Here is a 72,089-nt window from a genome sequence, read left to right as displayed (position 1 = left end):
GCATACCACTGCAAGTGCCTCTTTTGGTACACAGTCAAGTTCTTTTGTTCGGATTCATTGATTTTTTTTGAATAATTATAAGCTACTGGTTTATTCTCACCTTCTATTTCCTCATTTCCCTGCATTAACAGCTGCCTTCCTTGTCATAGATCATCCGTACATAGGATAAATGGCTTATTATTAATCTGGTATTTTATTACCGGTTGGTGTACTTACGCTTTCCTTTAAGCTGTTGAAGCTCTCCTGGATCCTGAGTTCCACTCTCTTCAAATTTTCCTATTCTTTTTTCTCAGTTCATTTTAGACATGCTTTCTGCATAGTTTGGATGAACTTTGCGAAATAGCTCACCGCTCCGATAAATCTACTTACGCCTTTGCGTCCTTTGGCTCTAATCTGTGCATTGGGAAGTTCTATCCGGCCAAATCTCTTAGAGACTGGTCGACCTTAGACCTAAAAAATGTTTTCTCTCTCTTTACATGCAAAGCTCACCTTATTCGGGTTAACTGTAAGTCCATGTTTGGCCAGCTCTCTCCACAACATCATGTTCTATATGCTCTGGTAAACTTTTACTAAATATTATTATGTCATTAATTAAAGCATAATTTTATTGAGCATACACTTTTTTAATAAGCGCTCATGCCGCTTCATTTTTTAATAACCCATATTACACGATTCTACCCAAATTTTTCAAACGCGTAACAAAGCCACAAAAAAACCAGTTAAATGCTTTTTTTTTTTCCGTAAGATTTATTAATTGGTAAAATGAATTAATCAAATCCAGTTTGAAAAATAAGTACACCCTTGTAAGTAGTATGATTTATACGTCTCCAATTGGATGTTCACTCTCTCTTACAATTTATTTAATTTTGAGTAATTAATCACCATTCTAGATTTTCACTTCCCGGTTTGGTTCCTAAAAATGCGGGGCTAGCATAATACACTGGGTCTAATTATATCACTGTGCCAACAGTTCATCTAAAATTTTTCTTAATTCTTGCAGCTTGGGGGGGATAGCGGATACGGCTTCAATCTCACTGGCTCGGGGTCGCTGAGACTTTCTAGTCACAATTTCGAAGTCAATAGCTTGCCCTATTTTATCGGTAAAAACTTGAGGGAATTCGTTGTTAAATAATTTTTAAAATACCCTCCTTTGCCTTATTGCACCCTACCACAATACATCTGGTTCTGGTTATTTATAAGGATTGATTTATATTATTCTGAAATAACTCGATTGTGACTTCTGGTTTTAAACTTAAACCAACACACATATCCTGTTTTAAATCCACCACCATGCCAGTTTCTTTTATAAAATTTGAACCCAGAATTATTGGCCAAGACAAATTTTTCAAAACTAAAAAACTGAACTTTCCAAAAAAACATTCTGTCATTTATTTTTACAATACATTTACCCAGGATTGATAATTCGTTGTTATCTGCCGACAAACAATTTAATATCAGTATGTTCAAGAATACTAGCCAGTCCTTTCTTTAACAATGAGTCGTAAATGCTTTCGCTTATCAGGTTCACTCCGCTTCCCGTGTCCAATAATACATTATGATATGTACCCTTACAACAAACACTTTTACAACGGGCAGGGTCATTGAACCTTGGCTACGTCCGGCCCTTTTGACATTTCATACAGGAATTTCCCACATTATTTCTTCTTACCCCATGCCCTCATTTGTTATCGACCTCTTCCATAATTATAATTATTTTTAATGTCAGTAGGACGTGACCGGGGAGATTCCACTCTCGCACTGCCTTCTGGAATTCTCCCCTATTTACAAGTTTTTTGAGACCGCAGATTTTTTCCTCAAATCTAGGTATCTGTGCTCTCTGAATATTTTTAAAACAATCCTTAGCGATATGTCCCGGTTTGTTACAGAATAAAACATTTTAATATTGCTTTCTTTACCGTCATGGGATTATTTACATACGAGGTTGCAGTTGAATTTACATTACTCTTCTGAACAAAGTCCGATTTGCAAACTCTAAGCGTTCCTTAACCTTCACTTCTTCATTATAGCTACGTTCACCATATAACATAAGTTTGTCAAGGTCGGCAAAATCTTTCGGATTTGTACAAAATACCGTTCTGGCCCTTACTTGAGATGAGATACCTAATTTTATCAATTCCGTCAGTTCAGTCTCAGAATAATCACACAATAGCAATTTTGCATTTTTGCTTTAACGTTTAAAATATAACTGCTCAGTTTTTCACCAGGTTTTTGTGATCTAGTTACTAAGTCCCTCTTCAAGGCTTCTCTATGACCAATAATGGAACAAAATAATCTAATAGTCCTTTGTGTACTTCACTAAAATTACTAGCATTTACCTTAAATTTGAAGCATTTTATTGTAAAGTGGACGGCAGTGGATAACCTACACTCATATTTATTGATCTCACTATCACTAGTCACTTAAGCTAGTTTCACCCTTAATTTTTAACATTATTTCGATATAATTCAACAATTCTGAAACATTTAGTCCGTCTGTGTGTTTAAAACATTTTTAAAAATCAACTAGGGTTTTTGGTAATTTTGCAAAATTCACAAAATTTTCCCTTCTACATGTTTCCACTGGGGAAGACTCAAACCTAAAATATCCTCATTTCTCGTTTGAGATACGGGCTTGCTCATCTCTTCGAATGCTTCCTCTTTCCAGGCTTGTATTTAAAAGACTGGTTTCAAAAATTAACTATTTTCCTCCTCGCTTACGCCAGTTTTCCTAATTTTGCCTTAATTTCAATCCCATCCTTAAGTTTTGACATTAAGTTTGAAATTAGGGTTCAACGCTCACTTATACAATCAACATCTCACAGTGAGACTTCCTCACAGATGAACGTCTGCCTCACACAAGTCTCAAATACTCGCCTGTCGATTTTTCCTCGGACAAGTTTCCTATCTTGACAGATAATGCCTCCAAATCAACTTTTATTTCCTTTAAATGCAGTGCTAGGTTCTATAACGCCCCTTCAGATTACAGCGTGACGCCCCCTGATATTTAATTTCAAAAGGTTCAAAACCCTCAACATTTTTCTAAGATTTCTGGACGGTGTCGCTTTCAGAAGCATTTCCGCCCCTAAAATTTATTTCAAATATTAATTCCTTTTTGAGCAACAGATCCACATGCGCTAGCTCCATTTTTATTTTAAAATATTTTTCTTAAAATAAATCAAATATTCCAAACTCACAATATTATTCTAAGTCCTAAGTCTTACTCACTACACAAAATTATGCAGGTTTATACACACATTTTCAAGTTTATACAAGTCTTACACAAGTCTTATAAAGTTACACACACTTTCATGAATTATACAAGTTTATACCAGTTTACAAGTTCTTTCCTGTAAATAACCTGTTGTACAAGTTTATGCTCAAAAAAAGATGCAGATTGGCGCAAAAATTATGTACCGTTTTTTATAGCACATATATTAATTTATAGCAATACAAATACTTTATAAATTAAAACAATTTTTCGGAAATACTTTTTATTCCGAAATTTAAGTTCACCCCAAAAGTTTACAAAGTTTTACAAACTTTTGATTTCAATTTTCTTCAAATGTCACTCAATCGAACAAATCTAATTAAGAGTCTGATTAAAAGATATTAACATTAAAATTAAACTAAAAATGTATACTTCTCCAAAATGGTTTAAATTAACAAAACAAAATAAAAAGTTCTCTTCTCAAAATACTCAAAATTAATATAACACACAACTTGATATTTACTTTATGACCAAAATTTAATTCACAATACTTCAAAAAATTGAATTAAATTTTACTCTGAAAGAAGAATGGGAAACTTTAGAAATTTTAATTACAGTTTTATAAAATAAAAGATATTAACTATACGCTGGTATCGGGACTTACTACTTTGAAGATTACGGAGGCAGATCGCAAAATAAAACGCACTAAAAATTTAAATACTTGAACTTGAATTTACACTCGATAAATAATTACTCTAAATCCCAACTATAGGGTTAGAGGAAGAAAACTTCAGCTTCGGACCGGTACACCTTCTCGTCGTGGCTTCAAGACTCGACTGACTACTTCACTCCCTCTCCAGGCTTGCCGGGTCGGAACGTAGACCGATCAGCTGATTACCGGTCCAACTAAACAAACAATGTCCACGCACCGCGTCTAGTTAACAGGAGCCTACTTCCTACCGCGATTCAGCATAAAGAATTAGAACTATGGTACAACTGATTTATAATTAATAGTGTAAGGTCTTCTCTCGTTCCGATCAGAAAATATTGGTCCTAATCAGGCGAGAATAGGGTTCTATGTTAAATATTGGTGTTTATCTACTCATCTAAGACGTTCTTCATGATACTGTAGATTGCCTTAGAATTTCCTCCCTCCATTGGATGATCCATAGCAATCATCGTCACTACGACCATTCCTAGAATATAAGCAGAAAACAATGGTAGTGGATAAGCTAAATAGGCTTCCCCATCAGATCGTCTAAGGCGTTCTTCTCGATATTGTAGACTATAGTCGAATAGATATAACTTCCGAATCGGCGGGGCGGGGCGTTCTGACGTTGGAGTGAGAGGGAAAACTGCCTGGTTGGCTACCTGACCAATAGGAGCGAGGAGCGTATGACGCGGTTGCCATAGCAACAGGCACTGTTGCCACATCGGCAAAGGCATATTGGCAAAAGCGGTAGGCTTATTTTACTGCACGCTGGTACATCTGGAGGGTTTGTTCCTAATTATTGCTTGTTATTTGCTTCAAAGCAAACCACAGACTACCATGAAGAAATGAACCATGACACTTTTTCAAAATGGTTCAGAGAATCACTTCTACCTAACCTTTCTGCTCCATCGGTTATTGCTATGGACAACGCCCCATACCACTCCAATGTTTTAGATAAGGCCCCAACGCAACGTAACAAAAAAGCGGAAATTCAGGCGTGGCTTCGCGAGCATAACATACAATTTGCAGAAGATTTTACAAAAGCCGAGTTGTTAGAAATATGTGAAATGAATAAACCACCGCGCACCGGTCCCCAAGTATATTATAGATGGGATGGCTAAAGCCCAAGGACATAAAACTGTCAGACAACCACCTTACCACTGCCATTTCAATGCAATAGAGATGGTTTGGGCACAAGTTAAGGGACACGTTGCTCGGAACAATAAAACATTTAACATGACTGAAGTTAGGAGGTTAACCGAAGAAGGACTTCAACAAGTTACAACCGTAGAATGGACGGATATCGTAAAGCACACAAAAAATCTATTTTAGAAGCGTGGGCACAAGAAGGTCTCATTGAAACAGCAGTAGAGGAAATGATAATTCACGTGAATAGAGATGACAGTGACAGTGAAACTAGTGACCTGGAAGATTTTGCTGACGAATATAGAGTGCAAACTGATTAAGGAACACAGGAAATATACGTCAACAGAATGTATGCTGACGGTGTTTGAAGTATTTTGACAGCCCCCGAAACAAATATATTTGTGTTGTGAATGCAATATTAGGTTTTCAGAGTACCCAAATTATTTGTCCTTCATGATATCCGAATTATTTAGTAGTTGTAGATTATTATATAGTATAATGGTAACATATTAATATCGCACATATTTGTGTTAAATTAGAGAAATTTCGTTTCTGATTACTAGTATAAACAATCAAAAGACAACACACACTGACGCGTTGTTTGTTTTTAAGTACGCTGGCGCGCACCGTCTCATGTTCTCTTCTCAGTGTTCGGTGAGAAAGTGACCACTCACAGCAGTGCCCGCAGCAACGTGGCAACACCGCGGCATCAGTCTCCCCACTGCTCGCTGCCCCTCCACACCCTTCCAATTCGGAAGTTATATCTATTCGACTATAGCTGGGAATTGACACTCACTATTGAAATATCCTGATCCGTAGCAGTCATTAATACTACGACAATTTTGAGCTATAAATAGAAAAACAAAGTGGTAATTAATAAAGAATAACATTTTACTTTTATTGTATTTTAAATTTTTATTATTAAACATCTCCGTCCAAATAATACAAAAATAAAGGAGTGTAATTTAAATTTTACCCGAAAGATTCCATTGTTCTTTAAGAAAATCTATTACAATTTTCTGTGAAAAACACTGTATTTTCATGTGTACTATTACATAAAGAATTGTTAATATTAAACGTAATTGTTTTATTTTACACCAAAAGAGAACGCTAATAAATTATACATTACTGAATAATACTCTAATAAGGGATATTTTCATCAATTCTTAACTATTTTTGACGATGTTGTAATATAATTGTGCTTTTAATAGACCAGGAACCGATCTACATACTGTAAACCACACGATCTATATGTTTTAATTAATGGATTCATTCACGTATGAAATAAATAAATATTCTGCCTCGCTAGTTCTGGTAGAGCTCTGAATGCGACAGTATAAAAAAGTCTAATAGTAAGAAGTAGCATATTTGCGTAATTTTATATTTTCTTAATAAAAGACTTAAAGCAAACCATCAGACGACTAAATATATTTTAATATAGCCTTAGTTAAAACCATACATATTGTTACAATAGTAATCTTCAGTCTCGTTATCAAATTTTCTGACGAATACATAAACAGTTTTGAGATGTATGATGGTTGGTTTAAAGGTATGAAGAAAAGGACTACTATCAAATTCTTTCTTTTAAAAATTGTAAATTATTTTAAGCAAAACTATGTTATGTTATATAATACAATGCAAATTTTCTCTCAGTTCGTAGACTATATATTCGTGTAAAATACTATTTTTATTTGTAATTTCTAAAATTTTATATATTTAATATAAGTTCAGATTTGAAAAAAACCGATTCCGCAAAACCAGGCAAGAGAGAAATATGGAACCTTATGTATTTTTTTTCCAGAACTTACCCGTTTAAGTTTATTTTGTAGGATTTGTTTCAGAATGTCTGAAAATGTAGTAACCGTTTGAGGAATAAGTGATGAGAAATCGTCGAATGATGCTTCAATTATATTAAGTTGAAGCAAAAGAGATAGCGGTTTTCCGCTATATGTGCAATTGAAAATCTTGCCAATATAACATCTATACGTACACAAAGATTTGAGAATTATTTATATTAGAAGCGGTTTCAGAATTATTTATATTAGAAACGGTTTGAGAATTACTTATATTAGAAGCGAAAATTTAGGCACAAGTGGTTTAACGCAGAAAAGTAGAATTAGTGATAGCTGAATCTTCAGGTTACCTTAAGGTAATAAAGAACTCTATAGACAATCCATTCAATACTATTTAACCAAAATTACTTAATCAAATGACTGATGAAATAAAATCGAGTATTAACTTAAAAAAATTCTGCTCCTTACTAAAATGCTGGCTATTAACAAAACCTTTTATTACTTTTTTAACGAGTGTATTAACTATTTAAGTTTTATGCAACCACTTATTACATTATTTACATTAATATTACATAATTTTTAACCTGATTGTTTAAAACTATCATAATCATAGTAGTGTGTGCGTGTGAATGTTTGTTTTAGAGTGGGTGATGTTCTATCGTTCAAATGTATGTGTACGTATGTAATTTTTCTGACATTCGTATGCAATCTTAAGTAATACATTAAAAATTTTTCAATAATTTTATTATATTTGTATATAATTTTTTTTTACAATTATTTATGTTTTTAGTACATATGATTGTATTTTGTATTTTTTTTTTCAAAACAGTTTTTTTTATTCTTTGCATTGTTTTAAAAGTCTGCTATACGTCTTTATTTTGGTTGCTGTTTTTGTTTGTAGTATATTATATAATATAGTATATTCAAGTGTACGGATTAATTTCCGTTTCTCTTAATATCTAAATTCACTAATGATGCTCGGTAAATAGCATAGTGTTAAACATATGCAATAAGTATATAAAGGTAGCTGTATAGATATAGTTGGAAGTTGATTGTAAAGGGAAAGAATTACTCTTAATAAACACTAATATGAAGATAATTTATTTGCTAGCTTGATGTCCTCAGAATAAGTAAAGAATAAAAGGTTTGGGTATAATTTGTGTAACCAATGTCTGGTGTATTAGTATGAAATACAAGTGTTGCTAGCGTGAGGTTTTGCACTTAGGTCGGCCATAAAAAGGGGATTTGTTCCGCCAATCTTAACGTTCCAAACCCAAACATTCACATTGCATAATATTTCAAGTCACGAATGTGGAGCTATTGGTGTGTTCTATTTATAACTACTATAAATTTTGTATATTTGGATGCTATATGCTATGGAACTATATTGTCGATGATTTAAAAGGTTTAGGATAATTTTTAAACAACTATTTTTATAATAAATCTGTAACGATAGTACGGTTTGAAAAGTATATAGGGTAGTCAGTTCATATAAATTATATTGGCGATGCTTTAAAAGGGTTAGGATAATTTTTAAACAACTATTTTTGTAACTAATCTGTAACGATAGAAGTACGAGTATACTGTTCAAATAATTACATGGTATAAACAGATTTTATTCCAAATTCAATGAAGAATAAGTATATACATTCTTTGTATAAAAAGTAGGGTACATCACAGACGACGTAGCAACATTAATTTCTTTTAATAAGGATTTTTGATAAGTTCAATATTAGAGGGTGCACACTACACCGTTCATTTATTCTTAACATATTAACATGTTTAGTATCAAATACGTGTTTTTACATAAGTTTATACATAGTTTAAATTGAACAACGAAAAATTTTAATCAATTTCCAGTAAAGATTAATTTGGCATGTAATCCAAATGCAATTTGAAATATAAACATTTCCAAACAAACCTCTACAAATCTTAATATCAGTATTTACAACGTAAGATGTAATATAACATAACAATTTTGTGCATATTACGTAATTGATTTTATTAAAATGAAAGATAATGGCACTTAGTAATATAATAGGGCATAATTTAGAAAGTTTACATTTTATTAATATTGATATTGTATTCAACATCATATTTACGTGTTTAAAATTTATTATCAGAAAACAAAAAAAATTATAATTTAAGCATAGTTTTCTGTCTTTTAAAATCATATTTTTGTTTTGTTATAACTTTACAATCTTAATTCATTACGTAAGTTTGTATGGAATTTTCTGATTTGTTTGTTATATTTCGTATTTTAACTTTCTTCAATTGACTTTGGTTGTTTTAACTCCTCACACGAACCATTGATTTATGAATACACTCCAAAAATACTTCAACGGTTAAACTCATATCTATTGGCTTTTATGAAACAACCAAAATCTTTTTTTTTACTTTTAAACGTGTTACATTTAATAAAACAAACACTTTAAACCTGTACCCTAGAGTGTCCCATAGGCAATCAATTTATTCATTGTAGTTGAAAATGGGCCAAACATACTATGCTACAATTGAATTACAAAATTAATGTTTGCATTACTGAAATATATTACAATTTTTGGGAAAACAATCATCTTTCAATTCACCATGCGTTGTTGCTGCAGGGAAAATTCAGTAGTCAGGTATTTAAGAGATATTCTGAATTTCTGATTAAAATTGTGTTCAGACGGTAAGTAATGATAACTGGGGTAAAAGAATATCCAAACAACCTGAATTGTTTTTTCATGTCAGGTTGAATGAGGCTTTTATGGAAAACAACATCAGAACGTATGGAACCAAATGGTAAACGTTGTTACTGATTTTTAGATATGTTATATTCCAATGAAACTCCACACAAAACTTTCATTATAGCTGATAAAAAGCTGATAGTATTTCATAGGCTGGCTTCCTATGGAATCAACTAGTAAAGTTTAACAATTAAACCCTTACTTCTGTTAGAGCAAGTAGTAGTTCTATGATACATAAAAGTCTGCAATATATCTTGTATTAGTGTAGGAGGGCAGATTTGAAAGTTGCTTATTGGAATTTTTTCACATATGAGCGTTATATAAACATCGATATATATTTAAAAATTATTATAAATATTGGAATAAATCACGACAGTAACTCAATAACTACTATTCCAGTTTCTTCGTATCATATTCAATAATCCATTTATTAATCTTCACCACGTATCTAGGCAAGAAAAGCGAAGTATTTATATAAAATATTCAATATATAAATATTATCTTATAAAAGTTTCCATGTTATAAGTTGATATTAAAACAGCCCGTTTATTGTTTGGAACTTCAGTTACCAGTTAAATAACCTATAGTTGTGATAGTATACTCGCCAGGTTATTAAAAATAAATACATACATAAATTTTAAGGACATCTTATTGGTTGAAATAATAATTAATCCTACATTTTCCGGTACTTTAGGATTATACCGATCACACCCAGACTTGAATCGTTATTTGACATTTTGCTTCCACTGATTACTGTATTAGCGTAGAACAATATTTCGTCAATATAAAACAGGAATTTTCTTGTCGCAAACCCCTCCCCATCCTCAGACAGAGGTCAAAGTCGAGCGGTCTAGTAGATATCGTGATTGCAGAGTCTCGCTACCCGTTCAGCTGGTGCGTCGCTTTGTACTTCCGTGTTTTACTCGTACTTTTCTCCAACTAAAAAAATTCATCAAAAACATATATTACCAAACAAAAGCTAAACTCTTTATTGAAAAAAAACACTCAAAACTTGTTTTTATTCTTGATCACACTCCGCCACCCAAAATGCGAGTGCCTCCGGCCAACGAAAGAAAAACATCCCTCGAGATAGTACCTATCAGTAAAATATCAAATTCTAGAGGGGCTCATTAGAAATATAAATTAAATTGTAATGGAAAGACAATTATGTACAGTGCAAAAAACTTATATAATATGACGTGATGCCGCGCGGCCTCCCGTAATCGGGATTCTCGAGAAAGATAAGATAACAGCGACAACAATGCCTTGAAATGCTTGTAAGTTTGAAATTTTGTAATTAAAGCGTTGTGTTTTAGTTCTAAATTGTTTGTTTCTATAAATTTATATTTTGTGTTCTTCATACGGGTGTGGTCGGTATAATCCCAAAGTACCCCTTTTCCTGTTCTAAAGAATAATGCATGTTTAGAAACTTAGTGTGATATTCAAGCAATTACTGTACAAATACAATTTAAATATTTAATGGGATTAGTGGGTGTCAATAGTTATGCACAAAAAGATAGTACGTATATATAGGGTAAGTGCGCCTATATTTGAAAATAACGTTTTTGAAGAATAAAACCACGAAATGTCATAAAAAACCATTTATTATGAATCATAGACAAGACCAGAACACTTTTATAATGTTATACAATGAAATCAACATAATTTTGTAACTCAAATAACTGGATTTCATTTTGCGTTTAGTTATTATACCATATATTTACATACATTGCAATTAAACATCTTCTGGGATGGTTTCACCCCCACACAACTGCATGAAACCAATCACTATAATTAAGACATTGAATCATATCTTCCTCTCTCTCCTCTTCCCACATTTTGGAACACCACGATGACTCATTAAATTTAGGCCTATCATTATTTATTTTTTACTCATTTTTATTACTAATTACATTATTATTATTTACTTTCACCATTTCCGTGCAACGAGTTTGATCCTCTGAGGAGTGATATTTAATTTTTCTTTTTGCTGAAAAACATTTTTACTTAGCGTCATTCTTTGCTAAGGATTTTCCTTCAAGTTTTTTTCTCATTCTTAGATTCTTTTCTTTCTTCTCTTTTCCTCTCAATAACAGCTCAGCTTTATAGAGTGAACTTGATAGAAACCTCAACAATTTGTGTGGAAGTTCATTTTCTTTTTTCTTTAGCAAAACACTTGTATTTGGTAAAGGGGAAACGTCATTAATAGATGTAGTTTTCTTAGCTCTAGAGGTTCCAACGGAAGCAGTAGAACTAAGGGTTTCTGGCATAAAAGGCTGGTTAGAGCCGTTCTTCATGATGTGGCTGGTTGCAGGTCTGACTTCATCATTTGCCTGATCTCTTGTGACAGCGTCGTTCCTGATGACAACATGCATATTAGTGTGAACGGCAAAGTCGCGATTTTCAAAAAGGTCTTTGTTTATAGGGCAAATTCTAGTGGCTCTGAAGCCATTTATAGCCGTAGCTACGACGGCTGATTTTGGATAGCTTTCGTTCAGTAGATGGCTTATATGGCTTACTTAATTTTTGTAAAATGAGTTCTAAAGTAAACCTCACATGCCTTGTGGAAATTGGTTTTCATGGGTCCAAAGAAGCTGTCATTGGGCGGCTGTAGCGTGTGACTTGTGTGTGATTGTAGGGATAACAAGATGACCCCATGATCTCTGGCATATTCTATAACCTCCAGATATTTTGTATGTGACGTATGGCCATCTAGTATAATGAGACGTTTTTCATCTTTACTAGGTTTGATCAAAGACACAAATGTTTTTAACCCGTTCAAAAATACCTCAGCATTGCTCCAACCACTCTCAGTCATGTGAAAGGTGGTCCCAGGAAGAGCTACTATTTTCCATTCGGGTTTGAATCTCAAACCTTTGAAAACAAGCATTATTGGTACAAAACACAAAATATCCGTGTGGTCAGGGTGCCCCTTTATGCACTAGTCATTGACCCCACTTGATGTTTGCCTTTTTGAGCCAAAACCTTACGTGGCCTCTGGACGGTTGAAAGGGGAGTCTCGTCGACATTGAAAATTTCAGAGGCCTGCAGCTTGTTTTCATCAACTATTTTTGTCAGGTTATCGTAGAAAATATCCGTTCTCTTCCTTATAAACCCACTGGCCCTAACCATTGATGTTGCCTCCGGTTTTTGTAAAGACAATTGTGGATGCCTTGAAATACAACAATAATACCATTTATCCCCTCCCGTTTTGGTTTCCATATTGAATCTATGCGGTAGACCATTGGCCTCAGCTAGTTGAAACGCCAAATTCTTCAAACCTTCTCGGGTAACTCCAAGAAACCTTTTCTCTAAATCTAATACGTGCTATACCAAATCATTTTCCAACTTAGCTGGCAAGTCTTGGGGACGACCGAACACTTGTTTAGAATCAGTTGTATAGGTATTTGTTCCGGCGAGGCAACATTTAATGTGGTTTTCGCCACCCCGTACACCCGAAAAACTGCATTAATGCCCATATCACCGTTCTTGAATGACGCAGTCGCCCTTTCCATATCCTATTCCTTCCATATACCGTATTTTCTGACTTTATTCGCCATCTGAAATGAACAACATCATATTATCCTAGATTGCACCAGTAAAAATAGTGGTGCAATTTAGGGAAACCGGTGCGGTGCATTTTAGGCAAATCACCATATTGAAACTAACTACTTCGTGGTGTTTGAGGTTAGTTTGTATATTTTAAATCGAACTACGTTTCATTTCAAAGCTAAGATTGCCCACTATTTAGTGATATAATAAGAATTTAGCTCACCCTTCACTGGATCGTGGCACCATAAAGTCAAAATAACAAGCGCAATGTGAAATAAGAGAAATTTTTTCTACGAATGGCAATCAACTCCCTCATTAACCCAAGTGAGTGGCGTGACTGTTTTACTCTTAGAGCTTCACCTTGGTCCCTCGCGGAGCGTTGTATGTCTGTTCATTTTGCCACAACACCAGTGGTACGTTTTAGGCACAGGTGCAATTTAAGTGCACTTCCCCTATATACGTACTAACTTTACAAACAAAATATAATAACATAAATACTAAATGAATACATTTTTGGAATATTATATTTTTGGAAACTCATAATACTATGAAATCCCCACCTTAAATATATGTATCATCTAATTATCTTATGTAAGTGCCCTAATAATGGTTTTGCTTAGTTTTTAATTAAATGTAATTTGAAATTAAAAGGTAAAAATTATTGTGTTTTTTTTTTCATTGTCATTTATTATTTCGAATAACTAAACTACTATCATGCAACCTTATTTTGAACAAAAAATAATCTTGATATCTTGTTGATGGAGACCTTGCCGTACATGTGGAAATCTGCTTAAACACCTGAGACAGTGAGAAAATGACTATTTATTCTACGCATTCCATTCTTACCGTCAAGTTTTAATATCATAAAAAAATTCAATTTTCCGTTTGAATGTTCAATATTCCATTATTATGGAAAAAAATAATTTAAATTCTTCATACTTGTATTAAGAACATATTCATACATTTAGAAAAGTTTGTTTGTAACATAAACAGACACGAATAACTTATTATAAATGCAAGTTTATAAAAATAATATAGAAACGGATGAAATTGTCAAACTTTAAAAGATAATTATTCTCAGAACAAAAATTTAAAAAAAATTAAATAATGGTTATTAAAGTCAACCTCCATTAGAACCGAACTAAGTACTAGTATTTTGAAACTATTTCATAAAATTTCCGCTAGCGGTCGCGTTTTAAGAAGTGCAGTCAACACACCGTTGCTTAGTGTCTGTATGTGAGGAATATTAAAATTCCTTTTGTATTACAACCTAGAACAGACCTTAATTTTGTATTTTATTAAATGTAAAATCAGCAAGACATGCCAACTTGTGACCATAAATCTGATAATTACGTTTTTAGCTTAAATAAATACAGAATATTCAGCAGGTAACATAAATAGTTTTCGAAACGTTTCTGGGATATTTCCAATGTTTCAGTTTCAAAAAACCATGAAAATTGATCTAGATTATTTGTTTACCAACTTTTTCCATCATATAATTACAGTACACAATAAAGTTATCTTTTTAACTGTTATTTATTTTTAACAATTATTTATTAACCCTTTCAATTCAAGATTTTATTTAATTACTTATCTGGATTATTTGTTTTGATTAATTATAATGTATATTATATATGAATTTCAACATTACCAAAAGGTAAGCCACTTCCATGTTTTCATTATTATTTTAAACAAACAGCAATAGACACACTATGTTTCTCATTATTCAATAAAAATAATTAAGCTTGAACTAAAACTACTGTTATTGTGTAGTAATAAACAATTTTTTTTACTATTGCAGCTTACTAATAACAAATAAGGTAGTTTAAGTTAATTTTCGTAAACATAGCTATAATTTTGGACTCTATGACCTATAGATTGGTGTATTATCTAAATGAAAAAAGGTATATCCTGAGTTCTCAATAAATAAAGTTTTTACACAAAGTAATAATTCTAGATAGCAACATTATCCCACCAGCAATAATACACAATATAATAAACAATATATGTTATTAATTTTTAATACATTTAGTATCATATTTCTTAACCTGTTATTTATTTTAACAGTAATAATTTCTTTAGCAAGTTGGTGGAGTCCTCCTCCATCACAGACCACAAAGCAAAGGCTTAACAAATACGGGAGGGTTGTCGTACAATACATGACTAACGTTCAACCGCTCTTATAGGCGATTGACATTTTATCAGTTACAGAGAGTCTGAGCTCATACTAGATGCTATTAACTATATGAATTTTAATATCAGAAAAGTGATAATTACAATTAAACCTGAGGGGAGCTTAATCTTTTTAGCGTTTTTGTTGTGTGATTATAAATATTGATTCAATAGTTTGATAGCTTAGTGGGAGGTTTACTGTTGTTAAAGTTTGCAAACTATAATAATTCAGGCGTTGATAATTTATAGCATAAAACAACGTAATTTATTACTATATAACTGGTAAAAGTACATCGTGTTTCCTGCCCAGTGTTAAAAAAATTGGCCAATACTATATTGTCTGATGTTTTTTAATATTCCCACTCTTCGGTTGAAAAATTATTAATATGCTGTAATGAAAATACAATTCTCACCGACCTCCCTCGCAAAAAAATATGTAAACGAAATGAAAGTCAATGATTGTTACTTATTTATTCGTGGTTCAATTTTTATGTAATAGAAACATACCCTGTTTGTGATTTGACCAAGAATATACAACCTACGCTACTGCCCGTTATCTCCTATAAAATATTCTTTGCTAGAGCAGTATTTACCAAGTATATTACACATTGTCAAGGAATAACGATAGAAATTTTTACTTTTCAATATAGTAGAAATGTCTCTTTGGTATATGTTTTTTTAATTGTGTTTTCCTTTCCCCTTTTTCTTTTTTACTAAGTGATGCAAATGGTGGGTCCTATATATTAGCGGTATATTTCACACCTAATTATTTCATAATTATTTTTTTAGGTTCACCTTTCATAGTACACATTAAAAGCATATTCCAAACTTAATTATTTCTTTGTATCACTTTTCTTAGTACACATTAAAAGCTAAAGGCCCATAAATAGAACAATCATATACGCAATATTTTTGATACCACAACATTTTGTCACCTGTAGCTACGTGACACACTGAACTTTTTGAAAAATCTGAAAACAAGAGTAATAACCATAGTTAAAAATGAACTATTATTTTAGAAATAGTTTTTGCTAATTGTAACCATAATAGTCAATATAGCCAATATTTATTTTTGTATTAACTAGTTCATGTGTGACTCGAGAATCAAAATATATCATTCCAAAATATGTGTTTACTTCAAAAATATTTTACTAGAAAACATTTATTTGAAAACTGTTTAGAAATATATTTTTTTAATAAATAACTGTTTAAAGATACAAAAATGAAAATTTTTAAATCTTGTTATTGATTTTCAGAAAGGAAACTCCACCGTAAGCAGGCTGGAAACATTCAGAGAGGTAGTCGGACAGTTACTAGAGACAGATACAGATAACGTGTTAGTGTTCAATGTACAGCCCAGCCCTGGGGACAGTAGTAGAGGCGGCAAGCTATACACCGGAGTCCGCTTCTGTGTCAAGGAACACTCAGAATACTTTAAGCCTGTCAGACTACTCGGGGAAATGTTGTTGAACAGAAACACAGTGAGTCGTTTAAATTTAAATTAACATATATCATACTCGTATATGTAACAAATATAAAATATCATGTACTTTTTAATAGTTTGGATGTTTATGAGTTGAGAAGAGTATACGATATCTTTTAGTACATTTGAATAAATCACAGTAAATAATTTCATACTTATTTATCTTATCAATTTTAAGTAATTTCGTAACAAATAATTGGTGTGTTTAGTTTACATTGAAGGATAAGTTCTCACCTACAATAATGCAGCATGTCGTTCTTATATAATCTGTATTACATTAGCAGATTCTAAGAACACTCTGTATCAAAATAAATTCAGAAATCATCATGAAAAAATCAATCATCATGTAAGGATCCATGTAAGAAAGGGCCATGAGGCCCTAATTTTCGCCTCAAATGCAGAAATATTTCATTTCATGAAATTTGTCATAAATAAATTCCTTATTACTAATTACACGCACTAGTTTATACTTAAACTTTTATTGAAAACATACTGTATCTATTTCATGATTTAATATCTATATATATAAAAATGAAACTGTTCGTGTGTAACAGCATCACTCACAAACGGCTGGACGGATTCGCCTAATTTTTTTTTAAAATTTGTTCGTCTTGATCTGTAGAAGGTGACGAACATTTCATTTTCTTTTACCATTTATTATTACAATAATAACAATTATTCATCTAATAGGATACTTTTTATCCCTTTCCCGATTCAGGATTCCGCCCCACTGGTTACAGAAATACCCGTAAGAAATGCATTGCAGCAAACATATGTTATTAAGTGAAAGAGTCTTTTCAAATTTTTAATCAGCTGTTCTTTGTAAACATATATAATGCGACAAAAAATATATTTATATATAAATTTCTTTACACTTATAGTTTTAAAGCATAGAGTAAGCTTAAGAGAAACGACAAATTTTGTTTAAACTGTTTCTGCAATCATAATATATAAAAATGAATGTTTGTGTGTTTGTCCTTTATAGACTCAGAAACTATTGGACCGATCACTATGAAAATTTGTATTTTTCTATGTAGAAGGTTTATACGCAATGCCCATTGATGTAACTAACCACCAGGCTGTACTGCAAGATATAAAAGTTATCAAAGCTCCTGCACATTATAAACTGCAATTACAACACAGTAGTTACGTATATTAAAATATCCAAACACTATTTGAAGGCAAAGAAATATACGGGCAAAGCTTAAGAGACGCGTGCGAAGCCGCGGGAAAACAGCTAGTAAATGATAAACCACAAACAATATGTGAAATCATTTTCTAAAATTTGTATAACCCATTAATACGTCTTCTTGAATCTCTAGTTTCAAAATAAAATTTGGTTTATATATTTTTATGTTATAAATGAACATGTTTGAATTATTATGTATAATTTTATAAAATTTCGGTTTTAAAATGCGACATTTATGTACGGCAGTGTTATTCACGTAGACGTTTTTTATTAGATTGTTTTAATAATAAATAAATCCTCCCGTTAAAACGTGTAAATTATCATTACAGATAGAAAGCGCACTTTCTGCGAACATATTTTCTATCGGAGAGGAGCAATGTCAAGACGAGGAGCTGTGTGAAGGAGACAGTGGATGTAGAACAAGGAGGAATATCCTGCCAGCTCTGCACATAGTGAATGGTAACACCACCGTCCTGGCGGGTCCAAGGGTTGAGGAGACGGCCGAGTGTGTTTGTGACGCCAGGGACTTCAGTGTCCCGGAGAGCTGCAGTTCGCACTCTTGTCTAAACGGCGGCACGTGCTACGATACGAGGCAAGGGCCGAGGTAAGGCTCAAGCATGTGGATTATTGTGTTAAAAATAATGAAAGTTGTATAAAATACAATTTAAATTATCATTCGCTTCATATTAAATACGCTTAGAGAAAAAATCGAATATTAATAAGATAAACAATTTAATTGATCTAATAAATTTAAGAAATATGTAATTACAAAGCAAAATAAAACGAAGTTCACAATTCCTTACATAAGTGACCGAGTTATTCAAAAATAAATACATAATGGCTTTATTCAGCAAGCGTTCTTCAAAATTACATGCTGATGTACAAAACAAATTTCATACCAAAAGGATAAATAATCATCATTGTAAAACTAAATTAAATTATATAAAAATATTTTTAAATGAGTTCCAAACGAACGGTAGTTAAGGCTCTCCAAAGCAGGTGGAAAAACAGTGTATATCTCCTGTCAAAAGTATCTAAAAGCTTTATTGCCAATTTCTAGACTGACCCTTGGCAAATTAACTATGCCATCCTATCGAGTACAGCGAATTTTTCATGTCTAAAAATAAGCTAATGCCCTACGACATTTAGGCTTGCCAGTCTGAAGGACTTTGTAGATAAGTTGAGCACTTGAAAGTTGCAACAATTGTTAATCGATAAAACATTAGAACCAGAGGCGGATTTGAAGATTTGCCGCCCAGTGCTATACACAATTAGCCACCCTCCCCTTCACCGCCAACCATTGGTATCGCGTTGGGTCGACGCAATGTCGGCGGCAGCGAGGCAGCCACTCCACGCTTGTAAACAAACTCAAATAAATACGATGCAAATTTATGATTTGTGTAAATTAATACCGAGTGAAAAGGGATAAATACATTCAATGATCGATAAAATTAAATAATTGTATACAAAACGCTTTGACTTAACTATCTCATCTGCAGTTAAAAGTGACTAATAAACAATACCCACATAACCTACAAAATTCCAGCTAAACCCCAATTCAAACTGAACTTACTGATTCGGAACAGCGGAGGCGCATGTTGCAGATCAGTGGGGTATGGGGCGGCAATCAGGCATGACGGCGCCGGCGGATGCGGCAACTTCAAACGATACCTTCAAGTCCCAGAGACCTAGAGCCATCAGCTGACTTCTTGCGGGCGAATACTCTCGCGTCATGGAACATACCTTATTTCATAATTTTATTGTTAGGACTACGAAATAAATGGAGAGGAATGATAATAAACGATGATAATAAATGGTAATAAATAATAATAATAATAACAATAAATAGTAAATGGTAATAAATAATAATAATAATAATAATAACAATAAATAGTAAATGGTAATAAATAATAATAATAATAACAATAAATATTTAAATGGTGATAATAAAAAAATGATAATAAATGTTTAAGCGAATGATTTCTTAAACAATTCTAATTTACAAATTGTTATGTTCACAAATTTATTACAAGTAATTTTTTACATATCTTTAACTTTTGGAATGATTGCTTTTTTTATTTTATCCCAAAATTTGCCGCCTTCAGAATTCTGACGCCTTGGTCCTTAGCCCATATGTAAATCCAGCACTGATTAGAACCTTTTCAAAATTCACTAATTTTATACAAACTGTTGGAATTGTAGTCAAATATCAAAACTCTCTTTTGCAATCTAGTGAAAATCATTAAATTTTCCTAAGTAAGATAACGAGCGAAAGATAGGGGACCATACTAAACAGTAAGACCAAGTTTTTAGTGGACAATTTCCAACTTAGAAGACATTGGCATTATTTTTACACATCTATATAACGTCTTCAGCTTAGTCACAACCCTTATATATATATATATATATATATATATATATATATAAAATGTAAAATAAAGATGGCAATCCAAAGTGACTCCAAGGATTTATAGAAAACTGTCCAAACTAATGGTTTGCCATTAGTGGCGAACTGAGTAATACAACTATAACGGGATTGACAATTTCAAGATTACCAGTTCACCTGCAATACATATGTCCGACCATTATGTCCGAGTTAAGCAGAAGCCCATGATCGTCCTCGCCAGGTGCTAAATGATCTTAACACATCTCAGCTCTCTCCAATGGGTTGTAAGACAACAACAGTTGTGAATCATCTGCATAAGAGTAAAGAGAACCGAACTCCAACTGATTTTTTAAATCTACAGTGTATACAAGGAAGAGTATTGGCCCCAGGCCACTACCGTGAGAAACAACTTTTTCGCTGAGCTCTCCCCAATACATACGACGACAACCCCTAAAGCGAATTGTCATCGGAATGATAAAATATAAGCTTTGCTAAAAACAATTAAGTTAACTAAATCAAAAGCTTGAAAAATCCCAACCAGCAACCAAGCTCTAATATCCTTAAAATGTTTTGGGGTAGTCAAAGCTTTATTTAAATATTTGAAATAATTATAGTTAAATAATTGAGTATGACGTAGGGTAAATTATTTTATTAGAAAATTAGTTTAAAACATTTCTATAACATTTAAACAACGATTTACTTTTAACTTTACCGTAACAGATTCTTTTATCAAATATCACAGTTATTAATAAAAATGCTACTGCAATAACGACTATTAGTAAGTCATCTTCTAGCATGAGTAAGTATTAAAAGCAAGAACTATCAATCTGGGAACGTGATGGTTGAAAATATAGAAACACAGCCCAAACAATTAATAAAACGCAAGTAACGTAACACATAATATTCATTGGAATATTTTACATGGTACAAGATAACTCCAAGCAGAATACAGGATACCTAACTTTAGGTGACTCTCGTTCCCGGAGTATCGACGTTATTATCTGATAGGTTGGCGAGGCACGGTTACGATGTAGTATTGTGTGTTGATCTGACAGTGGGAGCAGAATTGTTACTTCTCATTTAACCATTGTTCACCTAGTTAGTTAATTATTTACTTATAAAATGCTTATACATTTCGTATTCATCAAGTATCTTTATTTTGCTGCCATTCCAACATAGTTGTACATTTTCAAAATTAGCATTAGTTAATGGAACTGAGGAATGAATGAGAACCACACAATAAATGTATTATATGGTTCTCAATTTTTAAATATTGAACAAATAATATAATTTGTATTTTTAACTTAGGTTTCGAGGAACTTTCTATAAAACTTGGCTTAACAACATGCCTATTATTGCCCAATGTACAAACTATGACAGTCGGTAACACATACAATTAAAAATAGAAAAGTGTTTAATGCATTGAAGTAAAGACAATTTTTTTGATAGGCTATAATTTCCTGTTATCACGGCGAAAGTGCACTCTCAAAAACATATTAAATGATAATCACCAAAAGGTTCTGCTCTCTCAATCGAAATTTACCGGAAAGTAAGTTGACAGCTCTCCTTTGAAGTTCAATACTTTATGACGTGATATACTTTGAGCGTATGTGAAACAACAAATTACAAAGAGGTATTGACAAGGTATGTTGATCGGAAAAGTAACATTTATATTGCATCTACGAAGATAATAATATTTTTCTGTTTATTAGTATCATGCGTTTGGAGAATCAATTCCACGTAAAGACAAAACTTAGCATTTCATAATGTTATGATACTACTATTCGATATAAAAGTTATTGAGTTTTAAACACATAATAAAATTTGTGAAAACTATAGAGTAATCCCGATAAGAATATAACAAATAAAGTTGAAATGTCCTTATAATAAACCTTATTTTTACTTTATTCGATTTATAAGGTCCCATGTCTTAGATTAAAGCACGTTCTCAAAAAAGTGCAGGCAGGAGAAATTATTTTTACTTAGGCGTCCTAGATAGGTTAAATCACAGCACACAAGGGAAACAATTGCTTGATTCCAAATGCCTAGATAAGATTTATCTATATCTGAAAAATGTATTATTATATAGGTAGCTGTTTCAAAATTAAAATGAGCTTCACTCCCTTCATGTCATGATAAATTAAATAATATTTTAACATTGTATTATTTTTTACTGGTAATTTATTAAAGTTATAAATTAGGACTGTATGTATGTATATGTATATATATATATATATATATATTATATATATATATATAATATATATATATAATATATATATATATATATATATATATATATATAATATATATATATATTGTTTAAAATATAAAAACTATAAACATGATATTAAAGCGAATTTAACGTACAAATATTATTTGAAACTAGTATTGAAGTGGAAAATGAATTTATATTAGCCGTGCTGAAATTTAATAAAGAGTACCGTGAGGTTTAAATAACACAATAAGTTAATCAATTGTGCGTTGGTTTCGTTATTATATAAATTATTAGTTCGTGCATTTATTTAAATCAGTATTTGACTATATATTTTAGTCTCTTTGCTATGATTATTTGGCGTTTGAATCTTTTTTGGGTGTTAAAGTCAACATAGGTACTTATAGTAGAATATAAATTTATTTTGTACATTTTTACAGCTTTTAAATTGGAGCTCAAGTAACGCAACCTGAAAAACATCTATATAAAAGGAAAGTTTCTGCAGACGCAGTGATAGTTCCAGATGATAAAATATTTCTGACTACATTTACGTCCGTGATAACACGAGAAAACTTATCGAACAGTTAGAAAACAAATCATTCTAAAACTCTACAGGTTTAGGGAAGAGTTTCGTTATTTCCCTTATTATACATAATATTCTATGTTATTGTGTGTTATATTTCCCTTTTAATGTCTCCGAACAGATTTATCATGAACGTCAGCCTTTGTTATTTCAGATTAGATGTTTATGCATCGATTGTTTACGATTCGGTCAAGCTGTCATTCTACTTTAAAAGATGCAGGAAACATAAACATCAGTGACGTATAACGAAAGTTTTTCCCAGTGCAAAACATACATCTATAGACCGCCAAAAGTAATGTTCTCTTCAAAAAGGAGTGATATTAACTTCTCTCTAGCACGTCTGGATAGTCCCTGACTAAAAGAGAAACGCCCTGACATTAAAATGGCCGCGATAATCCCGCCCCTAGCAGCTTATGAGCAAACAAGCGTGATGTAGCGTGACGTGAAACAAATATATTACTCATGTGCAAAACACATCTATAGCCCACCAAAAGAATTAGTAATTTACATTTTAGCGATTGTGAGAGATGGTCAACAGGATTCTGGCCAGTCTGTTCTGTTCAAAAAAGAATTACTCTTAATATTAGGATTTGTGAGGAATGAAAAGGCGATTTTAACATCAAACGTACAGCTCTAGAATAATTATAAATATTAATAAATACAGTTATTTTATTAAATCGAGGCTGTAGCTAGAATAATAACATATGATCCTATAGTGTTATAGGCCCTTTTTGCGGAGATGTTATTAAACGATTCCCCATAGTATATTCTATTTGTCCACCAAGTTTCATAGAGCTATTTCGTTTTTTGAGGTTGGTAGAACAAATTTAGTCAGCTGATGTTATGAGCCCTTTTTCAATAGACAGCATTTGAGTCTGTGAGTTGATTGTTGACAGTTTCGCATCTTCGAACTTGTTTTGTTTATTCATTATATTTAGTTAATATTAATTACTCAAAACTGTTGTGAAATGGATAGTAGTTCTAGTTTTAGAGACAGTGTTCTAAACACTTATGTGAAGAAAGGTGCTAAACGAAAACGAGTGAAAATTGAAAAGTGGAAAGACAATGTGAGGAAAAGTAATCGAGACATTGGTTTAGGTTATGAATCTAAGAAAAGTAAACAAATTGTTGAAGGTAAGGTTTTTAATGTTGTCCGCAAGTGCTGTAATAATAAGTGCTTTGAGAATTTTGAAAACTCAGATCAAAATGATATTTTCAATAGTTTTTACAATGGTCAAAACAAAGAGGCGCAAGACACCTATCTTTCTGGATGCATGGAGCTCCAACAATCTGAGCACAAAAAGGTTACTGTTAATCCAAAGGTAGTGAGAGAAAATTCATGGAAATATCATATAAAGAGAAATGGCATTGAATTTCCTGTTTGTAGAGCATTTCTTACGGAAGTTTACAAAATCAGCATCAAGATAGTAAGAGTTATTCAAAGTAAGTTATTGCAAAACGGTTCATTCACTGAAAAAAAGGGGAAACATGGTAAACAAAGAAAACTTGAAGAAGATGTTTGGAAGTTGGCTATGGATCATTTGCAAAGCATTCCACATCGTGGAAGTCATTACACAACCCGTACAAACAGACTGTATTTTGATAATCCGAGTCTGAGTCCCAAAATACTGTTTTCATTATTTCAAGAATATTATGAAGAGAAGTCTGGTAAACCCTTAAGAATGGCTTATAAAACATATTTTAAGTTTTACAGGGATACTAATTTTACTGTAAGAAGACCAAAAACTGATGTGTGTGATTTTTGTACGGAGTGTGAAAGAAATATAGAGATAGATCCAAATCATCCATGCATTCCAGATTACAAGTTGCACAAAAAGAAGGCAGAAAAATACATCTCAATAAAACAAGAATACATTAGTGATTGCAAGACCAGAGATGATCTTCTCGTCATCGAGTTTGATTACGCACAGAATCTACCTTTGCCGAAGATAAATGTTACAAAACAGTTTTATAAGAGATTACTCTGGTAGTTTGTTTTTAACATTCATTGTCACAATGACAACTCATCAAGATTCTACACACTTCTTGAACATGCCTCAAAAAAAGGCCCAAACACTGTTACTTCTTTTCTTTTTAACTTTATTCAAGACAAAGTTAATATCAATCCTAACATCAAAGAGATTGTTCTTTTTTCAGACGCTGCTGGAGGGCAGAATAAGAACATTACAATTCTAAGGTTTTGTTCTTGGCTATCAAAAACACTGAAAGTAGCTGTAACACATCTGTACCCAGTTAGAGGGCACTCGTTTGGGCAATGCGACAGAAACTTTGGGATTATGAAATCCAGTATTAAAAAGAAAGAAACTATTGAGACGATGAAGCCATATCTTGAAAATATAATAACTTGTCGAGACAACCCAAGCCCCTTTGAACTGGTTCATGATGACTCAATTCTTCTCAATTGGGACAAACTTTGATACCCTACTTTGAAAAAACACCAAAAACGAAAGGAGATACATTTAGAATCCAAAAGTACTGCATAATTAAATTCAAAAGTTGTGGTTCTATTGCAGTTTCTCAAAACTACAGCTCTCAGATTTTCCAACCATTTAAATTTATGATCACTCACTCTGAACAGTTGACTCTGGAACGACTTCCCTCAAAACCTTTAAAGGCGGTAAAAATTAAAGACATTACTGATCTTTTCCCTTACTTATGCCAAGAAAGTGGAAGCTTCTACCAAGAAATATTTGAGTCTTCACAGAAAACCAATGATGCAATAGAAACTCAAGTGAAAAATGTTAATGATAACAATACCAGTGACGACGACTTTGACTTAGAAGACGATTGTGTCATGGATTGAAACCAAAGTTGTATTGAAAAGACTAAACTGTGAAGTATTTCTTTTTTATATAGGCCTTTTTTCATGTTGTATATTAATATTATGGAGGCCTAACCATTTATTTGCCTTCAAGCAAACTCGGTTTGACCTTTTTCATAATAAAAATGTTAGAATATTGGATATTGTCAACAATGTGTGCTTTATTTACCTTAATAATCAAAATAATTGAATAATTATTCTGAAAATATATTAAATAGTATCCATAGCAACAAAACTTTTGTGGAGGCCCTTCTTTAATAGACAAAACTAAAAGTAAAAAAATCGTCTATTTAAAAAGGGCTTATAACATTAAGTGAAAACTTATTAAAAATAAAATACTTTTTAAACTTTGTGGTCCAATATATCAAAAATTTTTCTTGATAGATTTTGATGTAATATGAATAATTAATTTATATTTATTTATCGGCATTGTAGTAGTTTTGGTACATGTGCAAAAACTTTAACAAAGTGTACAGCAAAACTAAGTTTAGAGCCATAGGCCCTTATTCTAGCTACAGCCTCAATTGTATTTAAAGCGAATATCTTCTTTTTGGAAATTAAGTCAAGAAAATGCCCAATACTTAAAAAGAATGATGTCTTCATCGATTCTGTGTTTTATTAAGCAAAGTAATCCACTTCCAAAACGTATTATTTTTAGTCACGTGGTCCTCTCCTCCAGCAGAGCAATGCTGTCCCAGTGAGTAATCAATGTAAAAGTTGTGTTCTTTGGCTAATTTTAGGTAAGTATGTGAAAGCTGTAGACTGCTCCCGTTTCACCTGTGGTAGGGTACTTATCCAAATAGTTGTATGAATAATAGTTACATCTCACTTTCAGAAGCGGCACTCCTTGTACCGTTCATGAATTTTTCGATCAAAATTGGATATTTTTTCAGACTGAGCCTTTAAACTGATAGTCTTTCTTATATTCTCAGCCACAATTCCTTTTACATATGTTGAATATTGCTGAAACCATCAATTAAATTAAAACCTGTAACTTTTTCAGTTGTAAGCTACACGGCCAAGCGGAGGTAAATCCACCCAAATGCACAGGAGCATGAAAATACCTTAAAATTCAACAGATATGTTTGTATATTGTGTTCCATTATGTACAAAACTAGTTTTTTTTCAAAACCTTTAAAAGTCTGACGAATACATAATTTATTATTTAGTTATAACTTTCAATTCTAATTAAGTAGGCTTTAACTGACAAATAACCATCTTGACTACCTACATGTAGGTGTTCTTGCCCCGAGTATCACGATGGTCCACGGTGCCAGCAGATGACCAGAGGGTTTCAGGGTGATGGATGGGCTTGGTACCCTTCACTACAGGCTTGCTTGTCGTCACATCTCAACCTAGAGATTCTTACAACAGCAGCGCATGGTCAGCTACTCTACAATGGGCCTTTGGGCCCTCCAAACCCTAACAGCTTTTTCGTTACTGGTATGTATGCCTAGAATTTGCATTATTCAGGCTCTCTTAAAAGCATATGTAGACTTAATTTTACGTTTAAAATTTGACCAACGTCAGTAAGAATCTAGTGTTTAATTTTTTTATTCTCAACACATCATATTGTAGCTATCTTCAATGTAATATATTATAGCGGAATTTTAAAAGGAGTTGCATTAAAAAATCATATTAAACCAGCTCTTCCTACCAAAGCTACTCTGTGCGTGGAGATTGTTTTGAACTGACTGTGGTTTTAATTTCGTTTTACTATTACTTAGAATAGCGTTTAAGCCAAAAGAATAGTTAGATAGTTAGTTTCAATGTTTGTCATTGTCATTGTTTTAGTATTCAAAGTTTTGTAAATTTATTTAAATAAATCCCTACTCTTTAGCTGTGAATTTCGTAAGTCATGATTTGGGTACTCGTTTCCAGATTTTATCTCAGTGGAGCTGGTGGACGGGATGCCACAACTTTTGCTTGATCTCGGATCTGGGACTGTCAAGCTAAAACTGGGATCACGTCTGGACGATGGCGACTGGCACCGCATAGACGTTATGTGGGACTCGGAGGTAATAATTTTAATTTGAACTAGTTTTTATTTATTATTAACTAGTTAGCCTATTAGTATTTAATATTATTTTATTACTATGCCTGTAACATGTTTAGAAATAATTCGTTAATATTAACAAATTCTAAGAACCATTTCAAATAAAATATTTCATGCAACTGAAAATTAACGATAAGATAAATTGAACTTCTTATATTTTTCAGTAACTCACCTATACATGTCAGCACTTTATAAAATAATGATTATTTTATAATATTCGTTATTTATTTTTTTATACATTTACTATGTCTTTTTATAACTTTGGCTAAGACTAATCCTTTTACTTGAATAAAAACGTTCTAAAAATTTAATACACCGACAAATATAATAAAATAATCAAACACATTGAACTCTGCAGGGCAAACATCATGCTTTGTCGGTTCATTGATGTCGATTTAAAGCTTACATAATCATTAAATACATGTTCACCGGTAATATCAGTCTCTTCCAACACTGCATTTCATTCAACATATATCTTATTATAAAAAATTTTAAAGTTTGGATACATATAACTGGGTTTTAATAAAACGTTTACATATATTTGTAAAATTGTTTTATGCTGAATAATATTAATGTATCATCATAACCTGGTTTAGTGAAATTTTATACATAATTTATATGACTACCAACAGGTATTGGAAACAAAAGTAATATTACGTGTCATATAATTTAATTCTATATGTTGAAAATGCAACTAGCCTTCAATTATCATATAAAATTTACGGATACGCTGTAAATGGGATTATTTTCTTTTTTCTATGCCAAGAATTAAACAGAATTTTTATAAGCTATTTTATAAACTAACTAGAAAAATGCTCGTTTGTTGTTTTTGTCTTTGACTTGGAATACATTTTTTACAAAAAAAAAACACGTGTTTCAACTATGAGATAATTAATATTTATGTATTTTACAGATTCTTACCGCACGGTATATAATACTTTTAAATTTATATAAAACATTCAACGTAAATAATACATAATAAAAAATAAATTACGAAATGTAATACAAAATGTATCATTTCGTGAGGACTAGCATAAAACAATAATATTGGAAAAGTGTTGTTTTAGTAACATTTACTGCAAGTCATACTATGTTGGATTTCGTAAGTTTTTGATGGCAAGGAGAATATTTTATATATATATATATATATATATATATATATATATATATATATATATATATATATATATGTATGTATATGTATATTATTCGTTTTAAATTGGATTGGATTCTTTCACTTTTTTAAAACTCAATAGTTATTAATTATCTTGAAAATATGAAGGAAATATATGTATACACTTAAGCATCAGTCACTAAATATGTTACACAGGAGGTGCGTCTGATTGTCGACCAATGTCGAAACCGCAACGTTACGGATGCAATGGACCGGGAGGTGACAGACGATGATCTGACGGAGTGCCAGGCTGTCACCGCCCTACCACCATTTAGCAGTCAGCTCAACGTCCACACTCCGCTTCAGATCGGAGGTTGGCGGATCCAACCGTTCCTCCCCGGACAGTATGGTTGGAGCGCGGCGCCTAAAGGGATTGGATTTAATGGATGCATCAAGAATATATTCTACAATGGTCAAGTATGTATTGGAATTTACAATAATTATTAAGCACGTACGTTATTTAATTTAATGTTGTATAGCTTTTTGTAGATTTCCCACTTGCATTCCTTAGTGAGATTACATGATTGTTCTTTTATTCTCATCATCCTTTGTTGTTTAATTTTGTAAGTATTAAGTGAAGGGGAATATATGTATGTTCTTTGAAATATTCTACAGTGACTTCCAAGTTGGAAACGGATAATTGTTTAAGGGTTGTATGACGTCTATGTCAGTTTAACTTATTTAAGTTTACTTTAGTAACGTAGTAACTCTTTGCTCAGCAATATATAATTTAGACGATAACGTATTTGGTGGATGTTTCTTGTATAATACATCGATGAGCTGTAACATGATGTAAAGCTACAGATGTCCTTCTATTTTTTACCATCACAACCAAAGAAACAAGTATTATTTCACTCCATTAGCTACCTCTCTAACAGACCTGGTCCTATATTTCGTACAATAATATTTCAGTTCCTATAATTTTTATGACATGAACACATTGTGTATATATTAACAAATTATTGCTGTAGGTTTAATTATGGTGACACATATTTCAAACGAAAAACTATTCATAAATATTTCATACTATATCTTCAACCATTTTACAATCTGGGCTTTCCCTCTTTGAGGTCAAGTAAATCCTAGGTTAAATAAATTATCTGCCCTTTTGCAATTCCTAGCATTAGGTTATACCCATATACTAATGGCTTCTAGATAATTTCATTACGGAACACTTTCTTGAAAGTGGGTGCTTTTATAATCTTGTGATATATGAAACCCTGTGGATCTAGGACGGTTATTGAAAGGGAGTTATTCCCTTAAAATAATTTTTATCCCTTTTTTATGACAAGGGCTTACGTTTTTTTGTTACAAAATACGTAACCGCCAACTTCAGATATAATTTATTAGCCCCCGGAGATCTAATATATTCTTTGATCCTTACAACCTAGTCCTTGAAAATACCGTTTTACATTTTTATAAATAAAAGAAATGTTTTCAGATATTGGAGTGTTTGTATACATAATCTACCCTTCATCTCCATATGCGATGTTTTTTGTACTTTTTCGTATCCAAATCCGGTTTTTCAGTCTTTTAATCTGATATTCTGAATTTAAATTTATGGCAACAACAGGTTGTCCCTAGTGTACTTTAAAACCTTACAGGTCACATTTTGCATAGGAGAATATCATTAGTCTCTTTATAATAAATTTGGTAGAAATTATTATTACTGGAATGGCTTTCTAATGTCCCCCAAATAGAAATAACCCTGGATATTTATACCTGAGCTTTTCCTATATGCTCGTTGATTAAATCAATATAATTACTATTCGTGTATAATATTTAATTGCAAATCTAGAATATATATCAAGAAACTGATTTAGGAAGCTGTATGCAGCTTTTATGGGTGCAAAATTTAGCCATTATATATATATATATATATATATATATATATATATATATATATATATATATATATATATATATATATATATATATATACTTATATATACTCTATGCATTAAATAGTAAATATGTATATAAAATAGTATGTATTGTAAGGCAAAAAAGTAATTTAAACTGGTCTTTAACTTTTCGATCAAATATACTTCACTCCTTGTACTAACTTATTATTCATGTAATCCCATTACATGAAATATAAACAATATTAATGCTTTACACAGTTAATCATACATGAAGCACAGAGTAATCACAAAAACTTGTTACAAAAGATTAAAATCGTATTTATGCATCGTTTGTGTACTATATAACTGGATTAGTATTGGTTGGCGGAGTTTGGCGAAGCCACAGACCGATGGTAATAAGGCTGAATATCACATGCCCGGTCACATTGACTCCCCTCCCAACACTTCGGTGTTTCGTGTGGCTACCGTACTTATAGGCTTTTGTATTTAATACGCTACGAATAACACTATAAACTTAAAAAAAATTCTTTGTGTTGTGAAATTTAGTGTTAATGATATTTTTGCACCTTTTGATTTTGTTTCTTCCTTTTTTTACGGAATGCGTATACATAATTTACATCATATGGTAGCATTACGTAATTTAATATATAAAGTGGTATAGTAAATGTAAGTAATTTCTAAATCGATTATGCCTATAAGTACCATAATGTGGATAAATTGTACCTTTGGAATTTTATAGTCATTGTTTTAAACAAACATGTTTAACAGGGCCAGATTTAAACAAACATGTTTAATGAATAGTTGAAGTATACTGTGTGAAAAACAACACGTTTGAGAACTCACAATTTATCCTTGTATGTATTAAAAAGGGAGTATTAAAAAATATTAAAAATATTGATATAGTTTTGTTAACTAGAAGCAACACAGTGAAAGTTGTGTCAGTAACAGTAACTATTTACAGAAGTTAAAGATCCTTGACTAACCCCTAATGGAGGAATGAGGGGAACTGGGATTGTTTGTCACAGTTCGTCCGGGGCATTCTCCTGGAAAATAAACCCGATCTGGACCGCGAAGTGGCCCAGATCCCTTGACCGAGCGGCTGGATAAGGAGCGAGCCCCATGGGCTTAAGCCAAATTTAGGCCTAGCCTGAAGTAATGTGATAAACAATCCCAGGTTAGAATTTAAAAGAGTAGAGGAGGTTTTTTAGTGGGTAAACCCGTTTTTAGGGGAGTCCCACACTACAGGCTGGCCACCTGCGTGCGTAATTGCATTTTTCCTGCCTCTCCCTCAACAAAAACCCTTATTGGTTATCTAAATTCGCTTAATTATATTGAAATGAGGAATTCACTCAGACAAATCATCTTCTCAATGGAATGTTAAAGCGATGGTTTTAGGCACATACGTAAATAAAAAATGGGTTCGTGCCATGAAACGTTGTAAACGTGTGCAGTGGTGGGAGCAAGACGGACAAAAACCACAAACCTCCAGAGAGTCCGGGGTGTGTAAACATTACGAAACTTAGAACGGGAATGCCTGCAGTAGAATGCCAGGTGGGCCACAGGAGACACTAATACAGCCCCTGGGTGGTCCTGGCAGTATTTTGTGCAAAACATATAGTGATCTCCGTCCAACCGGAGACTGGGGAGAAAATTATACGTGCGTGTGCTAGTAGCTATGCATATCCCACCAGTAAGTGCAATCCTATATATTAACGTTAAACTTAATTTATCAGGATAAGGTGTGAAATATGCCACACCTTAATTTAGAACGTATAAAGTATTAGTGTACATATTTTAAGCGTACTGCAAGTTTAGACACAGATCATATCGTCTTTATGCAGAACACAAAATTTGAAACATATGTTAAGTCTTAGATAATATTAGTAGTTATGTTTGCCGTATTGTTCACAGCTGCAACAACTCGATAATTTAACAACTTTTGATATCTTACTGATAATATATAACAATATAACTGATGATCAAATAATGGCATTTGCATAAATAAAACTGTGCAGGCTACAATTTATAAGGGTTGTATTCCCATATCTATATTTCAGATTTTCCATATAACGGATGATGCTCTCATTAGGCGAATTGACGCTATATGTTGCCCTCTCTAGAAGATTAAGTCTTTTCAAGCTAATAGGATTGTAACGCTAGTGCTCTTGTTACAAAGTGATGAAAGTAGTTTTATATAACATATAATAAGCATACTTGTCGATCCTGATTTTGTCGAAAAACTGTTTTAAAACAAACCAACGGAATTCCGTAGTGTGTCTTTGTATACTTTACAACAGTTGCAAAGTATTGGAATTCGTAACACGTTGGAAATAAAATAAATGAATCTTATAGTAAAACAAAGAATACAAATAAATTGCGGAGTTCCATGGGGAAATAGTTTTCCTAATTTCTCCGTGGGCTTGGTTTTTATGGAACTCACGGAATAAACACTAGTAGCCTGTTTGAAATAAAACATACCCTTTTAAAAGACAATAAAATTTTGTTCCAAATTTCAATAAAATAAATAAACGTTAGTGATAAATAATTTTTCGCCTACACCAAGTTTTCGGAATTGATTTTGTTTTATTTCAGTGTTTAAGTTAGAGAGGATGGGTGAAGACTAGAATTTAATTCTTAGCTTACCTATCCCATTATATAAACATTTAATACTATCATTCAATATAATATTTCAAGAAATTATGAATTCTATAATAAGTTTTCCCAGAGAAAAGTTAATTTTATATAAATGCCACCAACCAACCACTACCACCAACCCACCAACTCGATAACACAATTATAGTGAAAAAGTGAAGAGCTATCCATGATCTAATGAAAGTTAGGTATATATCATACTGTCTCCTTAGACACATTTAATATAAGATTATCTTTAAACTAATTTAAAATTCACAACATTTAAAACCTACAAACCTAATGTAAAGCAAGGTAAACATTATCATTCAAAATGTTATGTATTTAGAAATAAAATGTAATGTTATATTCCAATAATTTAATGCAAATGTGTGTTTAGTTAAAAACTTCAGCAATATTGATAAAATAAAAATAATAAAATCTTAAGTCATTTTCTAAATGTTTATTCCTGTCAAACGAAATTTAATGTTACTATTGATAGTTTTCTCTCTGGCCGTTCTAGTAATATCTATCTGAAAATTGGGTATTTAAAAAGAAATCAATGAAACTGTTATTATTATTATTATTATATCAGCTAATAACTTGTCGCAGATAGTGGACTTGGCTGCACCCGCTATGTTCAAAGGCTCCAGCCCCGGATGCCCTCTCACTCAAGCCGCATGCGGGACATGCTCACCTTGGAGCGTATGCGAAGCTTCTCTTATGTTTCCCGGCCATCGGTGTAGATGTCGCCCTGGCTATTCGGGACCTTCATGCTCCTCGCCTACCGTGCCTTCAACATTTCTTCAGGACAGCTTCGTGAAGTTTGCTCTTAACTTTGAGCCCCGTCGGTTCTCAACCACCCTCCAGCTGCGGTTCCGCACGCGAGAAGAGACTGGAGAACTATTTCGTCTGGTGGATCAGCACCATCGCGAGTACATAATTCTACAGGTTAGTGTCTGTCTAGTTTATGCTTTTTTTATTACCTCTGATATTTTCATTATTAATTAATCTAAGAAACAATTTTAGGTTAAAAGAGCAATCCACACATATTCCTATTACTTATTGTTCATTAATCTTCTGAATGAATTTATAATTCAGTGCTACCACATATCGTTTCGTTACGCCAAGATCGATTGAACTAGTAAATTCTATTTCCTGACGTGTTAAATTTACTTGTAAGTATTACCTGTCCACATATAAGTTATTTCATATTAAAGTAATAAATATAATATGTACTTTAGGAGCAAATAAAGGTTTATAGTACAGTAGACTCCCGCTTATCCGAGTCCCGATTAACCGAGGCTACGGGTTTACCTGAGGCCTTCAAAGACAAAACATGTTTTTTTTATAGATCAAGCAGTTACAGTACAATATTAAGATAATGAGTTAGTGAATAGCGGCTATATCAATTGGTGATGAGTGTACTCTAGCTGTTGCTAGATCTAGTAGTGATATATTACGTATCCTCTTGGTGACATAAGAGTTGCTAATTTATGATAGGTAGTCCGACGTTTATTGGAAGAAGGCTTCTCTGATCGTAGCCTATTAATAGGAATGAACTTTCACTGAGTGACGCTGCAACGTTGCCATATTTCTAGAACGCCACAGGCGTTTCTACTGCTAGTCAGTCGCACAGGTTACTTGGATGAGTTCGTTTCGTTTGTTATTTTTGTTACTGTGGTCTAATCGGTTTTTTAGCTTTGGAACGTGTACATTTATAGTTTTACAGTATGATTGGAAAACGAAAAAGGCGTGTGATTTCTTTGGAAGAAAAAATGAAAGCATTAACACGTTTAGACAATGGCGAGACATTTAAAATGGTGGCTGCAGATCTAAAATCTGGTGATTGAAGACGAAACCGACAAAACATTAAGAAATTTTTTAATAAATGTGTGAGTGGGGGTACCGGTTTATTGTAGAAAACGATGAAGAAAGGCATACATGAGCTGAAATCAGAAGCCTTTTTTATGGTTTACTGAAATGCGGAGTTTGGGCACCCCATTAACCGGCGTAATACTAGAAGCAAAGGCGAATTTAACCAAACGTTTAGGGATAGTGATGACAGTTTACATCCAGCGATGGACAGGTAAATAGGTGGGAAAAGTGGCACGGTATTAGGCAGCTTAATATTTTTTGTGAAAAATTATCGGCGGATTCTTTAGAAACTACAAAATTTGTAAATAAATTGGCACAAGTTGTTTTGAAGTCTGGTATACATCTGACCAAATATTTTACTGCGATGAGACTGGGCTCAATATGTCTTTGCTGTAGACTAAAACTTTGGCGGCCAATTCTGAAAAATCCGCTCCATGATTTAAGAAGATCAAAGAGTGTGTTTCCAATTCTTAGCATGCTCCAATTTATCAGAAACATTTAAACTGAGACCTCTACTGATAAGAAAGGCCCATAAACCCAGGGCCTTTAAACACATCAATGTTAAATGTTTGTCCACCATGTACTGAAACCAAAAAGGTGCATGGATTAACAGCCAGATATTTAAGGAATGGTTTTATAATAAGTTTGTCCCTGTTGTCATGGAACATAAACAAATGTATCAAAAGAAGACAATGAAAGCCTATCTGAATTAGCGCAACTGGCTAATCAGCTTCCTTGTAATCAGCAAATAGAAAATGAATATATCTGTGTGGGGTGCAATGAAGATGTTCAAATGGACCTTAGTGGTGACGCAATTGTGCACATTGTCAACAATCCGCATGAGCCTGATGAACCTGACACAAACGATATCACCCCTAAAGAGTCTCATTCCGATGGACTGAAGTCGATCGACAATGCCATTGCCTACACCGGACAGCGAGAGTCCATGCTACTTGACCTCCTAACACTACAGCGGTGGCGCTACATCATGGCGACCAAAAGGGGAAAGAGGTTAGCGGAAAAATAAATACAAGACTTTGTCACAACTTCAACGATTTTTTATACTTTCTATATTTCTGTATATTCTATAACAACTACTGTTTGTAATTAATTGTAAATACGAATTTGGCACATCCATAGCAATTTCTTTAAAATCCCACATGTTTGTTGTTATTTATAAACTATTCCACATTGTCTCTGGATTATCCGAGTTTTCCGTAACCGAGGTAGTTTCGGTCCTATTCACCGCGGATAAGCAGGATTCTAGCCTATACTTTGTAAGTATATTAATATCTAGACACATCTTAAATAAAACATCTAAATATTCATTGAGAACAGTGTAATTTTAATTCAAGAGCACGTAAACATTCTGCTTTCAATGCAGCAAATATTTGGTACTAGAAAATTTTTTGCTTTATACTAGAAATCTAATTAGTCGAGAATTGGCTGTTTATTATAAATTAGTGCAGGGTCAGTAGTAAAATAAGAGAAAACAGGGGCTGAAAGTCTAAGAACCAACTGGTAACCTGTAGAGTACTAATTAACCAACAGCTTGTTCCACAGTGAGTTGACAAGTAATCTGAACAGCCACATGTGTTGTGGTTAACCTCAGCTCTTGATCCTTTCTTTTGACTGCAACGCTCACTCCCAGCAGACAGCGTTGTCAATAGTGACTATAGTTACTGGTACAGTAATTGACCACACTTAACAATTACAGCGTGTTAGAAATTGTTCATGTTTGATTGGAGAGTTACTACGATACGTCTATTGTCTGTAAAACTGGGAGTACTTTAGATTTATCAACCTACATTTAATATTTTCGGCGCTGACGACTTGTTTTTAAATGAGTCTATGCTTCACCTCTGCATACAAAGATACACATCACTGTACTCTAGTTTTATCAGTTAGAATATCAAGGGAATGCTCTATCTTCCGAGAATGATCACAGTCTCAGTATAGGATATAAATACAAGTACTGCTTTATAATGTCATAAAAACATCGTGCTTATTACTGAAAACATCTACAAATCAAAAATTATTGAATGTTTCATAATTGGTACTTATATTATTTTAATTATCTTGGGTATAATTGTGTTTAGATAATTGACAAAACAATCCAGGTGAGGATGAATCTACACGGTTTAAGACCAAGAGAGGAAGTGATCAGCTTGGATCATGTAAATGTCAGTGATGGAGCGTGGCATGCAGTAAAGGTAAATTTTTAAATATTTTGCAGCTTAATATACTTGATTTATTTTACTTTATTAATGGAAAAGGCTAATTGAATCCATAACGACGAAAAGTACTACTAAGTTATATTGTGAAATTAAAAAATGTGTAATTTTTCCACTAGGTCAGTCGCCACGGATCTACACTGATGCTCCAGCTAGATGGAGGGGAAGGACGGAAGTACAACGAGAGTTTCCGTTTCCGGGGACATCAACTCTTCACAGTCGACAAACAGGAGGGGGTGTACGCTGGGGGACCCAAGGACCAGCTAGGCGCCAAGTTTAACTCTGTCCTGACTGGATTCAACCAAGGTAAGGCCGGCTTTTATCAAACGGTGTAAAAATACTATTCATTAAACTTCTATTTGGTATAAGCGTTATTTATGAACAGCATCATGAAACGCCTGATAAACAATTACGAGTTATGTTTATAATGTAGTTTTTATCATATGAGGTTAGCAACGTTTTGTTTATGTTAGAAACTATTATGACTGATCCATTCATTTTCATATTTTGAGAATTTGGGGTTTTAGTGTCTGTATTTTTTATATATTGCATAACAATTTATTTATAAGCAATCTAGATTGAAGGTATTTCACATTTATTAAATTACTCCTTGTATGATTGTATATATTTTTTTACATACTTTATAGTTACAAACATTTATTCTTTAACTCATACATAAACCAATAATTTATAATTTTGCTTAGTTTCATTTTAAAACGTGGGTAAGAGGCGTTCAAAAAAGTGTTTTAATGAAATATCAGAACAAGATTTATAAAATATTTACTTACAATTTATCTGTTGTCCGTCAGAATATATTATTCCTTTGCTAAGTCTCATTTTAAACTTGTTTTATAAGAGTATTTTTAGTGTGGCAAATTAACTGTGGATGGTCATGATGTGAAATCTTAAATAAATTTTTACTATATAATTTGGACATACTACTTGTTATTTGTTCAAGATCGGTAAATACAAATTATTCTCTTATAGGTATTTTTTTAAATCTGTTACTCTATTAACCTAAAATCTAAGATAAATATTTCAGATTTTGTTTTCTTTTAATGATAAGTAACTTGATTTTGATTAAACTTTTAACTACAGGATTATAAAATGTAGCTTTTTCAAGTATGGAATTAGAAGAATTTTCGTTAGTTTAATATGTAAAAGCACTACCTATTTAGAGACTAAACTATTGTTTTCTGGACATTGCAGTAAACATTGTGAGTTTTTGTAAAAATGTATTTAAAGCTAGACATAGATATTTAAAGCCAACATCTCGATGACAGGTTGTTTAGACGATATCCGACTGGATGGCCGTCTGCTCCCCCTTCCACCAGGAACCAATGGGAGCCAGTGGGGTCAAGCCTCTGTAACTCGCGGCCTCCAGCGACACTGCCATTCCAGAAATGTCTGTGCCGATGTGAAATGTCCAGACACTTTCTTATGTCAGGATATCTGGAATGATCACATCTGCTCGTAAGTTATTTGCAGCACGGTTTTAAAATAAATGTATGTATATAATTTTCTGTAGATTTATTCTATTAGATCTATTTAATTATAGTATAAGTAAAGATCTAACGTATGAATACTAGTTTATAACATGTGTAAGTAAAAAAAAATATATTGAGGAGAACGTTTTTTTATTCAATAAAAATTAACTACAACGCATATAATAATCACTATTTTTAGTTCTGCACTATTAAAAACCAGTTTTTTAATTGATTCATTAAAACAATTTCAGTGTGATTTTTACGCGTTATATTGATTTGCCTCCATTTCCAAGCGGGCTCCAATTTTATTAAAACTTGGGGTTAAATCTAACCAAACTTTTCCTTAGGTACTGCAATGGACCTTATAGATGCTACTACGTTACTCCATTACCACAACGTTCATGTTAGCTTCTTTAATGACAATGAGTATAATTTATATAGACTATAACCACATCTCTATCGTAATTGTATGCTATTTCCTCATCTTAGCACTGCAAAATGAAATATACTCTAGTATGTAAATGGCAAGTGGAAAGATGTTTGCAAGTTTGTAAATGGAACATTGAGTAAATTTATGGAAAGTCGTACACATTGAATACAAAAGACAACATTACTGAAATTTTATGTCTTTAAGAATGTAGACCTGATATTATTTGGAAATATTATACATTTATCCTTATTATTGATAAATACGAATGACATAAATAGAAGATAGTAAAAATTTTATTCCTAATACTTTTACTCTCAATACTATTGCTTGTAATGAGATAATGTGTTTTTATTCTACTACCAATCGTTTCTTAATACTTGGATAACCACAACATACGTCTATACCGTAACTATAATATCTATTAGAACCACAAGCATGGGAAAGCTAATAATAGTTATCAAATGCCTTAGATGTGGAGATGGAAAAGTGTCGACAAGTAGAGGATGTGAAGATAGAGATGAATGCCTCGACAACCCTTGCTTGAACGGTGGCTTCTGTGTAAACCAAGAGAGCAGAATACGGTATCGTTGCGAGTGCCCCGAGGGATTCTGGGGTCAGAAGTGCGAACTGGCCCAGGAGCGCCAGTCTATGCGTCTGGGCTTCGGAGCACTCTTTACCATTGTTGGCTTCATCATGTTTATACTAGGTGATCATATATTGTTATATAATGTACATACAAATCTTTGCAAATCATTTTATAATTACAGAGCATTTCTAATTATAAGATTAATGATTATAATATTTAAAACACAATATTAAGAGTCTTACGATAATATAACCTGATAAATTAAAATAAATACTGGAACTCTATTGTATGTTTGTACATAACTAACTATTTATAAATTTGCACGTTTTGACTAAAATTTTACGTAAACTTTCACGTGCTAACATGTTACGTTACTTAAAATAAAACCAAATATATATAAAAGAAAATCTCGGTAAGATTCATGATTCTCTTATATAAAGCTCAGAAGATGCAATTTTATAAAATGTTATATAAAATAATTTAATTAAAGTAATTTCAATTTTCAAAGTTATTTTTTAAAGAATAAAATTATGTTTCTTCTTTCAATTTCACCTGGAAACTATCACAAAAATATGTAGCTTTTTTATCTAGACGGACTATTAAAAAAACCAAAAAATTCATGTCAAAGTCAAAAATAGTATGAAATACCTACATTATATCATCTGCCATTGAAATTATGTGCAGAAATCTGTCCACGAGGATCTTGCTCTAAGAGCCGAGAATCTATATACAGACTAAATTTACTTTTACAATTATATTACACATTACTTACATTAATGACAAATTTATTAATTAACAGAAACATTAGCTATACCATATAAAGTTGATTAATAGTTAAATTGCTAATTCCAGTAACCAAAACCATGTTTTAAATTTTGGAAAAATAAGTCGAACTTCTGATTCAGTATCATCCTGGATTAAACATAATATATGGAAATAAAAAAAACCACCAACACAACTTTAAAACAATTTTTTGAAATAAAGCATTAAAACTAGACCTTTTAAAACTTTAATTAAAAGTTCACCAAATAAAAAACAATATTACTTATTCCAAAATATTTTCAAAATAACTACGGTTATCAAAACTTTAAACACACATGCCATTATGACACATTTTTACAGAGTTTCATTTCCAGAAATAATGATCTGATGTAGATCATATCACTTGTAACAGTGAAAATGTAGTTTGTAAATTAACCTGTAAACAAGGCCCTAAAGACTTCAATGGAGGTACATCAACTTCCCTAAGGGTAAACAATTGTTGGGCTGATGTTCGACATCAAAAAACGTGTCTGCACATGTTATGCAACATAATCAAACCTTTGAAAATGTCTTCTCTCTAATTGGCAAACACAATTTGCTTAGTTTCTTTAAAACATTCTCTCTCTCACACACACGCACACATACACATTATGTAATTTTGTATTTGAGTAAGTTTTCTATATTAATAATTATTTATTCTTTTCGAGATTCAGGTTTCGATAGATATTTATTATTACTATCATTCACACACACGGACACACACGCGCGCGCCCGCGCGCGCGCTTACGTACACATTGTGTAATTTTGTTGAGTAAGTTTTAGATAGTAGTATTCCTTTACATTCTTTAACAAGGGAACTACACTTTAGTATAAAATAACTGACAGTACGTCATGTACATAATTTACCGTAATGACGGTAAATTGTCTTCCAAGATCAAACTGTAAAAGCAAATAATGTTTTAGTAAAGAAGACTTTCTCTTGTTCCTAAAGAAAAATTTCTATAACATATACACGTATCTTAGAACCTAATATAAAAAACTTATATTAATATTTGAATTAAGTGTTATGCTTTAGAATATGATATTAAGTATAATGAATTGTAATGAGATTCCCTCATAATATTTATCAAAAATTAGTATTATTCAGTGTTATACTATTTTTCAGTGCTGGTCGCTCTGGTTGTGGCGTACAACAGACGAAGGGAAGCACCTACAATGAAGAAGCCCGGACCGGACGATGACGTCAGGGAGAATATCATCAGTTATAATGACGAGGGAGGAGGAGAGGACGACTTGAACGCTTTTGATCTTCTACCACTTAAGGTTCCTGTTAAAGGGTTGAGCTCAGAGAACAAAAAACAACAAGGTGTGTTAGTTATCTGAGCCGCACAATGTGGTTAGGCAAGTTGTAATTAAGGAAAACTTTTTCAGGCAAGTCCAAGATCAAAGGTTTCTTACTGAGAGAATGATTTCTTCATTTATAGTGGTTTTGTACTTTTCTGAGCAACCCGACTCGTTTAGAGTTCACTTTCCATGGACTGTTTGTTGTACATTGTTTGTAATACAAAGTTAATGATCAATGTAACTTTAAATGACATTGTATAGCAAGTTCTTATTGTTCATAAATTCCATAAAATTTGAAATCTATCAGAGTTTAGATTATTTTATGATTATATTAGATTAAATTAAATCATAAATTATTAACTAAAATAAATAGTGATTCTAAGGATAACATAAATCCTAACAAATGAAACAATCTAGGATATGTAGGACTCATTAATTATTGATTGTTTTTATAACCCGTATGCAACTTTCTTTCCAGTCCCAGAACTCGTTGAAGGTACGGGGTTAGAGGCCAGGATAGAAGGCCGCAGAAAAAGAGCTGATCTCGAGCACACAGCACCGCCTTACGATGACCTTCGTAACTACGCTTTCGAGGGAAATTGTGATAGCGTAGTCGGTTCACTTTCATCTTTAGAGTCTTGTAAGTAAAATGTAATTCATGACAAGTATTTTAACAATATATATATACATATATTTTTTTTTTTTTCTCCTCCATTTATATGGTTTAGGCTACAGCTTATTCTGTCTTCAATGTTTGGTTATCTTTAATGCGTTTTGCTATATTTATTTGGGCTTTTTAAAACTGTCCGGGATATGTTTATCAGGCAGCATTCTCCCTAGTTTGTTTATTTCTCCTGCTGTGATTTAGACCATTATTCCAATCTACCATCATAACAGGTACAAAATACATCCACAAATACACATAAGTTGTGCTTACAATATTTCCAACCAAAGGTTTTCTTCAAACAGATAATTCTAGAATAATGATTATTATTCTTTATATAAATTTAACTTATACAACTAAATTCACTTGTAATTAAAATCAACACTTCTACTTACATGATTTTGATGCACTAAAGTATATTTGTACTCATAAATCATCTACCTTTTTAACAACATACTATTGATTTTTCTTTATAATAGTTTTTCACTATTACAATTCCCGAAACTATCTTCCAATGAGTTCAATAACCTAATTGATTGAGTATGAAAAGAATTTGTATATATTACTGTTCTATGTAAAGGATATTGCAAGGTGTTTTCACCAAATCTTGTTTGGCGTAAATGTCTCTCATAACTTTATACCCCTCATGTAGGCATCCTGACTCCTCTCTTTTAAGTGTATTGTAATCTAAAGACAGCGTATTATACTCTAATTTCTCTTTTATTTTCATAACATCCAATTGCCTATAATAATTAGTTACATGTTGATTGAATCTTAGTTTGAAAATAAATCTTATAGAAGCATTTTGAGCTCTCTGTAACTTACTTAAAAGAGTATTATTTACATCACAAAAAGCAACACTAGCGTAAACAAAAAGTAAAAATACTAATGACAAAACTAACATCTTTCTAACTTTTTCCGTTCGATTAAAACATAAACGTCTAAACTGATATAAACATTGGAACACTTTGTATGTAATCTACTTGATCTGACCATGGCAAATTATTTATTATTCTTAAACCTTTAATAATCTACATGTACCCAAGATTATTGGTTTTACACTTTGCAATATTAATTTTGAAACCATGGTTAATGCACCATTGAAAAAGTGTACTTAAATCTGAATTCAAGTAATTAAGAACATCAACTATTGTATTTACAGAAGAATGAATATACAATTATAAGCCATCTGCATAAAGCATTGTTTTTGTTAAAACTAAAGAATCCCATATTCTATCATGTGTGTGTGCGAGAGAGAGAGAGAGAGAGAGAGAGAGAGAGAGAGAGATGATTTTATTCAGTTTTATTGCTTATAGTAGTACCTCACCAAATCTTTTATCTCTAAATTCAATTATTATTAAGTTGGTGTGATGTACTGTACCCTTGTCTAACACCATGTTCTGCTTCAATTCCATCGGTTATTTATTTCAATTGTGCTACCATCCATCTGTGTAGTACCACAAACATATTTCAGAATCAGCAAAAGATGTTTCATATATCCCCTTCTTTTAAAGATGTCCTATTTTTTTATTTCAAGTTTTGTTGATAAATAAGTTTACTCTCTATTTCACTCACTTTCAGATTAAACGTTTATATTATCGATAGCCGGATCCGTAGGTTTCGGAGTTTAGACTTTTGTGTTAAAACTAACACAAGTTGATACCTTTTATGAAATAATTGTATCTCTACCAGTACTAAAACCATGAGTTCTAATGACTCTACTCTTTATACTTAGGGTTTAGATCCTTGCATAAGTTTCATTGAGAATATTAAGAATATAATAAGTAATTTTCGTTGAAAGCATGAACTATTTTTTTAGTTCTTGTAGGTGCTCTATTAATTCTAATAAATACATGCCTTACCTGAAGATGTGATTTGTCCAAAACATTATCTCGTTAATTAGTTACACGTAGACTGATGAATGTTATCTTTAGGGTGTTCACCAACGCACAGAATGTCGCACATGAATTGTTTCATTTGAACAATATAAACAGAACTGTAACACAAACATAATTCAGAGATGCTTGGATTTTTATCTGTCTCTTTGTCTACTTAGTTTATATTTTTCTATTCAGAGAACAGTTGGGAATAAAATAAAAATAGGAAAAAATCATTAAATAATAAGTTTTTTTATTTTACTTTTGCCTATAGTAATAACATTTAATTGCAGAAACTTAGGATTTGGGTTATTTGCGCAGCATAAAAAAACTTTAAGAATTATAGTTGTATTGGCAAATATAAAAATTATAACTTTCTAAATTATATGGGGACTTGCTATGAGGAAATTATAAATTCGCTCTTTCTTACAAACATTACGCTTAAAAACCCTAGCTCTCTATTATACAAGTCTATAATCTGTTTATCCATTGAGGGCTATACTTGGAATATAAATTAGACAGTCAAATGTACATACATTTTAATAATATATTAACCCTAGTCAGAACGCTGAGTGTATTATTACATTTTCTCTTGTTATCGATTTCAGTTAGCACACGTGTTGTATTAAAGTTTTAAAATATTACTTAAATATTTATTATTGCAAGTGATGATGTGATGGTTTTTGCAGGTTCTGATGCCGATGATGCAGTGAGATACGTGGTGCTCGGGCCTCGGTTTGCGAGACTCGTAGATATCTACTCTGCTCACCTGGAAATGTCTGATGACTCAACGCTAGAGGCTACTGTTTAGAAGAACTTGTTTTATATAATTGTTATTTGTAACGTAGTATAAGTGTTCTTACAAAACACTTTACATTTGAGGTCGAAATTTAAACTTTTAGTATAATAAAAAGTATTAATTTGGTAAGACTATACATCTACACTAATGAATAAAACTTTCTTTTTAGTTCAATTGAATTTGTGATAAAATTTTACGATAATGCTCTGTTTCCGTAATATAACAATTTGCAGAACGTGAAGTTTTAAATTGAAAAATATTTTTAATTTGATTATAAAATTTAAGTCTACAGGTAAATATATAAAGGAGATAATTAAATATTATAAAAATATATTGAATATAAAGTTAAAACAATATATATGTAAATTTCTTTTGGACGGAATAATACGATTTGATATCTAAATTTTACGCCTATTTATTCGTCTACATTTGTGTTAGAAAGGCCACTAAACATAACGTCTTGATTTATACTACACTGTAATGTAATTTTCATTGATTATAATACTTATATTCAAAATTTTGGAATTATAAGTTCTTGTCATATATTTACAAGATTGGAATGTTACATCTTGTAAACATGTTTTTATTTTGAAATGTTATTTTTGTAACATATATGTTTATAAACATTGTACATATGTGTATAAAGTTGTTTTTTGTATTTATGTATTAAAAATGTTAAATATTTGTACCTAATTAGTGAATAAAATATTTTTGTTCATTTACTCTGGTTTTGTTATTGCAGTTTTCCTAAAAAGTAATTGTAGCACTACAACAATAAATAAGGTCAATTTAAGTAGAAATTATTTGGCTTTTTATTTCTGGTAGTCTGTATATGTGATATATTTCATTCAATTATATCAATGATAGGCAAAAAATATCCTATCATGAAAGACGTTTTCGTGAAAGGATAATAAAGCTTTTCATAAAACCGATAACTGTCTACAATTGAAATTAAACACCCTGGTGACATATTATGTAGGTCTGTATGACCTAAACCTTTTTAAGTTCAATATTGTTTTTTCGGAAATAATTTTAGTCAAATCCAGCACAAAAATAGTGCTGGATTCATGTATTACGTTTTATGTGTGATTGAAATAATTATATTAATTAACACTTATTTTACTCATGAATACTAATAACCATATACACCTAGCAATAATTTATATTTTAGTACAATCTGAATACCTAAATTTTGTTATTAAAAATAGTCCCAAGTATTATTGTTTTATCAGGCACATATTTATGTAAAAAAAAACATTCACAGACAAATTTAATGGAACAATAGATACCTTATCATGAAATTTCATACTTTATTAGTGATTATCAATATTAATAAATTTGAAATCATTGAAAATCTGAAAAGACAAATATGGCTCGTAAAATTGTACATATTAAGAATAAAATAAAATAAGTTACAAACCGGTCTTTGAAAGATTTATGATGTTACAAAGTTAACAGTAAAATAACTTACAGATAAAACACGTAGATAGAATGAAGAGGTTAATATTAATTACGGTAAGGGGATGTAACAGAATTTATGTTAACTCACCAATGTTGATCTCGCCTTAAACCAAAGACACGAACAGAAGAGCTAGCTCGATCAGGGCTTTCAGGGAGTCGACTGGTGACCATACGTAGATGGGCTAAGGATCAGTCACTGGCATGCGGTGCACATATGTTTCAAGGGTTTCCATCAGTCTGTATTATATTAACGTGTTTACACTTTGAAGGACTTTCGAAGCATCTCAGGCACATTTCAAACGAGGTACATACAAAGGGTCAATGACACCCGGATTTTGTTAAGATTACACTTGGTCATAAAAAGACAAGATTTAAAGCATCCCAACGTAAAAGTGTTACAGAGAGGGAAAGAGACCCCCAGATGAACGACCGCTGGCGGTCTCACCGCCCCGTGAAGCCACCAGCAAATGTCTGAAAACAGAACTTTTTTATGATATACCCCTCAAAACAATTCGAAAATTCATTAAATTGGACAAGTAGATAGGGACAGAGGTGATTTTGGCCAGCCGTATATGGATACAAATTATAACCTAGTTGTAGAAGTGCTAGAAGACACTTGAAAGACTTTTGACCAGTGCAGTCATTTTTCCAACGCTCTTTTCCGGCTGAACCAGTGGTCGTAGCTCAAATTCGACAGTAGAAAATCTTTTTACGATTTCTTCAATTTTCAATTCCCGACAATAAAGGTCCAGTTGATTTTTCGCGTATCTCTAACGGTTAAGCCACAAAAAGAATACAAATTCAAAAGTTTGGTAAAAAGTAACAAACAAAGGTCTACTTTTCTCTTCCTTGGACGTTAGTTACCACTAAATGCTTTTTTTCTATTCATTTTGATAACATGTTACTTTATTTTTTTGACGAAATCCATTAATTATATTTATATATCACACATCATTAGGCCGAGTGTAGCGACCATTACCACCTGTACAATTCTCGAGAAGTAATACAGCAGGGAACATAATAATTAAAAGAATTAAATTAACGAATTACCAAATCCATTTTATCCCCAAAATGTTTAGGCACTTACTTTTGGGGCCTGGAGCGAGCCGAAGGCGAGTTGTATAAGAATTATTCTCCCTACAAATCACTATCATGTTTCTAAATGTATGTTAATGTACATATAATACGTTGTACTATTATATTAGGTGAGGCTAAGTGAATTGGTCTGTCAAAATTGTTTTGATCTCTATGTAGCTGTGTACCTATCCACAGAGAATTTCCATCATCAATTAAGTTAAAGATTAAAAATTGTCTGTGTATGGTTGAATTACCATAGAGGAAATATCAAGATCAATAATAATTCATGTCCCTCAGATACTGCCAGGAATTGTGCTTTCAATAGCAAGATATTTATAATGGGTAGATTACATTCTTACTTTATTACACGATAACCCTAATACCATAGAGGCCATTACAAAATGAAATGATTCTAGTGTGATGAAATTTAATTCGTTTGTATTTTTATTTGTAATAATTTATGAAAAAAATCAGAATGGTGGACTTACTTAAAATGTCCAACTATAATGATTAAACAGTGCGCTGAATCTTGGGTAAAGATGCAAATTTTCAAAATCCTCTCTAAAACGAACTCTTTTAAAATTTCATTTCTTATAAAATATATTTTTATATTATATATTATAATATAAATTATAAAACGTATTATTTTTATTTATCTGAACACTACAAATGTATAATTCCCGGTTATATATTTAATACAGGTACCTATTATTTACAAAATACAACTAGTTAGAACTACTTATTAGTGAAAATAGATGGTACATTTGTGTAAGGTTATTATTATAACATATTATTTTGAATATTAGCTAGGATACTTTATTTTTTTACATATCATCCTTATATTAGCCTTTTTTTCTATACAACCTAATATTAACTAATAGTAACTGCTTATTTCCCCTCATATTAGGTACTCAAATTTTAACGTGTCACCATCAACACAGATTATTTCTACAATAAAAGCAACAATAGGCCCCATATAAAGCTACAAAAAAAAACGAATATACACATAAAAGCCAATTTAAGAATTATTATTATTAGAGAGCTGAGCTATCAGAACCTGCTGTTCTAAGTGATCTGGGAGGGCTGATGAGATTGATATACTTACACTACAAGAAGCTACTCAAACGGCCTATTAAACTGTGAAGGAGGCAGTATTCTAGGCTATTTGTAAGTAGATTAGCTACTCAGTTTGAGACGTAGTTAAGCATGCGACACAAACATTTAACGATGATCTTAAATCTATTAAAGCAGTCTAGACGTAACATAATGGAAGTTAGTGTATAAAAAGCAAGTAATTTGTTACTAACTTTATAAGCCATCTAATGCCTTACATCGGGACAGTGTATATTTGTTTATCCATTTCGTTATTTTGGCTAATTTATTGGTAAACACAAAACTGGTGTAGACCGGTATTAGCGGTAAAAATAATCTTTTCTTAAAATTCATGAGGTCTAAAAGCGTATTGTTAGATACCAACAAAAAACTGAAAGGAATGTTAAGTTCAACTCCATTTCAATTTACACTTAGTGCAACGTGTAAAGTCTACTGCTGTGACAGATTTGACTCCTGGAATTTGGAATAAAGTACATCTAAGGATAAAAGATGGTAACGAAGAAGCTCAAAACAAACTCTCTACATTGGCATGACATCAGAGACATCTAGAATACAAAGAGAGTTCATTTTGAGCTTCATCGTATCAAACTGTTTTGTATCCCTTCAGATTGATGTTAATTCCAGATTCCAGGAATCAAATCTGACACCTAATTTTCTGAGAAATCTTACTGATATTAAATCTGGCATCAAACACAGAATCCTGAAATTATTAACTATGCTAAAGGACTTTAGTATCCTTTTAGGAGTGGAGTGTAATGTAAGATATAGAGATTAAAATAATCAAAATATCACTGAGTCCCAGAGTTCATCCAAACTGTTCTTATCGTTACTTTTTGAAATAATGTCTTGTACGGAATTCTCCCTGTAATGAATTAAAATTCATATAAACATCCAACGTCATATATTATAAATTTTTTCTTGTAAATTTAGAAGACAAGTAAATAAGTAATCGCTCAGAAATTCTCAACTACAACTCAAACGTATAATTAACGGTCATAGAACTCAATATTATTTATTAACAATAAATGCGGGCGATACCTTTCCAAGCAATTGCATAAAACAGCACAAACCATATAGACGTAATTTTGAAGTCCGTAAGTAAAGACCGATCAACACCTACATAGAATTACAAGTTTGGTTTTTATATTTTATTTTATATTTTTATGTTCACACATTTAAAATTTATTTTAGATTTAAAGTATTTTAAATATTAAATGAAAAAGTGTATTATTTATTAGTATACGAATCTTATAAATATTATCTATGCCAAATTTTTTATAATATGGATACAATATAAGGTCTATAAAAAAGTAAATCTAGTACGCAGCCATGCCAAACCAGAACTAACTCTACGAAATAAAAAAATCTCTAACCCAATCACATAGGTTTAGCCTTCCCTAAAAATTTACAGTATTGTTCCATTAGAGATAAATAAATATTTCTCTAACATACCAATACAATTTATATTTTAATAAAACGAATTTCTAAAATGTTTCAATTTTGACAATTGGATGACATATGCCCAAGATTGTTCAGTCTTGTTAACTGAGAAACACAACTTAAGTTGTTATAAAGACGACACGGTTGTAAAATGCAATAAAAATCATATGTTTTACGTCAAAAAATACATATATGCAACGGATGTATTTCTAGAAAAATTATAAATACTGTTACTGGAGTACAAGTTTCATTATGACTCATGACATATGATTAATTAAATACATACATACAGTAGGTATGTAATATCCGTCTCATTATTCTTTATGATATTTTTTAAATAACTTTTTGACAGACTTTTTCAGCCTTTATACATGTAGGTTATAAAGCAGGAGCTACGAGGTAAAACACATCAAGTTAATCCTTTCTTTCATCAACACTGGTCTTCAGTATGCTCATTACATGTAATGAATCCAAGCTTATTCTTTGGATGTTTCAGATGTACTCGTCTAAGGGAATTCTCTGATTCTTTCAATCAAATTTGAAACATTTTTTAAAAACAAACACATTACCAAGTTATAACATTGATGGTATATAAACAAAAACGTTATAATTATAAATTAATACTTGCACTTATTTTATACATAAAATTAAATAAAATCAAACTATAGCTAAGTGCTAATCTCTAGAAACCCTCTACCAATTCAGTTATTTGTAATATAGTCGTTGAAGTTAGAGGAAAGTTATTAAAAATGAAAAAAAATTATAAAAGTTACCTGAAATATTTTGATACTCTAAAGTAATGGTAGTAGTTGTGGTTAATAATCCACCTAATACAAATTTCGGATTAACTTCTACAAGTAGGAAGTAACATCTGTTTACATCTAAATGTTATATAATATGAATTGTACAATGCCTCAGAGGATCGTAAAGATTATATTAAATACAAAGTTAATATTAATTTTTTATCCCACATTACATCAATACCAATTTAAAATTAGCTAAGTCATTGTAAATACTGCATTAACACTGTTATAAAACCAACATAAATGAGCAAATTAGTTTTTTACATATGGTTCTCTAAACTAGTGGGCTTCCTTGATATTTAAATGTGCCATTTTTAACAGTGATGTAAGGATACGCTGGGAAAAAAATCTTTCACCAACTACAATCCAAAAAACAAAAAAACTTTAAAACACAAACAATAATAACGATTATGTTGGAAAGTTACGTGAACCTAATAGAAATTTCCGGAAATAGATAATTAGTAGATAGGATTTCCTTAAGAGCCGCAACAGGCTTCTCAGTTCTACGCACGTACATATATGACCTTATCGAGACAAGATGACAAACTATGTTGCAAGCACTATATGGCAATTAAACGCTTTCTGACCGAAGTAGTATTCCGAAACCTATGTATTTGTTTGATTAGAACCAGAAATAATCAAATACATGGAAAACATGATAAGAAATGTTGAACTCTGATCCTTTTAACCATGAACATGAATAAATATGTACCTGATGTAAGTCTTGCTATGTTCGTAAAATTCCATAGAGCTCCATCATAATTAATCATAACTGTTTTCGATAAGTATTATAAGGACTTCTATATTTCGCATCGGATGAAAAGCTGAGGGTAACCACTAGTTAAAAATTAAAATTATTTAAACTCTTGTTAGCTGAAATGTATACTATTATACTATCATCCAAGTTTATATGATTGAGTGATGGTATGTTAATGTATCCAACAGTTTTATAAAGTACTTAAAAGAACACTTTATAGAATAATTATGTTAAACTTAAAAGAAATATTAAAACAAATATTTGTTACTTGTTTTTAAACGGAAATAAATCAATAAATATAATCACTGTAAAATCTATTACAACCTTTTTACATACTGAAATTATTAGCTAGACGTATTATAATTTTTAATTAGTTATTTAAAACATCCCTAAATCCGGTTGTTTGAATATATTTTACGACATTTTATCGCCCCCTCCTAGTTTTACATATGGATGATAAAACTCAATTGGGTGCACCGAAAACCAATTATTTATTTATATATGGGTTATCCCATGGATGTCCAGGAGTGGTTAATCACTAAACGCAGATTTTGTGGAAGGGTGCATTTATAGGTTAAGTATACTACAGAAGATGATCGTTGTAGAAAATAAAGCACCCTTAGCGTCTAAGTGTGCGGTGGCTTGACCGCCGCAGTATTCATATGACCGGCCTCAGTCAGCTGGCTATATAGGATAACCGATACGAATGTCATAGATCAGGACATTGTTGGTAGTTGTGGTGATCTGAACGAAGCGTCGTTAAGAAAGGAAGGAGAAGTAAATCACGCGGCCTATATATCTGCCACGTAGCAGTCAGGTAGCAATGACAACGTACTACTGTTGCTGGATAATTACCACTTTTTATTTTTTCATATTTTTAATCTTTCAATTTTTCTATTCATCATTATTGTTATTTTTCAACATGTATTGCTAAATTGCATATAGATAGGTTGATGGAGGTGGTTGTGTGGTTCGTTTGTTACCTGTGAAATATTTGAATTGTATACAAATTTTGAATCTGTACGTTGGAACAAAGCAGGCATTCTGTTGTTCTAAGGTGACTTAAATGAGCTATAAAATATTTTTACTTATAAAATGTAATTAACAGAAATAAAGGTTCGTGGTAATAGATAAAATAAATTAATCAATGATTAATGATTGATTAATAGATCAATCAGTATCACTTTGTATAAGTGTATTCTTTATAGCATCAATCAATGTCAGAAGGCCTTATCTAAATGAATGGGGCCAACAGTATATTGGAATTAATGAATTTTGTAGAAACAGTGTTTAATTCATTACATATTATATATAGTTACAATTATGTAAGTTACTAATTCCAATTTCAATTTTAAATTTATTAAACTTTTAGACATATAAGTTGTGATAGACCTAATAAAATGTTTTACTATTAACGATTATTTTGGTTACTAGTGGATAAATTGCAATTATTAAATATAAAAATTTAAATAATATATCAATTAAAATTAAATGCTCAATACTTGAAAAAAAAACGTTTTAAACTATGGTTACTATGACATTTATGGTTGCTATGAAATTTCCAATTGTTAAGTTTATAAAGAGATACAAAGATACAGATTGTCACTGAAATAAAAGGAAAGCATAATTTATAAGGGTCTTTCTTTATAATTTATTCAACTACAGTCCTACATGTACTCCAGTGTTGGCAACACACGTCTCTAACAGCGGTCGTGCATCTTCCTTCCACTGAAGCTTGCAGCAAGTGTGCTGAATTGTTGTGCTAACACTCTGTTTTAGATATTTGGTAATAGTTTTTAGCCTGGTTTTGAACTTTTATTCTTGAAAATTTAAAAACGCAATAAAAATAAATAAATTATTTGATTACAAAATATATTCCGGTATACCCACTCCAAGCCTGTGGCAGGTATACAACGGCTGTTGGAAAATTTTGATGCCAGCATCGGGGTGTATTTTATAAATTATTGAATGAGTTATTAGATATATGCCTCATGAATTAATACTTTTATGTCACAACACAACATATTTCAACACTCTGATAAATACATTTTAATAGTTTTCACATAATTTTAAATCCAAGATTAAGTTAGTTTATAATAAACAAATTCCTAAAAATGTTTCAAAACCTCCTTAAAAAAGAATTTTTTTTATTTGCTAGTGATACCCATTTGATTAATTGTTTGATTACTAAGCAACAGACTGACTTGGAATCTCAATAAGAGACATTTGTGTCAGGCTTTGTGTTCTCTATAATGGTGTCATATTTGTTACAGTGTTAGACGTAGTTTACATCGCTACACACAATTTTGGTTTAGCCACATAGTCATTTTGGTTTGTATAAATTTTGTCGCGTGTGAAACAACATTTAAAAGCGAATTTATATTGTGTAAGCACAAAACATAGTTTTTATTAAAATGTTTTTTATAAAACGTATCACAGCTTGGTAATTTTGAACAGGTACAATCATTATTTATAGCGCTTTGTGCTGCTTCAGCCTTTCGGTGATGTAATTGTTGTTCTTTTTTAGCTTTTAACACCACCAATGAATCCTTACTGCAAGTTTTAATTTTTAACCTATCGCGGGTCTTACACGTATCACTACGTGGTTTCATAAATTTTACTTTAGGAAAATCATTGCGAAAGACAGTAGCATAAAATTGGTAGGATACATTACTTCCTGGGTTCTTGTCTTTGAACGCCCTGTATAACCGGTTAAGGTTTAGATCTTGACTTATGTGTTCATTGTCATCTTCTTTTCTGTTATAGTGACTAGGCTCAGTAGGTATTGATTGTATGTGGTTCTTAACTACATTTTGATCAGCGAGGGTAAACTTAAAATGTTTTATACCTCCCCTCTTTTCTGATACAGAATTACATCCTATTTTCTTATTTTTCACCAAAATTTTTATTCGCTTGGAGGACTTAACACCATAGATGGCCATAAAAATCTTTTTAAATACCTTAACATGTCCCCCGTTACCATCAGGTACCATGAAGTTCACAGTACACTGTCTGAGGCTAAAGAGCCTGTGTTATACATACCATGACGTCTTCTTTGAATAGGAATCACCGTAAGCAGGCCAAGTAAGTAGTTGTTTTGGGCTGTCCCATCCAAACTTCAACTTATGGTCATCTGATAACTGACTGCAACTACAGGTATTCTTGCACTTGCAATGCTCCTGAAATTAAAAGTTTATTGATAGAAATTAGTTTTAGTTTATTATTATTAAACTTGGTTATTCGGTACACAAACCAAGTATTTGTACCAGATATAACAAAAATAAGGAACAAGAGTAGATTACGTACACAGGTTTACTTAGGATATACAGGCCAACCTAGTAAGAAAACGCCGAGCCGGTTTACCTAGGCCTACTAGTTACAACCAGAAATACAATGACTTCAAGCGGGTTAGACTGAGGGAAATTTTTGTTTAAAACAAGTATACCATCATACGAGACAAAGAGTAGGTATGTACTAAATTGTATATTTGTACTTATAAAATGTTTTATAACAATAAACAGAATAATAAAGTTAAGCATCACTTGGAATTAAACATAACCAAAATTACCTTTACATACTCAGGATCCTTGGCTAGAATATTTTTATATCCTTTCTTCTTTGTTCCGATTTTGTAGGCTTGGCCACTCTCACGAAGTTTTCTTTGTGTTATTTTAAAAGAAGTTTTTGGTACATCATTATTAACAGGAAAAGCTTTCATGGTATTATCCATTGTCTGAGTGATACCGGTACAGAAAAGTAAACAGAGCATCTCTAGTGCAGGCTAGTGTCCAGTGGCAGCACTTAGCTCCAATAGACTGGGAGAGCCTGCTCAGTTACAACCAGCGCATTCTTCGAGCAAGAATATGAACTAACTAGAAAAGGAATTGGCAATTAGATCTTTTAGATATGGATTCCCGTTGGCACATAAAAAAATCACTTTAAACAAATTTGGCACTTAGCTCCTTTTGAAAAAAAAAATTCATATATAGATCGTCATCTTAGACATTTTTTAGTTATATGGATACGTGAAGGTTTGCCATTTGGTTTAAACAATCTTCTAAGACTTTTTTAATATACAACTTAGCCTGGTAGCCTTAAAACCATCCGTTGGAAAGTTTTATATACGTTCTGTAAGTACCAATCAGCCTTATAAAGAACTTTAAAGTGGATAATAATTGGTTTTTTTGTTCTCTGACATATCTTCAACTATTATTTTTGTGCCTCACGGGCGTATAAAGTGTATTTAGCTCCGAAATAAGTAGTGAAATAACCTTATTTTTTTATTTACTTTTAAACCGTCCCATTTTGACACTAGTCTAAATTACTCTGGCTGTCAATAAGTCTTTGCAGAAAGGTTGCTTAATAATATTAAAGCACACAGTTCATGTGCTGAAATAGTAAATATTGCATCACTGCTCTTAGAATATGTACCGTAAATACATAGGTTTTATTAGTTTAGTTAATAAGTAATATAGTATTAGTATACGTATATATGGGTTCGTGTGATAAAAGGATGGTAAAAAATAAGCTTCAAACATTGAAACGTGGGTTGTTGTTAAAATAGTTTTAAAGATCGCTAAAAATTTTTCTATTCATTTGAATAGCACAATTTATTAATAAGTAATGAGCTTAAAACTTTTAGAGGTGGTTGAAATATTTAAATGTATGGTTTATTTTGTCACGATTATTAGAGAAACGTTTTGAATAAATAAATCATTAGGCATAAAAGTCTTAACAATCACAAATATTAGTCGGTAGTGCAAGTAATTTTAAGAATAAATAGTGAATAGGAACTTACAAGAGCTGCATATTTATGTACTCCACTGGTACAAATTTCTGGATGGAGGAAGAATCTTAATACATGTTACGAGAAGAATTATGATCTTATTGATATCAAACGTTTTCTGTGTTAAAAAGTCTGACAGAAAATTAGCTGTCATGCAACGCTATCTTCTAAGATTAAAAGATATAGAGACCTCAAAGATTACAACTTTCAATATAAAAAAAAATCCGATAAAACTAGTAATAAGTTTCTTGCGAATTAAACCCATGAATGTACAGGCTTCCAATAAAGTTAGGTTGATTTATTATATTAATTTTATTAGCCATTCCATGTATTTATAAAAGGTAATCGATTTACGAGTTCACGTGTGAAAATGTTCATTTAAATATTTTATACGTGACATAATTTATTCAGTCTGAATAAACTCAGCATTGTATCTGAGTTAAAAGAAAATGTAATGAACCACCATCTTAAAAACAGAATGGACAAGGACTAGGTGGAGCTCATTAGCCACCATTCCAGACCCACTGATTATCGCGGTGCTGTCAAAGTTCTCCCCTCATTATATCTATATGACTTCAAACGGGTCACCCTAAATTGTTGTTTGTAAATACCAAAGAATCTTAAAATAAGACGATAGTTGAAAAACCATTTGGATTTATACACTTTTGATGTTTATCTTGTAAACGGTCATCCTATTTGTTGCAATGGCGCTTACTTTTAATTTCATTATATTAATTACGATTATAGTTTTTCTTCCTCGTGTCATATCACTATTACAATGATAATTTATAAATATATGTTGGCTATAATGGAAAGTTAAAATACTTGAAATATAAACAATCAGTACAGTTGGTCCATACACTTGTTGATTAATTCCAGCGCATTACACAATATACCCATTTAATAGATTTACGTGCATTATACGTCTCAGGTATTACGAAACATGTATACCCAGTGTAATCTAAATCTAAATTTCAACGTATTGTAAACAGCTGTGATTTTCTTAGATAACTAACCGCTAAAGCTATAAACTTCACAGTCTTAATTAATTTTATATTTTCCTGGATTCTTACTTTTCTTCAATTTATTGTCTCTCTGAACCAATGTGATTCCTCATAATAAAATTGGAGAACAAGCATATCTTTATGGACGTTGTAGTTTTGTAAAACCATGCAGTTAGACTGCATATTTGACATAATGCTCATATAGTTTTGAAAATTTACAGCTAGATTTATATTTTTATCTTTCTTGTCTTTAGTTGGCAAAATGTTTACCAATATGCTTCGTTGCACTAACATTTCATACAAGCTACAATATCCCATTAGCAATCAGCATCATAATGCTTGGTTTCATAGCAAGATTCTCCAGAGGCATCGACAACCCTTCTGCTCTTCGCTCTCTGTATTGTTCCCTTGTGAGACAGCTTGTGGAATATGCAAGTCCCGTGTGGTCGCCTTACACTGTTGGCAATATGACGAGACTGGAGGCTCTACAAAGGCGTTTTCTTCGCTTGGTTGGTGTCCGGCTGGGTTTTGCCTATCTTGATGTGCCTGTGGAGGAACTGTCCAGCAATCTGAACTTGTCACCTCTTGCCCTGCGACGTGACGTGGCTGATGTTGTTCTTCTCTGGAAGATAGTGAATGGTCACATGAACTGTCCAGATCTCCTAGCTGAAATCGACCTCAGAGTTCCTGCAAACACAAGATCTCGAGATCTGCTGGGTCGATGATACCACTCAACCAACTTCGACTTCAACAGTCCTTTCGCAAGGTTTATTCGCCTGGGAAATCAAGTTGCGTCTGAGTGCGACCTGTTCTTCGATGGACTTCACCAGGTTCGTCGGCAGGCCTCCTCTCTTCTTCTTTCTGTGAAAGACTAGAAATTAAGACCTAGTTAGCCTTAAGCTGTGTTAAGTGCATGTTCATTGTATTATATGTTGTATTTATTGAATTTCTACTGTTATTTGTTAAATATTATATATTATATTTTAATTTATTAGCACTATTTATTTATTTATGTTTGCTCTTATCAATCTTATACTTTCGTTAGCTAGTTGATTGCTTGTACCTGTTGCACAAAAATTTTTTATAAATGTTTTTTCTTTTACGTAATTATTTATTATTCTAAATTTGTTGATATCTACCTATACTTTAGTTGTTTTTTATTGTTTTTTATGTAAATTACAATTTATTTAAATCAATTTTCTGAGTTGTTTCCATACTTCAGTAATTATTGTTGTTTGTTAATCTTTATTTTTATTTTTTGTTATGTTTTGGATATTTATAAATTGTTATATTCTTTGGATACTTATTATTTATTATAAAATTTTTGTATACCTATTTTGTTACTTTATGTAGATTTTTCATCTGATTGTATTAATTTTATTTTCCGCTGTATTCTATCATCTATGCTTGTCTTTGTAAAAATTGGCTGCTGCCGTTGGAAATAAAATAAAATAATAAAACCAACACAGTGATAAGAGGTCAGACACAGATTTTAAAGTGTTATTCGGTATTAAACTATACGGTTTTTGTGATGATATTAACCTGCGAGGTTAGTAAACAATATTTTCATGGCTGTTGTGTTAAGGAAGTTTTGGAACTCACAATTCTGAAGTTCAATTTTACATGAAGCCGTAAGATAACAATAGTATTGAAACAAGGGCATATTGCATTAAAACATTTTTTATTTAACCATACTGCATGTAACTTTGAAAACATTGATCTTTCAAACTAATTTATTAATTTTCACAATCTATTCATTTGAAATTGTAATATTATAATGGTGTCATAGCAGTGCAATCCCAAGTAAAAACTAAATTATCAAATCTTAAATTAGAAATTTTAGGCACTATGCACAAAATATGTATGCCTTTCCTAACTTCTCACTAAAAAATATTGTGTTTAAAAAATAAATAAATAAATCTAAAAAATAATAAAACTGTATATTTTAATTTTTGTAGGAAAGAAGTTGTTAATACTGAAATTGAGTTGGTATTATTAGTTCTCTGAGCATAGTTAAGATGTATTTTCAACTAAATATTTTGCATCTTTCTGCGCATAGAGAAAAAGTCTTTAATATTGATTAATTTAAATTAAGCTGCTTTCGATACGTCAGTTCAGACAGAAGGATTGTGACTTGCCAACAACGCTCCTCTAAGCTCTATTTACCAGTCTGAAATGTTGCAGAAAATAGAAATTACAATCTGGCGCTTCCATCACAAGGATTTCAGACCGCTCCTCTGGCGGCTTTGGAAAAAAATCAGCCTCGAATAATTTTCTATTACTATTTAATTTTTTCTATGATTAGAGGCCGTAAAAAGGGATACAGTTTGTTATTAATTTCTTGTAGATCAATTGAGGTTATATCTGCACGAACAGAAACAGACAACAAATACATAATTTTAACTTTTATATTAACTAATTAATTGATGTCAGTTATGCTATGTACAAAGATATTTATTTTTCAAACAAATAAAAAAGCAGTAAAACATATTATTGTACCAACTTACACTAAAAATATAACATTTTATAAAAACTATACATACATAATCTGTAAATATACAGAGATATAATATATTAAAATTTAACTGGTTGAGCGTATAATCAATTGCTTATCCTAAAAAAGCATAATTTAAAATAAAACCTATCACATTTAATAATAATTATTACTTAATACAAGCATTGTGTATTAGAAAACGAATGGAACTTAGTAAAAATAAAGAGTGATGCTGAGAACACAATGTAAAATATATATTAGAAGATATGTGTGTATTATTTATAATCGTGAACTATTTAGGAGTAATAATAATTATAACATTTAATTGACAAAAATAAAATATGTAGTGGTAGATATAAGTTAATTGATGAGCAACCGATAGCCCATTGGTAAAAAAATTCTTTATAGCATCAGCAGACCGTATCTAAATTATTGGAGTATTATTATAGTACAATGGATTCGATGGATTTGGAAGAAAACTGTTTTATTCGTGTGTGGCTGATAATCTACATATATAAAATGAGAACAATTTTTGTATTTTGTAATTATAAAATCTATATGTCAGTTGATATTAATTCAATTTTAGAACAAAAATGCTGTGATAGTACAAAACAATTGAGATATTTTTCAATTCAATTCGGTTTGCGAGTAAACTATTAGAAACCTATAAGTGTATATATGAAACAAAGTTAAATGATGGTTTATAGCATATAAATTCCGTTAATTTTGTAATACTGGAAAAGTTAACCTATTATATTTTATAACATTTGTTGTTAATTCATATAGAGTAACAATCTGGAAAAGTTTTCGGACAGTGATATGGGCTTTAAATGGCAAAATAAATGTATGAACAATCGTAAGTCTTCCTTAAATTATAAATTTAATACGATTAAAACTGCCATAACTATGATTACAAGGCAGGAAAGAAAAAAAACCACGAGGGTTTTTACGGTTTTATTGAAGGACTTATTAAGAATACCTGTATATGATATTAAAATGAAGTAAGTTATGTTATTTAATAACTCCTCTTTCCGTCATAATATACGTTCTTTCACTAACCCGTAAGTAATCATTTTAAATACATTTTGTAGACCTTACATGTAAATCACGTAAAAGTTTTTTCAATGAAAGCTATTAAGGAAAAATCTATTGTGTATTACTTAAATACAAATTGCACAATTTAACACAATACAATTACGTATTTTTTTACATCTACAGACCTATATATATATATATATATATATATATATATAGTGTTATAATTATTGTATATATATATATATATATATATATATATATACATAATATAAAAGTTAAAATTATGTATTTGTTGTCTGTTTCTGTTCGTGCAGATATAACCTCAATTGATCTACGAGAAATTAATAACAAACTGTATATGTATATAGTAAGCGCGTGTGAACTTTGGTATTTTTTTATATTGTGGTTTAAAAATTGAAAAAGAGGTTCCAGACAATTGAACAATTGACTTTTTCTCTATGCGCAGAAAGATGCAAAATATTTAGTTGAAAATACATCTTATATTACGTCCTTTTATATATATATATATATATATATATATATATATATTATATATATATATATATATATATATATATATATATATAGTAGGACAATCCTGAAATCAGTCATGTAATTTGATTGATGGTTTAAATAATATAAGGTTTTACTGCATTTTTTGTGTCGACTGGTAAAGATTGTATTACGCAATTATTTAGAATGATATAATGTGTCTTTTCATGCGAGTTTTGCGGTGGTTGTCGGAAATCTGTGGTGTATAAAACTTGTAATGCGTAAGATAATGAGAAGATGAATAGATGTGGAACTTTGTAAAATAATTGTATTAGCCAACATTAATGTACTAGTCACCTATGTAAAAACAAAACATCATTCAAAAGTTTTAGATTTATTCATATATAGGCCTATCATAAGCGGTTTTCCCAAAATATTTACCGATATCCTTTGTTCTTAAAGATGAATCAGGTATTATAAAGCGTATCAGACCTCTAATATCTGACTCCTTATAGTTAAAAACTCTATACTATAAATGCTACAAACAAGTGAAGAAAACTTGGATATATCTGATATAGTTATACATTTTGACTGTATTTATGGTAATAAAAGCTCTTTGACTTTAGGCTTGGTTTTCGTATTAAAACTACGAGTATTTTAAATACAGCTATTTAGGATTTAAGAATATAGCAAGATTATATGCAAAGTTCCGTGAATGTAGCTCAAATGTTTCCTGATATATCGAGTGAAGGAAAAACAAACAATCAGTCTATGAGTTATACAAGCAGATGATGAAATTTCTTAGAACCCTTAGTGACAACAAATATACAAAATAATATCAAGTTTGTAACTTTACAAGCAGTTTCCAGTAACGAATGACAACAAATTTCGTAAGCTTTACACGTGTATGAGAGCACTTCTCCTGTGAATGAATTATATTTCTAACGCCAATGTTTGGTTTTCTCGTTGCCACGATGAAGAACATCTGTATTGGTATATTTGTATTGTATTGTATTGGTATGTCACAAACCGGACTTCAAAAGGTGGATTCATTCAGTAGTTATAGCTATTTGAATTTTAAAACAATTGAACAATGTAAATTATTAAGTATTACAAGTAAACACCAATTTTTAAGTACCTGTGGTCAAAGTAAGTGTTCGAAATGTTCCCCTCCCATCGTCTGGCAATGTCCTAGGCGGTTGTAAAAGCCATCCACTGCATTTTGAAGGTAGTCACGAGGAATATCTTGAGCTTCTTGGACTATGAGATATTTAGGTGCGCCAAATCTCGAGGCTTAGTACGATAAACTTTATCTTTGAGGTATCCCCAAAGAAAAAAATCCAGCGGAGATAAATCAGGGGAACGAGCATGCCACTCTACTGCACCATGTCTTCCAATCCATCTGCGAAGGAATATTGTATCCAAGTATTCTCTAACAAGGAGAGCAAAGTGTGGTGGCGCGCCATCTTGTTGGAAATAAATTCTTTGAAATTGTCGAACAAGAGCAGCTTGTAGTGCAGGAATTATCTCATTTTGGAGCATTGCTAGATACAAGTCACCATTTAAATTACCATTGATAAATAATGGGCCCATAATTTGATTTCCTCTAATACCTGCCCAAACGTTAAGTTTCTGTGGATGCTGTGTATGACTCTATCTGCCACTTTCACATTCTAACAGTAGTTGTGTTATTGGTAATAATTATAGATTCCTGGCTTCGATTATTACATTGTCAGATGATGGGAGGGGAACATTTTGAACACTTACTTTGATCACAGGTACTTAAAAATTGGTGTTTACTTGTAATACTTAATAATTTACATTGTTCAATTGTTTTAAAATTCAAATAGCTATAACTACTAATATATATATATATATATATATATATATATATATATATATATATATATATATATATATATATATATATAGTAGGGTATTATTTTATTTATTCACTGTTTATTTACTTTCGTTTGTACTGTTTTCTTTTATATTTTTATGTCTTATACATTTTTTGCATCTGAAGACGGTTTTCACCGAAATATAGTGCCAATGTTTTAAAAACACTTTGTTTTAATTGTACAGTAATTTACTAAAAATAATATATATATATAGAGTAGGATATATATATGTGTTTAAAATTTTTATATCGAAAGTTTTTCAAGTTTATGGGCTTAAGAATTCTGTAGGACAGCCACTTGCCATAAGCCACAGAAGCACTAACGGGATCAAGTCGGGATGGGTTTAGTAGACAAGCCATCAGAGGAGGGGTTTAAATCTCCTGTGATGAAACCGCCAGATTGTAATTTCTATTATATACAACAGCGAAGACTCCTAAATAGAGGATTGGAGGGGAGTTTCTGGCAGGCCACGATCCTTACTTAATCGTCTGCCTTAATCTAAGTTTCTTACCATACCTTATTTAAATTTACTATCACAACTTTTATATATTCCAGCTCCGTTAGCTAAACGACCAAGATCAAAATATCCTTTGTACATATATAGCAGTTGCTGTTGTTTTGAAGAAAAAAAAAACAAAATTTAAATACAATAGATGTTTCCTCTATATAAAACATGTATTTTAATCTTCTTTCGTTTTTATTTACACAAGTTTCCATACAGTAAAAGTTTGACTGTAACAATAAAACTATTTGTTTAAATATTTATAATTTATATTCACTTTTTTCTATTGAGCGAATCATATTTAATTTACTAAAAGTCATTAAAATTAATACTCGTTTAGGCATATATTCTGTAAAGCATAATGCATTCGTAAATTTCAAGAAAAATGTTTATACTAAAGGGTGGTTAGGTTTGTATGGACACACGATATGATTTACATTTACTAATCTTAACATAAAAAAATGGGCATGGACTGCAAGGTGCATGCTAAAATATCTTTATTCCCATAATGAAAGGATATGTGATATAAACAGTTTTTAATTTTTAAGGATGCGTTAAGTATGCTACTGTATATTAATGAAAAATCCACGCTGTTATTCAGTGCGTCTTTAAAAATACAAACAGATAATATGAATTATTTTGCTCACTTAGCATTGTTTTATAATGTTTCAGTACTAAACATGTTTAATATAACTATAAATATTTAAACATCTTCAACATAAGAAATTTATTTTTGGTAAAAATATCTGACCAAAGGTAGATTTTTTGGATAAATCATTTAGTAGGCCTACACTATAGTAAAATAATTCATTATCTCACACGTTTCTCTAACCTAAGGAGTTTTGTTCAGGAATTGTTAGATACTACTCTATCATATGTAATTAGTATGATTAAAACATATTATTATAAATTCTTGTAATAATAAAAGCTAGAAAATTGGGGACTAAATAAATTAATATAAACTACTATTTTTATTATAAGAAAAATGACTGTAACATTAAGTTTATGTTCCTTAAAACTAACAAACACACACACACACACACACACACAAATATATATATATATATATATATATATATATATATAATATATATATATATATATATATATACGTTAAATTGTATAAATGGCAATAGCCTTATTTAATTTCAATAAACATTGAATCACAAAAAAGTACTTGCTCTCGCCGGGAGTCGAACCCGGATCTCTCACTTGCCGGGTGAATGTGCTACCATTACACTACAGAGCGCTTACTTTTTCCGATTCAATTATTTTGTATTTGGCCGTATCTGTCACATATGCGTTTAAATAAGCAAACTAACATATGATCGGAAGACCAAACACCTGTCAAACGACTTTTTATTTACGTTAAATTGTATAAATGGCAATAGCCTTATTTAATTTCAATAAACATTGAATCACAAAAAGTACTTGCTCCGCCGGGAGTCGAACCCGGATCTCTCACTTGCCGGTGAATGTGCTACCATTACACCACAGAGGAGCTTACTTTTTCCGAATCAATTATTTTGTATTTGGCCGTATCTGTCACATATGCGTTTAAATAAGCAAACTAACATATGATCGGAAGACCAAACACCTGTCAAACGACTTTTATTTACGTTAAATTGTATAAATGGCAATAGCCTTATTTAATTTCAATAAACATTGAATCACAAAACGTACTTGCTCCGCCGGGAGTCGAAACCGGATCTCTCACTTGCCGGGTGAATGTGCTACCATTACACCACAGAGCGCTTACTTTTTCCGGTTCAATTATTTTTTATTTGGCCGTATCTGTAACATGTATATATATATATCCTCCTCGGACCCATACATCCCCTGATAATAATTTTTGGAAACATGTGATTTTTTGGTTGCAAATAAATCAAGAAAAACTCATATTATTTTTTTTCAAAATTTTTATTTAGGCCTCAGTATGAAATCAAGCATGTCCCCTATAAGGGACATTGGGTCCCGGTCAACCTCAAACAAATCAATGGTATACAAACTGAAACAATAAACATTATTACAAAATAAAAACAGGTTGATAGTAATGGATATTGCATTAGTTCTCTACATCTCATGGAAAACTTTATAACAGTTTCATTGTACTATTCAGGCACAGGAAAACCTTACATGTGCTGCACTGCATCCTAGCTTTTTTTGAATCGCAACCTGGAAATCTGCAGCGGTGATCCTTGCTGTCTGGTATCATGGGCATGTGCTTCGCTGCGGTCTTCCTTTGGATGTCAAGAGGGATGTTGACGTGTTTTTTGACGGTACTGGCAGTGGTAAAATATCCACTTCATCGATGTCCTCCTCTGGTGTTTTGGTTGTGAATTAGATGGTACGCTAGATCGGTTCTGTATTCGAGGTAGTCCATTCTATCCTTCTTTGGGGTTTGTTCTGCATTATCATACCGAATTCGCATTATCCAACCGGAAGCAACAACAAAGTCTATCATATGAAAAGTCAGATGTTCTGTCCATTTTTTTTGTTCTTGCTGATAGACGGTAGTAAGAAATTATGCGATCAAAAGAGGTCGACGCCACCCATTTTGGCGTTGTACTGTAAAATTATGTTCGGCCTATCTACATCAATGCATCTCTTCTCCTGCTTTGACCAACGTCTACATTTGAATCCCTGACGATTGCAGAATTCATCCAAAACTCCTGAAAAAAAAATTGTTGTTACAGAGTTATCTAAACAATATTATTTCAATAACCCCCTGTAAACCATTGAAAATACAACCACTAAAGATGTTAAACAATAATTAAAACAATATAGTTAATTATTGTTTAACAGTACATTACTGTTATGTCGAGTAATTCTATCATTAGTTTCAGTTTTCATTTTTCAAATGTTAAGAAATGTGGCATGCCGAGACCCAATGTCCCACATAGGGGACATCAAATTTTGCATGCCCGGCTAGGCTTAAAATAACAAGGTAAACTCAAAACCAATAATCACATGTTGAAACACGTACTTTATTTAGTATGTCTAATTTTTTATTAGGTCTAAATATTAACAATTACTTATTATTAGATAATACTTACGTGAGAGGTTCGTGGTAGCCTGTAATCTCGTCCGTCTGCACATCTTGCAATGCTCAAAAACAAAGCAAATGACTGAGCAGAAATTAGTATTCTGGCTATTTCTGTATGCAGGTGAACTCTAGTGGAAAACAACTGAAACTATTTGAAAATTTCTACTACATACAGACCGTTTACTGTAGCGTTTTAAAAATTGTCCCCTATAGGGGACGCTGGGTCCGAGGCGTCATATAATATACATATTGAGCCATGAAATGTTCTGTGCTTCTTTGGAGGTCTGTGTTTAACGATCACTACATATTTTATTGCCAACATACAATTCAAGTTGTGTTTTTTTTTTTTTTTTTTGTATTCAGTTATAAAAAGGTTGATACGATGGAAATTTATCCAAATGAAAACAGAAAATATACAATAACTCAAAGTTGTATTGGAATATTGTGTAACTCTGATTTAAATTTTAAAAGGGTATGATAGAACTCGTTACGGGCTTCGTTGAAGTTAAGTGAAACTTTTAAGCATAGTACCAATCTCGCTGGTTGGCATACTCCATCCTTGACCTCTTCTGTTGGGTAGCCAGGGTACAAATGAAATTGTATGCAAAATATCAAGTTTAAAGTTAGTTTTCTCTCAAGGCATCGTTTAAACGGACACACTAACTGATATAAAAATTTTTTATCAACACATAACTAAAAAATGTTGGTCCTTAATTAGTGTAGGAATCCTGTTTTATCTTTAAGGTTTTGCCTTATACCCTTTCAGCGTGTTGGAATAATAGATAAAACTGTACCAACCATGACGATTGGAATGTTTGATAATTGGTGTTAGCATAAACATCCACTGCCTTAACGAGTAAAAAAATCACGGCTCTACCTGTAGAATATTAACAACTTAAATCGCAAATAAAAAAAGCTTGACTATTTAAATGTTTGATAATTTATCAGAGCAGGGTATTTATCATAATAATCCTGTACCTCAACGTCTCTTTACGAAAAAAACGGATCTACCTGTTAAATAATAACAACAAATATGATCGTGGATGCAAAAAAGCATGAAATTTTTTTAATAATTTGACAGAGCTGGGTATTTGGCATAATAATCCTCTGCCTAAACGAGTTTTTACGAACACCTGTTGAATATTGACAACAATGATGATCGTGGACACAACAAAGCATAACGATTTGAATGTTTGATACATTGATTGAGCTGGATATATTTGTCATAATAATCCTCTGCCTCAATGAGTTTAAACGAAAACACGACTCTACCCGTATTTTATTAACTACTTTAACAATCGCGAACACAACAAAACGTAACAATATTCATGCTTCATTATCTAACTGAGCTGGGTGTTTGCTTGATAATTCTCTGTTCTAACGTTTTTATACGAAAAAACAAATCTACCTTTATAATATTGATATCTATGATAAGCTGGAATAATACAAAACCAAGTTATTATGCATTTTTGATAGTTTGAGCGGAAATGTTGCTTGATAATCCTCTTCCCAACGTTTTATACTAAAACACGGCTCTACCTGTAGAATGTTACAAATCTGATAATCGCGTATACAAAACATGATGATTTGAATATTTGATAATTTGACTAAGCTGGAATGATTATTAAGCTAAATACCCTGCCCAGTCAAAGTATCAACATTCATATTCTGCCTACACGTGTTTATATGGAAACATGACTACACATGCTGAATACTGACAAGTCTTTTAATCCCTGATACGCAACACAACATGACGATTTGAATGTTTGGTAATTTGTCTGAGGTGGGTATTTAGCATGATAATTTTACGCCAAAACGTGTTTATATGGAAACATATCTATACATGTTGAATATTGACAAGTCTTTTAATCCCGGATACGCAACACAACATGATGATTTGAATGTTTGATAATTTGACTGAGGTAGGTATTTAGCATAATAACCTCGACCTAACGTATGTATATAAAATCACGAATGTATTTATAGAAGATTAACAAGTCTAATGGTGAGTATGCAACAAAACATCACTATATGAATATTAGATAATTTGACTAAGCTGGGTATTAATCATAATTACACTCTGCCTCAACGTGTTTGTTTATACGAAAACACGATTCTACATGTATAGTATTGACATTTCTGTCTGCTATCAATGTAAATTGATGGCCAAATATTACAATATTTATTATTAAGTCCCTTCGTCCAATACGATTTTGTGACTAATTAACCAGCCACTGTATGTAACTGTTACGTAATTTATTATATACACAATATAATATTTTAAATACGTAATAATATTATTATTCCCTTCCTAAAAACGTCCTTTAGGAATGTGCATTTAGGGGTTTTCGTTTTTAAATATTTGGTCGCGATGTCATAGTTTTAAAGATTTGTGTTTTCAATTTTAATGCAAACATTTAGAAACATCAAATGTTCGTATGTTAAATGACAACAGCTGAAATTTACATTAAATTATGTTATTTTTAGTAGGTCATTAATGTAATATAAATATATTATATATATATATATATATAATATATATATATTATATTATATATATATATATTATAATACATTATAATATAATATAATGTATAAAGTTTACATTTATTAAACTACATTATATTTAAAAAAAAACTAGTATAACATTATACTTTGAAATTTGATAAGATACCTGAACTATATTTGTGTTTATATTTATTATTTATCTAACATAAATCTTTATTTTATATCCCTGCAAACAGCTATAACTGAGATTAAAAATACAACTGTATAAAATATCACAGAATGCAATATATATGGGGTTTACTGCTTTAGTCTAGCCATTAAGTTTTAGTGTTCTACTACCTCATATTGTAAGTCAAAATGGAATATTTTCTTGTTATTAATATAAAAAATAAATAAACACATGGCTTGTCATATATTTTTAATTTATAATTTACTGTGTATTACTTCATTTGTTTTATGTAGAGATGTATTGTTCCCCCCACGAATTGTAAAAAAGTAAGCACCTAGATACTGATTAGCAGATCTCTTCACACTACAAGTTATGGCTTCTTATATACTCCTCAAAATGGATCGCAAACTATGTAAGTGTTGTGGCATAATTTATAACTCGTATAAAAAAATTTTTGTAAAGGCACTGGACTGAATAGTATTGTATGTAAACATATTAGTTAATATAACTATGTAAACAGTAAAGTTTTTTTTTAATTGGGTAATAGTGATAGGACTAGTTAAAATTCAAAAGGAAATACAAACATATCCTTGATAAAAAAAAACTTGTAACCCTTTTTGTATTTGCATCAATGACTTTAAAACTATAAAAACAGACTATACACATATGTTTAAAGGCTTTCTAAGATAAAACGTTAATTGTACAAAATAGTAGAACCAAATTATGTATTTTTAAATGAAAAAAGTAACCATCAATTAAGACTAACCTGTTTTGAAAGTATAAAAATTCGCCAACTGTTCTATAAGCTCAATATAGAATACTTTACAAACCAACATTAGTTGGCGGAAACTATGATTATTTAAATATAAGGGGTCTATCTGGTGCTATTTATCTATAAAAAGTTTTATATATATATATATATATATATATATATATATATATATATATATATATATATATACACAATAAAATATATGTAAAGTTAAAATAATTAATCATGTGATGTCTGTCAAGCCATAAGTTTTGGATGTATTCTGACTTTATGTATAACGGCAAATGTGTTAGCTATGTATTTAATAATAACTCGTAATTATAAATTAATTTTTAATATGGCACATACGCCCAAAATATGCTTATAATACCAATATTAAACGAACATCATTATGGTATTCAAATGATTTTGCTTTCATAATTTTGATCCATTTCAATAAAAGCAATAAACCCTGAAGTGGAACATTGCTGTCAAGGGCACCTTTTCCTCTAGTGAAATGTCAAGCACTACTAATATAAGGTATGGTAATTGCAAGACATTCCAATGTCTGATGCAATCTCACTGAACATTTATGGTTCTATTTGATGTTTAAAGTACAGTGATGGTATTGTGCCAGATAACTTAAATCGGACAACAGAATAGTTGTTATGAACACCATAGATTTACACACAGTTCAGTAATAGGTGTTACAAGATTACATTAAAATTCAGATTATACCTCCTAAAATAACACGTCTTGCTTTCTTGTGGAATCACTTAATGCACGTGTTTTGGACCTCTTATATTTTATTGCTTTATTAGTGAACACTTTTTGCTTTATGATAGAGTTCCACAATAATGGTTAAAGATAAATATTTTGCCTTAAGATGAATGTCGATCTAGAGTTTAATTTATGTTCTTGCAAAATTCCAACTTAAATGTTTATTTTATTAGT

At 31.5% G+C, this 72,089-nt stretch overlaps 1 protein-coding gene across 1 annotated transcript; it reads left to right on the top strand.

Annotated features, from left to right (window-relative positions):
* The first annotated feature begins 13,435 nt into the window (after positions 1–13,435).
* Positions 13,436–46,295, top strand: LOC124365438 (putative neural-cadherin 2). Its single transcript, XM_046821418.1, has 14 exons — positions 13,436–13,552; positions 16,568–16,792; positions 18,313–18,587; positions 27,247–27,452; positions 27,891–28,027; positions 29,396–29,656; positions 34,345–34,683; positions 37,710–37,823; positions 37,964–38,150; positions 39,128–39,317; positions 40,232–40,467; positions 42,275–42,475; positions 42,932–43,093; positions 45,684–46,295. Exons 1-14 carry the CDS (start codon positions 13,436–13,438, stop codon positions 45,803–45,805), a joined length of 2,772 nt encoding a protein of 923 aa, XP_046677374.1. The 3' UTR covers positions 45,806–46,295.
* Positions 46,296–72,089: the final 25,794 nt, after the last annotated feature.

Source organism: Homalodisca vitripennis, chromosome 6 (assembly GCF_021130785.1).
Source record: "Homalodisca vitripennis isolate AUS2020 chromosome 6, UT_GWSS_2.1, whole genome shotgun sequence".
NCBI lineage: Eukaryota > Metazoa > Arthropoda > Insecta > Hemiptera > Cicadellidae > Homalodisca > Homalodisca vitripennis.
Note: the sequence above shows the minus strand (reverse complement) of the source record. Positions and strands in the feature narration are given on the sequence as shown.

Bases quoted from the DNA above. Each gene is read 5' to 3' on its own strand.
- LOC124365438 (XM_046821418.1), top strand. From the start codon at position 13,436: ATGGCAATCAACTCCCTCATTAACCCAAGTGAGTGGCGTGACTGTTTT. The intron at 18,588-27,246 runs GTAAGGCTCAAG...ACCTACATGTAG, and splicing joins GATACGAGGCAAGGGCCGAG to GTGTTCTTGCCCCGAGTATC. The intron at 42,476-42,931 runs GTGTGTTAGTTA...CTTTCTTTCCAG, and splicing joins AGAGAACAAAAAACAACAAG to TCCCAGAACTCGTTGAAGGT.